The sequence below is a fragment of the Vombatus ursinus genome, unplaced genomic scaffold, assembly GCF_900497805.2.
Source record: "Vombatus ursinus unplaced genomic scaffold, bare-nosed wombat genome assembly UNPS02014779.1, whole genome shotgun sequence".
Classification (NCBI taxonomy): domain Eukaryota; kingdom Metazoa; phylum Chordata; class Mammalia; order Diprotodontia; family Vombatidae; genus Vombatus; species Vombatus ursinus.
Window position 1 is genome coordinate 47222597 of NW_020954557.1, and position 71865 is coordinate 47294461.

The following is a 71865-nucleotide window of genomic DNA, read 5'->3' on the forward strand; positions in this document are numbered from 1 at the left end:
TTTGCAAGAACTGTTTCAGTAGTTGCAGAGGTTTAAATCAGTTCTGTAAGTGATTAGGAACGATGAGGATATTGAGGCAAAAAGTACTTTTTTCTTTAGAGAAAGCTGGTGATAAATGAAAGATATTTAAGTCACAGATGAAACTTCTCAAGAAATATCTCTAAAACATTAAACTAACATTTAAAGGGCAACATGGTGTATAGGAAGAGTACTAGAATAGGAGTCAGAGCAACTTTAAGCTCAAATTTCAATTTTGCCAATTACTAGCAATGTGACCTTCTATTGAACCAAGGTAGGTAACAAATCAAATTAAACTGTCTATAGAATCATTTGCTGAACAATAAAACCCTATGCAAAGGTAGTGGTATTATTATGAGGGCCAAATAAAATCACCTTGTATAATGCATTATTTTCTACTTTCTATTCAATGTTCATTATGAATAATTTACTATAAACAGCATACAGTTTTGTTAATATGGATGATATTAATTATCTGTTGTAGTGAGCTTTTTACCTAAAATCTAATTGACATGAAAGAAACTCAGGGAATTGTAGAAATGGAAAGAAAAGTCTGATTGAAGAAAACAGGTAGACTAATGAACTAGAAAAAAGGTAAAATACTAAAAGGAACTATGTTTAAAATCAGTAGAGTCATGAAAGTAATGAATCTTCTACCCAATGTGAAACCTAGTAAAAGGAAAAAAAAATTCATATCTGCTCAATATCATTAAAGAAGCACTTGGTCTAGGGAATTCAAATCAAACTTTGTCGAAATGGTGATCCCCTAAAATAGGAAAGGTTAAAACAACAGACCTTATTATATCTCACATGAAATGTCTCTTAATGTCATCCAACTCCCTTGTTACCAAATTACTTTGTGGAATGCATTCCTTAGTAGATCTGCTGGCACACCAGAAAGGAGACATTTCAAAAAGAGAGAAACAAACAGTGATGGTACACTAACCAAACATTTCCCACTGTAAACTGAAAATTGTGGTTATATTTTACAAGTCAGTTTCCTACAAGTTTAGTTATCATAAAGTTTTATCAACACAGGATGATCTGAGAGAAATAAACTTTCTCTACCTGCAAGGCTAAAGAACTATTTCTGAAACAGAAGTGAGTAATCCCAAAGGTGCTACACAACAACTATGAGCAGATAGAATATGAGCTAGAAACTAAACACAAAAGCCAAATACCACAGCAAAGAAAAAAATGAAAAACTATTAGGGTCTAGAGAAAATGAAGAATTTTTCACTCCATAATCATTTCTAAAGATAAGAGTTGCTAGCCTATTAAATACCAGATTTTTCTAGCCTGCCAAATAAATTTCTGATTTTCAAAAATTTCCCAAGGACAGATTATAATCTGTACAACTGAAGTAATGAAAATCAATCAGACCACAAATTTATCAAAGTTACACTTTATATTTTTATTCAGAATAGTAAAATGTCTAATAATTTTAAATTTTAACTTTAATTAGTACACTAAAAAATTTTAATATGTCAAAACCTTGCCCTTAGAAATAAATATTTTAAGGAAATCTAAATGTATTGCCAAAGAACTCTTCGTAAAATTCTATAATGGCAATCATATAAAAACTTATCCATTAGCAAACTAAAATTTTAAAATGTGTATAATTTAACATATGCCAAAGAACTAGATTCATTATTCTTATTTATATATTTGAGTATGGCCAAAATTTAGGAGAGCAAAATAACGTATTTTAATAACCTCAAAGGTAAACATTGTTCATCAATCAAAAAGCATTTAACCATATATTAAATCCCAGTCATTATGCTGTCAAAAATTTTATTTTTTAAACACTATGTAATTGTAGATGGAAAATAATAAAAAGTATTGAATAGATTGGAGGAAAAGGGAAGAATGAAATGAAAATTAAGCAGTTTATAACACATATATTAGCCTTCACTTAAGCACTTTTCTTGACATAACAATTTCCATGAGATGAGCAATAATTTTTTTTTCAAAATGTTGTGCTTTATAATCTAAAATCCAAGCACTCTAAGGCAGAACAATTATTGAAAGGGTATTCATGAAATACTAGTATAAAGGAAACTAGTTAACTGGGGCGGGGGGGGGGGAATCTTTGCAGCATATTTCTCAGGTAAAGGTCTGCTATCCAAGAAACACAGTAAATTAATACAAATATAAAAGAAAAAGAGCCATTTCCCAATAGATAAAGTAGTCAAAGGACTTGAATTGGCAGTTTTTAAATTTAAAAATGCAAGCTATCATTAACTACATGAAAAAATGTTCCAAATCACTAATAATAAAGGGAAATAAATGTTGGAGGGGATGCAGGAAAATGGCATTCCACTACTGGTGGAGCTATGAATTGGTTCAGCCATTGGTTCTGGAAAGCAATTTGGGATTATGTCCAAAAAGTTACTAAACTGTATATACCCTTTCACACCGTAATATAATATAATAAGCCTCTGCCCTGCTCTCAAAGAAAGTGGAAAAAGACCCATGGCAGTTTCTTTTGTGGTGCTAAAGAACTAAAAACTAAGGAGGCTAGTCATTAATTGAGAAACAGCTGAACAAAATACAATATATGAATGTAATGGGATATACTGTGCTCTAGGAAATTATGTAAGGAGTGATTACAGAGAAACTGGGGAAAACTTATTCACAATGATGAAGAATGAAAGGAGCAGAACCAGAAAAACAACTTCTACAATAACAGTGTCAAGACAAACAACTTTAACAAATCAACACAATAACCAACCAAGATTGTAGAGGACCTACAATTAAACATGCTACCCACCTCCTGATGGGGAGATTATGGAATTAGGATGCACATTCAGATATTTTTTGGACGCTGTGAATGTAGAAATTTGTTTTAACTATGCATATTGGTTACATATCTATATTTGATGTATTTTATTTTTGTGTATTAGATATACTTTATTTTTCTTTTCTTCAATAAGGGAGATGAAAGAAAAAGATTTTTGACAACTAAAAAATATTCAATTTAAAAAAAACAAATCACTAATAAGAGAAAAGCAAATGAGGTCCTACTTTTTCATAACCATTAGAATGGCAAATATGACAAAAAAGGAAAATGGTGAAGGTTACAGGGGCTTGAAGATAGGCACACTAATGAAGTGTTGACGGAGCTATAAAGTAGACCAACCTTCCTGGACAGCAACCTGTAACTAACTATGCCCAAAAAGTCACTAAACTGTACAGACCCTTTGACACAGCAATACCACTACTACAGATATATTCCAAAGAGGTCAAAAAAGAGGGAAAAGACCCAAATACATAAAAATTTATAGCAGCACTTTTGTTGTAGCAAAGGACTAGAAATAAAGTGAGTGTCTATCAATTAGGAAATGACTGAATAAATTACTGTGAACATAATGAAATATAACTATGCCATAAGAAATTATAAAAATGACAGATTCAGAAAAACCTGAGATTTGTATGAACTGATACAGAGTGAAATGGAAGGAAGGAAGGAAGGAGGGAAGGAAGGAAAGAACAAAGGAAGGAAGGAATCAAGGATTTATTAAGCTCTAGTTATTATGTGAGGCACTGTGCTAAGTGCTTTACAAATATTATCTAAAGACTGATGATGAAACATGCCTCCCATCTTAGCAGAGAAAGGATGGACCAGAGGCACAAAACGATAGACATTTTCAGATTCGGCAATATGTCAGCATTGCTTAACCATAATTATTTATTTCAAGGGAAAGTTTGTATTTGGTGTGAGGTAATGAGTTAGAGGGTAGTCAAATACAAAAATAAAGAGAAGATAGGAGTGGAAATATTGAAATTTTGGGGTTGAGGGGTACTGAGACCCCAAAATCACAATACGTGGGTCCTGCCCAAAAGAATTCGACCCAACCCTTCTTTCAGCCAAAGACAAGGTTTATTAGAACTTCCGTCATATTGGGCAGACTCTTAAGGAGTCTGAACATTAGTGAGCTATTGGCTAGATTATAAGAATCTGAGCATCTTAATGGAGACAAGATGGACCTTATATACAGAAAGATTATGGGAGGGATCTAGAAGTGGCCAAGTAGTCTGTGGGGACTGAGATAATAAAAAGCTAAGGACCTGGACCATGGTGGCCGAGGGAGAATAGAGCCTAGCTAGGATTAAGGGTGGGAAATGGCTGGGGGTGGGGGGGTGGGGGGGGAATAGGGAGGTAAGACAATGGAGGGCTAGGCTAGGTTAAGGGTAACAGAGCATTGAGATTGGACATAGCCACAATGAAAATTCAGATGAAGGGATTATAACCTCAGGTGAAAGCCAGAGATTTGGCCATGTGGGAAAGTTCAGGGTTTTTTCTTTTCGGGGTCTAGAGCCCATCCTCATCAGAAACATTTGAAAAATACAAAGAAGAAAACAAAACTCATAAAGGGGTACAGCACAATTGTTACTACCTTGTGAATATAAACTTTAAAAAAACTAAAGTTCACAACTTCATGTACAATCCTCTTTTCTGTCCTTCTCTGTACAATAAAATACTGTTAATTAATGTAAAATTTGTAATAAGAAAAAAGAGAGTGACTTATACCTAATGACTAATGGAAATTGTACTGAATAGAAAATGAATCATCCACTGAAGTCCTACTCTGTTATCTTGTTTGTGGCAGGAAGGTGACCCTGAATTCTGAAAGGCTATGCCAGTGGAATGCACGCTGTAGCAGGTTCTATACCAAGCTAGAAAGGATTTCAGTATGAATATGAAACACAGGCTAGCTAAGAAAAACTCATCATCAAGTCAGATGAAAGATGGTTACTTTTTTGGCCAAAGCAAAAGTCTCAAAGACATTCTACTGAATTACACAAGGGTTGTAATCTGTGTTGGTGCAAGGATACTCCCACCAACAAACTACTGATATTTGACATGGAAGAAAAAAAAGAATCCTATTATGTCACAACTAGTGAGTTATGTTATAGATATTCATTTAAATATTTTGCCAAATAAAAAATAAAATTATACATGGGGATCTAAAACAGGACTAGTCCCAAATGAGATTCAAATCACCTCTTAATGCCCTTTAATTATACTATTGTGTATCTTTAAGCAGTGATAGTAATATTTACCCTTAAAACCCCCAAATTAATAATTGATGTCCAAGAATTCATCAATATAATGCTACTTAAATTCACACAAAATAATATTTTATTTTATTTCATATTTTTGTTTATCACTTGCTTAACAATGCTGAGAATCTCAAGCTGTGAAGAAATAATGATATAGTCCCAGAAAATGAAGGGACACTACTGGATAGTAGTGTAAACTTAAAGATTCCATTTTGTTTAAAAATCTGTTCAGAGATCACTACTGCTAAGTACTTAGGTTTTCTTTTTATATCAGGATATGTTATAATGCCTTTATAATCCCTATGGATGGCTATTAATTTTACCCACAGATGTTAGCAGTCAATACTGGGTTGTCAAGTAGTGGATAAGGTTGGTTAAATTCTAGAAACCGAGCATAATACAAAACATATGCTACTGATAAAAGTTAATACATGCTCTGAATAGTTAATAACCATGATATTCAGATGCCAGTATTCCAGAAAAAAATAAATTGGAGATTTACTTTATAACTCATTCTGATAATATCATAAGAAAAGTTTTTATACTTCAGATCCTACTTCAGATTCATTACCAGAATGGTTAAGTATGCCAACCTTTAATAAAAGGACTTATGAATCCTTATTTATATAACAGATTTTGAATTAGGGAAAGGGAAAGCAATAAGCACTTATATAGAGCCTACTATGTGCCAGGCACTGTGCTAAGCACCTTACAAATATTATGTCATCTGATCTTTACAACCCTGCAAGGTAGATACTACTATCCCCATTTTATTTTGAGGAAACTGAGGCAAACTGAGTTTAACTGACTTGCCCTGAGTAACACAATCAGTAAGTGGCTGAGGACAGATCTGAAACCAGGTCTTTCTGACTCCAGGACAAATAACTTACTTTTTTTTTAAGGTACACAGAATCTTGACAAAAACTGAAAAGAATTTATAATCAATGCCTCTTTCTCGAATGCCAAAATATAGGGACATTACTCAATTAAAATATTCATGACATTTCAAAATAAATGTTTATACTTCACATTTACAATAAATTAATAAATTTTTATAATCAAAAATTGTGTTCAATATATCTTCACATACCAGAATTAACCACTGCATAGTAAAATGGATTTTCCATTTTAAGCTTCTTTTAAGTTCATTAGAACATTTAATGGCAATATCTGCCAAATTTACTAATGGCAAAGCAGAGGGCAAATAATACATTTATACCTGTTTACCTATTAATAATTTCCTGTTTTCCACAGCCTCAATGATCATCACATCCCACAATTAATCCATAGAGTAAAAAAAAGTGCTTTCTTCAATCATATTTTGGATTAAAACAAATTCAACAAACATTTATTAAACACCTATTGTGTGCTGAGTACCGATGCTAGGCAATTGGGAGATGGGGGTTGGGAAAGACATATAAAATATACTTACAGGCTTCAGTGAGCTTACAGGCTAGCAGGGGAATGTGACAGACATATAAATGCAGTAAAGGTAGGATCTCCCAGGAGGAGGGAGGTCATTAATGACAGGGTATCAGGGTTTCAGTTGGGCTTTAAAATAATGGGTACAAATTCAGTAGGTAAACAGGGGTGGGGATCAAGGTTATTACAGACATAGGAAAAGCATTAGCCAAGAAAGAAAAGCAGTAAAATGAAGAGTAGGGAGCAAAGTAAAATGAAGGGTAAGGAAGAGAGGAAATGAGGAACAGGGTTAGCATGTTGTCTAGTTGGCTGGAACATATAATAAGTTGAAAAGTTTGAGACATAGCTGAAAATAGGTCATGGAGGGCTTTGAATGTCAAGTTAAAAGGCTTAAACTTTACTAAGTAGGTAAGCAGAGCTGTTAAAAGGATTCTGGCCAAAGATTGACACGAACAGATCTATGCATAGAGATTAGTTCCACAGCAGTGCAATAAATATAGTGGAAGGGTCAGAGAGTGGAGAAAGTCAAACTTCTTAAGAAGCTACTGTAGCAGACCAAGAAGGATGATAACTAACACCCATATTAGGTTAACAGAGGTGAGAGGAAAGAAGAGGGGTCTAATGAAAATAGAATAAAAAGACATTAATAACTGAGTTAACACGAGAGAGAGAGAGAGAGAGAGAGAGAGAGAGAGAGAACAAGAGAGGACTCAAAAAATAACTTATTTTGTTAATATTACCAAGCCAGAAAGTATGAGCAGACCTTCCTCTCCAGAATTACTCATTTGGAAGTAATACAGAGTATTCTGATATAGTTAGGATAAACCTATCCAAAATTACCTCCAAACACGGACTAGTACCAACCACCTTCAATAATTCTCCTCTCAATAAGAAACAAGAAAATTTTTCTCTTCTCTGCTGTTAGGAATGCAAAGTTAAAAGCAATCTTTCCTTTATGCAAGAAGGAACTGAAGGATGAGATTGAAAAATTCCATAGCAGTTAAAACAACCAACCAACCAGAAATCCCCAATACATCTTTACTTATCAGTGCCCTCAAAAAATTTTAAGAAATTTTTAAGACTGCAAAGGTTTAAACATACACTATCCCCACCAGAATGATCAAGTTTTACATACCACACTTTGTCGGAATTCAGAAGTTCATGATTTTCAGTTCTGACAAAGTTTCCAGGACAAACACCAATGAAACAATAGCTATATTGTCCATGAAGGCAATGGGCTAAATGTGTGTGGCCAAGAGAGGTTACACTGAATTGCTCTAGGTAGCTGCTAAGAATTCAGGATCATAGCATGGTCATCAGTGCAACTCAGAGAAAAAAATCTCTGCTGTTCAATCTCAGTCTATTCTGGCATGTTACCGAAAAACTGCTTACCACACATAACCCATTAAATTGCATGAAAATTCTAGCCCACCTGGACAAACATGTAGGTTACTATGTATGCAAATTGTAATTTTTTTTTGGTCCTATCCAGGCCATACTTCTACAAGTGCCAGGAACTTCCTCTTTGGAAACTTCATTAATGCAACTCACTTGTAATTTAACGACCTTACTGCATTGGAGTTGATTGGGACACTAAGGGTAACAGTGGTCAAGTGAAAAGAGCATTTTATTTGGAGTGGGAGGACCCAGGTTCAAATCCCAGCTCTGCCACTTACTCCAGTGTGACCCTAGGCAAGTTGCTAAACTACTCTGTGCTTCAGTTTCTTCATCTGTAAAATGAGGGTGTTAGACTAATGATTTCAAAGGTCCCTTCCAACTCTAAATCTATGATCCTACTACTTGCCCAGTGTCACATAACCATTATGTATCAGAGTTAGGATATGACCTAGGGTTCTTCTGCCTCGAAGGTATATCACCTCCAGCCACTACAGCACAGTAACTCTCTGCTCAAAGTATTCCTTTAATAAATGTTAATTGATTTGAATAACTATTCTGAATTGAACTGGTGAATTTCAAATTGAACACAGCATCTGAAATAAGATCATTATTAAATATTCCATGTCCACTGTCTCTGATATTTGCCCACTCAAACTTCTAAGCTAGGGTGATCAATGGCCCAAGTATCTAAAGGTTACAAGAAGCAGTGTGTCACAGATAAATAAAGACCTAACCTGCAACCAAAATGAGTGAGCCGAAGTCTTGTCTCTGCAACATTCTTCTATAATCCTGACAAGACATTTAACCTCTCAGTGCTTTAAGTAACTCTCTTTAGACTATCAATAGCAGAGAAGGTTCCAACCTGCTTTGGTAGAGGGGACTCACCCTGGAGTTCCCAATGAAATCACAGGTCCAGTCGTATACCTATTTAAAGATACAGAAATGAAGCCACACAATGTGTACTGTACTTTTCAAAATGACTGTTCTAAATCTACCTTCAAATAAAAATGACATACAATCTTACTCTTACACTGTGGCATTATGATGACAGCTTAGTTTTGTACCTTTAATCTAAAATGTAAGACTCTAAAAAAAATCACAAGAAAACTTCTCATAAATCCTAGGTGGGACTATGCAGACCTCTCATGGCCAAGCAAGATCAATCATACAATTTATTGAAATCATTAAGTAGCATCTTTAAGTGGTATTTCTTCTACTCCTGTATGTTCTTAGTATCCTTTTTTTTGCATATATAAAAAAACTGGTCAGGGCAGATAGGTGGCACAGCAGATAGAGCACCAGCCCTGAAGTCAGGAGGACTGCAGTTCAAATACGGCCTCATACCAAACACTTGACACTAGCTGTGTGATCCTGGGCAAGTCACTTAACACCAATTGCCTAAAATAAATAAAAATAAAAAGATTGGTATAAAATAAGATCAGTAAAAAGCAAAAAATAAGAAAAACCCAGCAAAAAACAAAATTAAGAGTATCCATCAAAAAGAATCCATACCAAAAAAGGACAGCAAACCAGAAACCCAAAAAGAAGTATTAATAATACATAAAATATTTATTAAAAGTTTAAATAGTTCCATATTCTATTTAAATATGAACATGGGATTTCAAATGTCTTTTTTTATATGATTTTATAAGTACTCAAAAGAGAAAAATGGGGACTGAGGACTAAAGTCTTTAAACTGTACCAATAACTATAGGGATAGAAAATTTTTTAATTTTTAAATTTTAAAGCCAATTCAGTCAAGTCATCAACTACTGTTCAACCAAAAGCCCCATCTTTCATTGTTATGCAGACAGCTTAGCAACTCTTTGCATCTGATACCCACCTCCAGAGTACCAGTAGTTTTTAAAAAACCATTCAGCTGCATATTTGAAGTATCCAAATAACTGTTCATGTGGAAGGTAAATGACAGAGATAGTGGTAGATTAGCTAGACTTGGAGTAAGGGGTACCTACCTGAGTTCACATCCTGCCTCAGGTACTATAGATACTGTGACCCTGGGTGTTACACTGAATCTCTTAGTGTCCCAAGAAAAAAATTTTAACGATAGCAAATTACGAATGCGTTGCTGAACTACATTGGCAAAGGGAGTTTCCTTACCAGGAGTTCCCTACAACTTTAAAATCACAGGTCCGTACTCTATTCTATCCCCATCTCCCAACTCCTCTCCACCCCTTTATGTTTAATTAATTAAACACCTATTTCTCGAGAATGCTCCCCTAACTGCTCGGGGGCCCAGTTCTAGAGATCTTCGGGTCACAACTCAACAACCCGCTTGACAGCTCCGGTCTCCGTCCCGAGGCTCCTCCCTCCTCTCCACCCACCTCCCGCACCAAACACAGCAGCACTCCAGGCAGCAGCTCCGCGGCCACCCGCGACACTTCCGAAGTCCTTTGCCCAACTCGTCCCTCCCCCGACGGTGACAGCATCTCCCCCGCCCCGACGACCCCGGGTCGGACCCATTTCTCCTCCCCTCCCCGCTCCCCTCCAACAGCCCACTGGGGCCGAACGACGAACCCGGCAGCTCCACGGCCCTTCTCCGGGACAAGCGCACAACTGACAGCCCCGCGGCCCCTGCGCGCCAGGGCAGCTCCGGGCCCTGAAGCCGCCCCTGGCGCGACAGCCCCCTCCCCCACCGGTGACAGCTCGGGTACCTCCATCCCCATGTGGCTCTTGCTCCCTCCCCCGACCCCTCCCCCACTCTCCAGTCCGCTGACAGCTCCCGGAGAGCCCCGGGGAGCAGCTCCTTCCTTGCCTCCCTCGGTCCCCGGCTCACCCGCTCTCCCGCATCACGTTGCTGTCCCCGCAGTCGCAGGCGCCCCCGGCCTGGCTGCGGAACATGTTGAAGTCGTGTCCGGTGTGGTCGCCCTGGTGGAAGCACTCGGCGCACAGGGACATGCAAGGAGAGATGCCGCACGTCCGGCACCGGTAGGCCACGAAGTTGGCTGTCCAGACCAGGCCGCAGAGAGCCGCGGGGTCGTAGGCCCGCACCGCGGCGCAGAACTCCTCGTAGCCGCCGCCGCCGGCCAGAAGGCACTTACACCACTCGAGGGCCTCCTCCTCCGCCGCCCCCGGGCCGCCGCCGCTGCCGCCCCCGCCGCCTCCTCCGGCCGCCGCCGCCTCCTCCCCCCCGCCCTCCGCCCGGGCCAGCGGCCGCTCAGCGCTCAGCACCCGCTCCAGCAAAGCCTGCAGCTCCTCAGCGCCTGCCCGGTTGTCCGGCCGGCTCAGCGCCGCCTTCAGGTGTGCCGCCGTGGCCGCCTTGTCCCGGCCCAGCTCTGGCTGAGGCGGCTCAGACTGAGACGACGGCTGCCCCCCGACAGCCGCCGCCGCCGCCGCCGCCGCCATGATGAGAGCTCAGAATTGGGAGAGTCCAGAGCCGGCGGCTCCGGCAGCCGCTGCTCCTCCCGGGATGGTGTTAGGGAGGGGGCGGGGGTGGGAATAGACTGCTGAGCTCGGCCCAGGCCCAACTCTCGCGATAGCCGAGAGCTGACGGCTCACCTCAGTCCTTCATCTCTCGCCCCGCCCCCTATCCACGCCCCTTCTCGCCGTCCTCCCCTCCCCCGTCCCCCCTCCCCCCCCCCCCCCCGTCTTCTGAGCTTCTGGAGATCTTCTTTAGCCCGGGCTGTGTCCCACACCTGTTCCTGTCTCCCTGGCTTGATTTTGCTCTCTTCACCTCTTCCGGTCACTCCCGTGCGGTCCACGCCCCTAGTCTCCTCCCCCCTTCCCTGGCCCCGCCCTCCCTTGCCCCACCTCTGTCTGCTTCTACCCTCCTTGGCCCCACCTCCCCCTCCTCCCTCACCTTCTCCTTTAATGTCCCCTTCTCCCGGCCTCTCATTCTTCTTTCCTCCCTTCCTTGTCCGTTCTTTTGACCATTTCTTCTCTCTCCACTCCCTGTCCCCATCCCGGAGGAACGGGTCTCATTATGAAATGCAGATTTGGAGTGAACTTAAAGAAATCTTCACGCGGACAAATGTTTTGACATTTTTTGCCTGCATTTAAGTGACGTTTCCGAGGACCGGCTTGGCAGCCTTTCCATCAATCGATTTCTGCAATGATGAAAGAAGATCCTTTCATCTTCTTCCAGAAGAACCTATATATTTATGATTTCTTGCTGCAAGTGCTATAGAAACTTTGTACTGCCTCCTTCCTGTACCGTATATTTTATATAATTGCGCTCCTCTTTCCTCGGTAGATTTAGCATTACCATCCCTTCTTGGCAATTATTATTTTTTCTCCTGACTTTTGTCATTGTCTTCTAAGTGGTGTTCAGTTCTCTCTAATACATTTTACATACGGCCAAAATCATCTCCCTAGTGTACCCACCTTACCTGTGTGACTCCCTTGAAAAAATCCTTTAATAGCTCCCCATTGGTTACCGAATAAAGTCAATACTTAATGCTTATTCAAGATCTAGTGCCCGCCCAGGGTTTGCAGACGGCAAAGAAGACGGAGAAGGAGCAGTTAGACTGGTAGGAGAAGAACCAGGAAAGAGCAGTGTCATGAAAACCTAGAGAGAAGAGAGTATCAGTGAGAAGTGTCAGTCAGCAGCGTTAAAGGCTGTAGAGTGGTCAAAAAGGACAAAGATTAAGAAAAGGCCATTTACAAGAACTAAAAATTCATAGAAGGACATACCTTTTCAGACATGGCTAATTTGGACATGTTTTCCTGGACTATGCATGTTTATGATGAGGGTTTTATTTTTAATTTTGTTTTGTTTTGGTTTTATCAACTAGGAGAATCAGTGAAAGGGACATTATAAGTACATGTAAAAATTTATTTTAGAAAACGTTAAAAGAAAGATCTACTGACAATCTACCTTATTAACTCTATCCTCTATATTGCTAGTATAGACTGGACTTCTCTTTGTCACAAGCCTTGAGCTTTTTGCTTCCTTTACTTTTGCTCATACCCTTCCTTTTTCTTGACTCTCCCTGCTGAAAGGCTACCATTCTTCAAGGTCAATTTTCAAAAATTACCTCCTGCAAGAAATCTCCAGCTTCTCATATCTCTAACATAACTTACCTTATAATGTAACTATTTGAGGATATGTCATATCTCCCCTCCCAAATTTTAAGTTCTTTATGTATAATAGGCACCCAATTAGTATTCCTTTAGTGAATTCTGAGGTAAATATGAATTGGATTTTTAGAGGCAATAGAAAAGCTCAGTTTAAAAGAATCCTATTATTCTTTAAAGTAACACCTAATATGTTTTGTAAATCTGAGTTTTCATATATTACATTCATTTAAAGTATGACACACTTGAGTAGGAGAATGGGTGAGTGTACTGTCTACAATAACATGACAGAGAATGAACTTTTTATAAAAAAGAATTGCAGAACAATAGTTTCTTTTCCTAGCAGACCTTTTAAGGAAAACCTTGCTGCATTCAATGGCTGGCTTATTCACTAGATTTATACAGTAATTTTACAGAATAGAGCTGTAGTAACAGTAATTATCTATTAACATATGACTTTCCTTCAATGAATTCAAAAGACTAGAAGGCAAAAAACAAGGAGGAAAAATTCAAGCACCTGAAGGAGCTAGCTAAGGAGATGAGAGCAGTATGAGTATTTCTAAATCTTAGCTAGAATTAGATGAAAATCAACAGGACATACCAATAATATGATGTCATTTCCTTGCCTTCCATATTCATAAAGCATTTGTCCAATTATTCTTAACAATGGAGTGAAATTCCAAAAGCTGATAAATATTTTTCTCCATAAACAACTACATTAACTTAGGAAGAAGACATTAAAATTCAGAAATATTTAATAGCATAGTGTGTGGGTATGTGGGGGTGTGTGTGTGTACATATCAGAATGTCTTAGAAGCCTTGATGTACACTGGAAGGCATAGTAAAGAACCTAATGAAGTGTGCTATCATCACTTCAGGATTTCCTTCCTGTCCAACATAACAATGGAGAACACTGTTTTTCAGATTAAACCCAGCATACATTGATATCTAGCAGGATTCTATTGCAGTCTTGAGTATGGTGGCACCTGTATATTCTTGGATTTCTTCAGCCTTGTCATCCCACCACCTGTCACACAAGCCTTTAGCTTGATATGCACATCACAAAGCAAGCTTATATATCTTCATTTTTTCAGTTGAATCGATACTGCAGGAGGTAGACATAAATGCCTATCCATAGGTCTTGTTTCCTACCTGCTAATATTATCCCTGCTGAAATTTAGAAAAATATTTGATTTTTCAAATTCTTTAATATTATTAACTCTAGCTTAAGATGAATAGAATAAACATATTTCTTCCCAAGCAGAAAATTAGTTCTGTGGGTTTTAACCGCCTTTGAAAGTTCACCAGCTATGCCCAAAGGGCTATAAAACTGTGCATACCCTTTGACCCAGCAATAGCACTTCTAGGGCTGTATCCCAAAGAGATCACACTAATGGGAAAAGGACCCACATGTACAAAAATATTTATAGCACCTCTTTTTGTGATGGCAAAGAATTGGAAATCGAGACGATGCCCATCATTCGGGGAATGACTGAACAAGTTGTGGTATATGAATGACATGGAATACTCTTGTGCTATAAGAAATGATGAACAGGCTGACTTCAGAAAAACCTGCAAAGACTTGTATGGTCTGATGCTGAGCAGAGCCAGGAGAACTTTGTACACAGTAACAGCCATGTTGTGAGATAACTAATATTGATAGACTTAACCCTTCTCAGTACTACAAGGATCTAAAACATCTCCTAAGGCCTCATGATGGAAAATGTTGTCCACAAAGAAGAAAGAACTATAGAGTTTGAATGCAGATCGAAGCGTACTATTTGGTATTTTTTTTCTTCTGTTGTGTTTTGTTTCCTCTTTCTGGTGGTTCCTCCTATTGGCTCTAATTATTACTTACAACATCATTAATGTGAAAATATGTTTAATAGGAATGTATATGTATAGCCAGTATCAGATTGTGTGCCGTCTTGGGGAGGGAAGTGGGGAGGGAGGAGAAAAATTTGAAGCTCAGAAGCTTATGGAAGTGATTGTTGATAATTCAAAATAAATTAATTTTTAAAAAGTTCACCAGGAAAAATGTTCCAAGCTTGAATATCTGGAACTTGCATTTTTGAATTTTTCTTCCAGTGATTTAAAAGAATCCCCTTTGTTACAGGTTTGTTTTTTCCCACCTTTCACAAGTTTGTGGTGAGGGAATTAAAGATATGGTAGTTGCTGCTGCTAGTGAGGTTGAGGCTGGTGTATTATTACTTAAATTTAGAGGATAGAACTAATTCACACAGTCACAGTGCCATGATAAATAAAATTTGAGAAAAATAATTGTAAGAGGGGCTGTTGATATTCTTTTAAGGTTCTGTTATAGATATCTAGAAATTATCTTTTCCTGAAAACCTTTCTCCCTTATGAACTTCCTTATAATAGCTGACACCATTATATCCTTCTAGTCAACACCTCAAATCTTCACTCACCCTGAATATCTAATCTATTGTCAAATCTCGCTTCTACTTTCTCAACAATTTTCATTTATGCCCCCTTTTATCCACTCAGCCACTTCCCTAGTTCATGCCCTCCTTGCTTGGACTGCCAAAATAACAGCCTTCTAACTGGTGTCAAGTCTCACTCACTTAAATCCACCCTTTGATTAGCTGCCAAGGTGATTTTTGTAAAGTGTAGATCTGACCTTGTCACTCTCCTCCTCATTGAGCTCCAGCCAAGATCAAATATAAAAGCCCCTATTTGGCATTTAAAATTCTTCATAATCTGCCCTCTTATGATTTTTATACTTTTCTTAAAATATACTCCCCTCCACAAACCTGGCAATTCAGCTACACTGACCCATTTGCAGGTGCCCAAAGCAAATCTTCCAGTATCTATGCCTTTATACTGACTGTCCTCCATGACTTGAATACTCTCCCCTCTCTGCCTCTTAGTTTCTCTGAATCCCTTCAAAATAGTTCAAATCCCACCTGCTTTAAGGAACCCCTTCTTATTCACCTAGCTGCTAAGCTGAGTGCCTTAATCTATTTTGTATGTATCTTCTATGTACCTAGTTCTTTGTAAGTTGTTTCTTTCATTAGAACACAGGCTCTTTGAGAGCAAAGGTCCTTTTTTTAGTGTTGGGGGTGGGGGGGATGCTTTCTTTTTATTCCCAGTGCTCAGTATAATACCTAGCACACAGTGAGTGCTTAATATTCTAACTAAAAATCCTTAACCTTTTAAGCAAAAAAGATCTTCATGAAGAAAATTGGAGCATTGAATGGTAAATAATTTTGCTGCTTTCCCAAAACTGGTAGTAGTACTGAATTCCTGCTCACTTTTAAATACTCACCTCAAATCCCACTTTCTCCAAGAAGCTTTCCCCATCCCATCTTATTAACTAACTCCCCTCCCCAACTCCATACCTCAGATAGCATTTTGTTTTATAATGCTCTAATGAACTTATCATGTAATATTACTTATTTAACTATCTCTGTTATCTTTTTCCCGGCTAGACTGTGAACCCCTAGATGGCAGGAATTGTGTTTTATCCAAACTTTGTATTTCTGCTAGTACCTACTAGAGTGCTTTACAATGGTTCTCAAAAGTAGTCTGGCAAACCTTGGGGGTCCCTGAGATCCTTTCAAAGGGTCTCTGAGGTCAAAACTATTTTCATAATCATATTAAGACATCTTAATTTCAAACATAATAAATAATTAATATAACCCACAAAACCAAAAGCTTTTTAGGGTTTTCAATAATTTTTAAGAGTATAAAGGGATCCTGAGACCAAAAAATTTGAAAACTGCTACAGTAGGAGCTTTTAAAATATTCATTGTCTTAGTTGTTAATGTGAAAAGCTTTCGATATAAAATTTATAAAAGATATTTAAAATACTCAGAATTTTAAGTGTTATAAGACTGTTAGCATTAGAGGTTATGTGCCTGCCCAACTTCTAAACACAGGCCAAAACCACATTATTATCCATATGTCACATATATATATATAATTTACTTATATTTCAATTGATGATCCCTAATGGTAGTATAATATTCTACTCATAGTATAATATAGTAGTATATAGTACAATATTCTATTTATCAAAGGATTCACTATCACCTTTATTCTCTTATTTTCTCCCTTATTTCACAAACTTTACCCATAAAGTGGGATAGGGATTAGAGAGTGACTCTGCTCTGATATCTGTAACTCCCAGGACCACTGCCTTGGAGTTTCAGAGCCACCGTCCCTTTCAGAATGTAGAAGCTACAGGATTCTTAAAAGCAGTTGCGGGGAAAAAAACTGTTAACGGTAGTTTAACACATTCTTTTCAAGAGATTTTTTTTCTCTAATTATTTTGTATCTCTCTACTAGTGCTCAAATATGCAAAAAAAAAAGCATGATTTTATTAGAGGATGAAATTAGTCCATTAGAAACTTTCCAAATGTACCCTTTCCTCATTAACCAGGAAATGTGGGAATGAGACCATGGCAATCTCTCCAAGGAAAAAAATAAGACATCTGATGACTTTTAAACTGAGTAAAATTACAGACTGCTAAGGTGTTAAAGTAAATATGCAAAAGTTAAATCACTAAATGGAAATGATACTAAAAAAAATGATGCATTACCATCTGCTTTGTGGCAGTCCTCCAGACTACTAGGCCCTTCCATATGACTTTCAGCTGAAACCCCCAATTTGTGTTGTCTCTTACATTTAAATATGAGCTCATTGAAAGCAGGGACTTAGTAATTTTTTTTTTTGATACTCACTCTCCCCATCAAGTTCAGTGGCCATTCAACAGGACCAATGCCATTATTGATGTGCATGGAAGCTTTGACCTGGCTCTGTTTTTCCAGCCTGGGCCAATCCACCCCTCTTTAGCCAGCCTGATTGCCCTCCAAGTCAAGAGGCTAACCATATTGGGGCTGGACATACTGTGCGCATCTATAGTCGTACTGCAGCATAAAAGTATTATAAGCATTTCACTATTAGCCCTTCAAATAGTCAAATAAGTATTTATTGTGCACTTATTATGTGCCAAGCATTGTGCTGATAAGCTATGGGATATACCAAAAATTCTAAGATACATACATGGTCACTGCCATTAGGAAGAGAAAAATCAACACACATTAATCATTTTATCAAACCGAGATTAAAGAAAAATCTTTAAACAATTTAAATAATACCAGCTGACATAATAGGTTTAATTTTTAACCATAGTAAAATATTCACTGAGTAAAATGAAAAATGAAAAACAGGAGAAAGAAGAGTGAATGAGAGAAATTTAATTTTAATTACACCATAAAATACTTTGCAAATGGGGAGAGATTTCTTTTTTCTTTTATAGGTACTGTTCACTTTATAAATGTTCACTTTAATAAATTGGGGCAGAAATATATTTAGCATCCAAACACATTAAAATGTGATTTTTTTGAGACTTCTACACTATAGTTAATGTGGTCCTCTCACTGGCTTAGTTATAGAGTTGGGACATTTTTAGTAATTTTCTCAACTCATGTTTTACAAATCTCTTCTGTGAGAAAGCATGACAGTGAATTAATACTTTGGCCTACATTCTCTTCGCTATAGGATTGTCTTTGAACTTTGTGGGTGCTTGCTAGCCCTCTACTGGTTTTCTGATGTCATTTCAAGTTATTGTCTTCTATTTTTTTTCTGATGTCGTTAGAAGTTAGTCTTTTTTTTTCTTTTTTAATTAAAAAAAAAGCCTTCCATTTCTATCTTTTGTTTTGTATCACTTAAATTTCTCCCTGTATCCCTTCGAATCTCTCTCCCAGAGAGCCATTTCTCTTCACTAAGAATTTTTTTAAAGAAAAAAGTAGAATAAAAAAGAAATCAGCAAAAACAAACAATACATTTAACAAATCTGACAATATATGCAATGTTCCACGCCTCTGGACATTTTATTTCCCTTTTCCTCTCACCCCAGAAAGGTATAAAGGGAAATATTTTCTCATATCTCTTCTTTGGGACCAAGATAGTTCTTTGCAATTTTGGAACTTTTTTTTTTATTGTTTGGGGGTTATTTTTCTTTCCATTTGCATTGTTACAGTACTTGCGTATATTGTTTTCTTGGTTCTGCTTACTTCATTTTGCATCAGTTCATGTAAGTCTTTTCATGCTACTCTATATTCATCATATTTGTCATTCTCATAGCACAGTGACATATCATCACATTCATGTACCACAATTTGTTTAGCCATTCCCCAGCCAATGGACATTAACTTAGTTTCCAGTTCTTCACTACCACAAAACATTCTGCTATCAATATTTTGATACCTTTCTTTTTATCATTGACTTCCTTGAGTCCCAGGGAATCCCTGGGTTTTCATAACACCGACCTTTTTGTTTATTTTTATTTTCCACCTATTTGGCAGCTTGCTGCTCCCTCTTACCCTCCTTTGCAGGATCATCATTGTTGTTCCACCTCTTCTCTGTGGGTGTATTCCATGGTTCTGTCCTCTTCTCTCTTCTTTTTCTCTCTATACTTTCAGTGATTTCATATGTTGTATATCCGAACCCAGTCTCTCTCCTTAATTTCAGTGCCACATGACCAAACTAACTATAAGAAGTGAATGAGAGTTAAGGAAATTAATGCAAACAGCTTTTTCCTAGTAATTTGACGGTAAAAGGAAGTAGAACTATAAGACGGTAGACAGTAGCTTGAGAGAATGGTGAAGATCTTTTTAAGGATGGTGGAAGTCTGAGCATGTTAGTAACAGTAAGGAAAGAGCCAGCGGATGAGAAGAGATTGAAAATTAGGGAGAAAGGATGATCGTCAGTCTGGGAAAGTCTGCTGGAGGAGAATGGAGGGCTTGAGATCAAGACAATGAGTAAAAGTGTTGGTGTCTGAACCTCTAAATCCTAAATTCATGGCATGTGTATCATTCAGTGGACAATTAATTACATTTGGCCTCATGATATAGCTTATATCACTGTTTTCTATCTTATTTATCTTTTTTACCAGGTTATAATTCCCATTAGAATATAAGTTGCTGGAGGGAAGACACCGGGTACAATGGGGATAGTCCTAATTACAAAGAAAGTGTATTTTCCGGACCATATAATCATAGATCTAGACTTGGAAATGACATCAGAGGCTATCTAGCCCAATTTTATCCCCATTTTATCAGTGGGGAAACTGAGCCCAGAGAAGGTAAGTGATTTGACCAAGTTCACACAGGAAGTAAGTACCAGAGGTAAAATTTGTTCCCAGATCCTCTGAATTCAGAATCAATACTCTTTCCACTATACTTTTAAGGAAGCTCTGCAAAGGGAAGGTCTTTTGACTTCTCTAGCAGATTATATATCCTCAATCATCCTCCCCCACCCTTTCTCTGACTCTAGCCTCTCTTTATGTACTGGTTCCTCCCTACTGCCTGCAAATATTGTCACCTCAATCTTTAAAGAACCTTTACTAAACCCTATCATCCCCTCAAGCTTCTTTCCTATATATCTCTTCTCCGTTTCTCAGACAAACTCTTGGAAAAAGCTATCAACACAGGCCACCTCTACTTCTTTTCCTTTCACTTATTTCTCAATCCATTGCATTTGGCTGCCAATTTCATCGCTCAGCTTAAACTGTTCTCTCCAAAATTACCAATTACCTCTTGCCACATCTCATTTTTTTTCCTCACTCCTCATTCTTTTCAGCCTATCTATTGCATTTTATCCTGCTGTGACCATCGTCCTCTTCTCTCTGGGTTTTTATTAAATTACTCTTTCCTAATTCTCCCCCTATCTATCAGTCTGATTCTTCTCAGTCTTCATTGCCGGTTCATTTTCTATATCATACTACCTAACTTTAGGAGTTTTCCAAGGATCTGATCTAGGTCCTCTTTTCTTCTCCTTCTTCATTCACCTTTGGTAGACTTATGAGCTCCCATGGGTTTAATGAGCATCTACATGAGGATGACTCTCATATTTAGATATTAAGAACCAGTCTTTCCAGGCTTCAGCATCACCAACTTCCATCTGGGCATTTCCAATTGGATGTCCCAGAGAAATCTCAACACAATGTCCTAAACAGAACTCATTATCCTTCTCTACAAACCATCCCCCAAAATCTTGTCTTTTCTATCTTCATAACATCCCTTGCATCTGACCTCTTCTCTCCACTTGCACACCTTAGTTCAGGCTCTCATTACTTCCCACCAAGATTATTGAACAGCTTCCCCAATTGATTTTCCTGCCTCAAGTCTGTCTTTTACACATTGCTGCCAAAGTGTTTTTCCCTCAAGTGCAGATCTAACCCCTACTCAAATCGACTCCAATAGCTTCCTATTGCCTCTGGAATACTGTTTATCTTTCAAAGCCCTACACAACCAGACCCCAGCCTGTCTTTCCAACCTCATTGGAGTTTACTTTGCCTCTTACCATCTGCAATGCAGGTTAGCTGGCCTTCTCTTTCTCACATTATAACATTCCATCTCCCTTTTCGAGGCCTTTACTCTGACCTTCTCCCATACTTGGAATGCACTCCCTCCTAATCTCTATCTCAAAAAGACTCACTCTTCCTTTGTGAAACAACTCCAGCACCATCTTTTTCTGCATAAAATCTTTTCTGAGCCCCCAACTCCTAGATAGCGCCCTCCCTCCCCAACTACCTTGTATTTAAATACTTTGTATATGTTTGTATTTATTTAGTTTATAGTTACTGCTTCAGATATTTATATATGTTCCTCTTATCTCCCCCAATCGAATGTAAGCTCTCTGTAAGGATTATTTCACCCTTTGTAGTTGCAACTAGCATAATGACTAATACACTTTTTTCTTAATTAAAATTTTTTTTTCCAATCCACAAGCATTTTTATGGGGGAGGGTGGGGTTGGATCAGATGCTCTTTGTCTAAGGTTCATTCCAGCTGTAAATTCCAGGAGTGTAAATCAATGGGATTTTTTTCTGAGAAGAGGCTGCAGGCATGACTGCTTGCTGGCCTTGCATTGCCGCCTCCTCGACACCGGAACTCCGGTGCTCCGCTCGTAGTTTCCGTTGTGCGTGGGGACCGCTGAGCCGGAGGCACCGGATGCAGGGTGGCCTGAACTACAGAGTCTAGTTTTTGGAGTTGGGGGAGGGGGTCTCGCTGCACTGAGCGTGCGGCCTAAGGAAGGTGGAGGTGCTGCTGCGCCCGAAGGAGGCGTCAGAGGCGCATGCGCGGGCGCAGGCGCACAGATGCCGCCGCCGCCGTGGAGACTCAGGGTTTTGAGCTGGGAGCGGGGGTCTTCGGGCACATAATTATAAAATATTTTCTCCGGTGTAAATAGATACACCCCGCCCTTCTCTCCCCGCTCCCCAAATTATAACCCACGTAACGAGAAGAAAACATGAAACGGAAGGAACTGGAAAGTTTGTTGCAACAAGTTGATGGCTTTGAGAAGCCCAAATTACTTCTGGAACAGTATCCGACCAGGCCCCACATTGCAGGTAAGGTTGTCCCGGCTGGTTCCTAGTGCAGGTCAGAAAATACAGCACCTTTGGCATAGGGATGCATTAGCGGTAGGAGGACCGCTGAGAATCGCGAACGCAAAGCCACCCATTGAACTGATGAGGAAACTGAGGCCCAAAGAGGCGAAGTGAATTAGAATCATTGATAGTAGGTAATTACCTCCACCATACAAGAATGTCATCCGCCTTTTATAGATGTGGAAATTCAAGCTTAAAAAAAGATAAATACCTTGCCCAATATGTTGCAGAGTTAAGCTAGTTTCTCGAGACTTAATGTTCTGCTCTCCCACCTCCCATTACTGGAACTCTCCCTTTTCATCTCCCTGACTTCCCTGACATTTTACAAAACTCAGCTTAAATTCCATCTTCTAACTAGAAGCCTTTCCCACCCCCACCCCATTAATATATAATGCTTTCTCTCAGTTGATAATCTCCCAATTATCCTGTAAATATCTGAAGTTTGTACGTAGCTGTTTGCTTGTTGCCTCTCGAATTAGACTATAAACTCCTTGAGCGCAGGAAATGACTTTTAGCTTTCTTTGTATACCCAGATTTTAGCACTGTGCCCTAGGCACTAAAATAAATGTTTGTGGACTTCTTGATTGACTAGATGTGAGGAACTACTCTTTTTTTTTTTAGTTAATAACTTAGGACAAAAGCTTAATCCTAAAATTTTTTTTCTAGGAAATATTCAAGAAGCTTTTTATAGCTGTCATAGAAATTTTTTTTTCAGGTAGCAAAATCCAGCAAGAGTTTTTATGTGTGTTTTCTTTGAACCTGTTTGAAAATGTTATATACCAAACATTGCACCAAAAACAACTGTTAAGACTTGACTAGAACTTCTATGAACATTTATTGAGCTTCCTTTGTAAGGTAGCATTGATGATTAACAGTGATTTGACAGTGACTTGAACAGCCGTAGAAACAGTGCTGTTACTCTGAATACCATCCCTGAGGTCAGTTGACTAATATGAGCCTGTATCAATGTAGGTCTTGGCTAGTCTTGGTTCTGGCACTAAGAAAATTTGATTATTTTAAGGTGTTCCTTTCAAAAGGTTTACTTAGAATGAGTATCCCTTTTTAGAGGACAATTTGGGATATATTATTTGGGGATGCATCATCTCTGTGGCCTTTTCATGTAGACACTTGTTCTGTCATTTAATTTTGGTGGTTTTTGTGACATAGCAAGTTCCTACATTTTGTGAGCCCTTTTCATAATGTACATCACTTAGAAGGATTCATGTAAGACAAATGAAAATGTTTCAAGAAGAATAATTTTTGGTGATTAGATTTCCATCAAGAGCCTTGCCTGTCCCTTGTCTCTAATTTGTTCCCCCCCCTTTTTTTTTAAAGCATGTATGCTATATACAATTCACAACACGTATGATGATATTGAAAACAAAGTGGTTGGAGATCTAGGATGTGGCTGTGGAATGCTTAGTATTGGAACAGCAATGTTAGGAGCAGGGTAAGTAATTCAGTACACAATTTCTGGGACCAACTGAATAGTGTTTATGGAAGTATGCCAGTCTACATTAAAATATGTGGGAAACAAGATGTTGTAGTACATTTTATAAGAATAGCAAAGAATAAACCTGATTACCAGATCACACTGGTAATCAGCCTTCCTTTTACACCAACTTATAAGCTTCCCCTGTTCTTTCTGGTTGAGTATACCCTTCTTGTTGAAATATATCACTGAGCAAATATATTGACATTTTTTAAAAGATGTAATAAATCCTTATTTTTGAAACATATTTAAATAGCCCTTTTTTGTTTTGCATTTACAGGTTGTGTGTTGGATTTGATATAGATGAAGAAGCATTAGAAATATTTAGTAGAAATGTTGCAGAGTTTGAGCTGACAAATATTGACATGATTCAGTGCAATGTGTGTTCTTTATCTGATACAATGTCCAAGTCCTTTGACACTATAATCATGAATCCTCCCTTTGGGACCAAGCATAATAAAGGTTAGTTAAAAGAAACAGATGTTCTGGTGCAATATTTATAGAGAAGTAAGGTTTAAAAAAGAAATCAGTGAATATTTACGGAAAGTGATTAGTTACTATCATTAGACAAGTTAGTCTTTTATGTAGGCATTACTGTTCTAGTTTGTTTATATATTGGTAGGGAATTGAGTTGTTCATTTTCTACTCTTAGTTTTCACCAGATTATATTATATAAAAAATTCTCTTAAGGGAATAAAACTGAACAGCCTAAGACTTTATGATTTTAAGAGACCTCAGTGGCCAGCAGGCCAAATTCACCTGCAGACTCTTTTTTTTGTACCACCTACAGCTAAAAAACATTTTAAATAAAGTTTTGTATTTAAAATTGTAAAAACCATAGCTAGGGTCAGATATGACCCTTGGCAGTAGTTTCCTGTCCTGTAGTCTGATCTAAACTGTACCTTTGAAGAATAATCCTCTCTTCATCATACCTGACAAGTAGTCATCTAGTCTGAAGATTTCTAATGGGCAGGGACCCATTATATCCTTAAGCAGACCATTCACTTGTTCCTAATTAGATATTTTTACATCTACATTATTAAAGGCTTTGAATATTTAAGATACTTTTTATAACTTACTTTGGGCTTATTTAACTTAGATAAAGTAAGTTTTGAATCCTGACAAAGCTTTTCATATAAGAAAATTCTTATTACCTCTTTACATTATCACTCTTACATAACTAAGGTGAGTTGAATCCTATGTTGTTATCCAGGTTTTCACTAAAGAGATCAGCCTTTTATGATATCAGTCGCTTATAATGGTTTAGTTATCCTCAGTTATTTTAACAGCAGATAGCTTTTTTTAAAAAAAGTCTCTGACTGGGGACTAATACCCTCATCTGCTAGTTTAGAAGTGAGCACACCAGTCTATTTCCCCTGATCACAACTAGTAGGAATTAGCATTGTTCATGATTTTCTCTGGATGTTATTTACAGAGCTTAAATAAGGGATAAAGAAAAATGGAGAGGAGGGAAAGGAGGTACTTAGTTTGTCATGGCAGGTTGATGGCACAATGGATAGAACACTGGGCCTGGAGTCAGGAAAACCTGACTTCAGATCTGGCCATAGACTAGTTGTGTTACCCTGGGCAAGTCACTTAACCTCAGTTTGCCTCAGTTTCCTCATCTGTAAAATGAAGATAATAATATCACCTACTTCTCAGAGTTGTTGTGAAGATCAAATGACAATAACAATGTAAAGTACCTGGCACATAGTAAATGATATATTTACTGTTACTGTTGTCACTGCATCTTTATATTATTTATCCTTTAAATATACTATCAGTTTACCTAACCATAAAGACCTTTTCCTCTATGAGCCAAAAAAAGCATATTTTGTTTACAAAACGTATTTCTAGTACTTCAGTGAATAATTTTAATCTACCATTTTAGCAGAAGATTAAATATAAATATTTTTTACTCCCTTCATAGGTATGGATATGTCATTTCTGAAGATTGCTTTACAAATGGCAAGAGTAGCAGTATATTCCTTACATAAAACTTCAACCCGAGAAGTAAGTCCAAACCATTAGCTTTTCCTTTGTTACAGTTTCTAAACTAGTGACAGTGTTGGGAATCCTGAATAACAGAGATGTCTATCGTACTTTTGTTTTTTGTACAGGTCACTCAGTTTCTGTAGTATTCCCCTTAACTAATAGCTAGCACCTCTGACATAGGGATTTCCACTGGACCACAGAGGCTAATTTGTTTTCTCTAAGACTTGGATGGATAGGAACTATTGGAAGAAAAGGAAACAGATAATGAAGCAACTTTAATCAGACCCTAATTAGGAGATAACAGCATGGAGTAGTAGAAAGCACATTGCACCAGGAACCTGGTTCTAATCTTGGCTCTCTCACTGTTTATATGAGCTTTAGCAGCTCCCTTAATTTCTCTGGTCCTTTGTTTCTTCATTTGTAAACACTGAGCTGATGTGGGATCATAGATTTAGAGCTGGAAAAGACCTTGACGGTCATCTAGCCTGTCCCCCACATTTTACCAAACAGGAATTGAGACCTGAAGAGGTAATTTGATTGATTGTGGTTACATGGTAAGTGGCAGAGCCAGAATGTGAATATAGGTCCGCTGACTCCAAATCCAGCACTTGTCTCACTTTCTCTCTCTGGATAATGCTAGTCAAATCAACATCGAATACTTTGTAAGTGCTGGGTGTTAGAAGAGCCCTTCCAGGTTTAAGACTGTGATAGTCTGAAAGAGTAGAAGGTGTCCAGGAAATACTTGTTGAGTAGGTGATTATAAATTAAGAGTTGTTGAACACTGATTAGTTTATTCAAACATTACATGTAAGCCAATGAGTTCTAAGGCCGTGTATTTTTTTTTTCAGCAGTATATCCCTTAGTAGAAGTCCTTTGGTTTTTCTAATACTCTCCTTGTTCTTTTCTTGTCTCCTTTGATATTCCTGGGTTCTTACAATGCCATCTGGTATACTCAATTCTATAATTAACTTCTAACCTTTGTTATTAGGAAACAGAAGCTCTTTAGGTGTAATTACTATCAGTGGATTTAAACAATGACCTTGGTTGCTACTTGAGCTGTAAAGACTAGGAAGAGAAAAAAGGAACAAAAATAGTAAAAGGAAAAATAGAATCTGAAAAGGAAAAAAAAATTCATGTACAGGAACTAATGGCCCTTATATTGCTTAGTGTCATTGATTACCTACTTTTGTCCTAATATAACCTTTTCACTTAATTTTCTCAGTAGAGTTGACAACTTATGCTTATTCCTTCTATATCTTATCCCTACTATCATCTTACTGATATATTCCATTTCTTATTAGAATGACCAGCCACTTAACCCTTCCTTTACCATTCTTATGGATGTAAGTATTAAATGGTTAAAAGTAAAGTTTTGATTCCCACAAACTTCTCATGCTTCCTAAAATTAAACCATACTCTCATACTAAATGTTTTCTAGCTAATGTAAAATATATGGAACTACTTTAGTTATATATAATTCACATATATTTGAATATTAGAGAAAAAATTAATCGATTACCTACTTTGTTTTTAATCTAGATCTGATTTTATCAATGTATTTCTGATGAGGAATAATTTAGGGGAATTTAATTTTTGCTAATAAATTACATGAATTAAGTATTCACCTCCCTGGTGCATATAGACAACTTATATAGATTGAGAGAGTTGCCTTGGGCTCTGAGAAGTTTAGGTGACTTGTTCAAGCACAAATAGTCACTTTTTGACCAGACATAAACACAGTACACCTCTGTTGCTAGTTACTTTGAAGACAGAAATTGAGTCTTAAGTAAACCTGTGGTATTTCTTTACACAGTAAATGAATCAGTAAGCCAATATTCCAAACACAGACTTTTGAATAACTAGTAAAATTTGACAGGATTGCTTATCCTTCTGTTAGATCAGCTCCAACAGGAAGTCTTCAGTGACAACTATTAGTCCCAATCTTTGCTGAATGTCCTGAGTTTTTTTTAAGTTCATAAATTGAAATAATGCTACTGATTTCTCCCTCACTGCTGTTAACTGATGTAGCAGTCAAGCTATTTAGGAAAGCCCCATATGCATTTTAACAGATTGTTAGCCATATTGAAGTTCTTTATTCTTATATTTTTAAAACTGTCATGCAGTCAATCCAGTCTTTAAAAAGATGAGTCTTGATAAGAGTATAGTATCAGTAGAAAGCTCCAATATATTTAATATAAGCATGATAAACTAAATTTTGTTTCAGATGGAATAAACCAACTCAAGGTAACTTTTTTTATGTTTAGCATATTCAAAAGAAAGCAGATGAATGGAAAATTAAGATGGATGTTATAGCAGGTAAGAATTCTGAATTTTCTTTAAAATAATCCTGAATCTGGAAGCCTGATGCTATTTGGGGTGGAGGTAGTGGTAGTATTGATAATATGTAAGAATTGGGAAAAGAGGGTATACATCATGTATTTTGCAATGTAATAAATTGGGCATGGCTCAAATGTTGGGTGAGGTTTTCGCTTGAAAGAATTCTTATATGGCATTCTGATTCCCTAAGTCCAACTATGTACAGGGCTTGTCTTTCACATAAGCTTGGGGAAAAGAAAAAATTTTGGGAGATAAAAGAATGGCTTTTCTTCCTTGTGCTCCCTAATGTAAAGAAACAGTTTAAGCTCTGTAAAAAGCAAATTTATCTCTCCACTGCCTTTTCAGATTATGCCTTGTTTTATAATTATTTGTGTCCATCATATTCCTTCACAGTCCTCGAATTCTAAAAATTCAGGGGCCATGTTTCCTTGTATCCACACTGGCTAACCCATAGTATCTGGCATTGAATAGATACTCAATATTAAAGTTTTGTTGTTTAATTTCTAATAGAGGAAAACCTTATGTTGATTATTATTACTTTCTTGCTTAAACAATCCAGTAAACAGTGTTATATTTCCTTATCCCTGTATTTTGTTTCTGCCCCTCAGTTAGCTCAACTATCAACTATGCCCTTGAAATAGCTGAAGTAAAATAAAGATTATACTCTAGGGTTCTCCCTTGTAAAATACCATGCAAACCACATGGACTGTTGCAGTAGCTTGCTAGTGGGTGTCCTGTAACAAGTCTCTCCCCACTCCAATCTGTCTTTCATTCAGCCACCAAAGTAATTTTCCTAAAGCACAGGCCCAATCGAAACGCCCCTGGTTGTTCCTTTTGCCTTTGGGATCAACCACAAAATATTCTGGTGGGATCTGAAGCCTTTCTTAACTTAGTTCCCCCCTCTACTTTTCCAGTCTTTTTCTGACTTAAAGTCCCCTCATCCTACCCTTGTACTCTTTGACATCTCTCAGCTCTGGACATTTTCTCTGGCTGTCCCCCATACCAGGAGTACTATCCCTTCTCATCTGGCTTCCCTCAAGACCTAGCTAAAATCTCATCTTCCATAAGAAGCTTTTCCCGACCACTCTTAATTCTAGTGCTCCATCTCTGTAAATTATTTCCTTCTTACCCTATATGCTTGTTGTCTCCCCCATTACAATGTAAGCTCCTCTTTTTAATCCTAGCACTTGGAACAGTACCTGGCAAAAGAGTGTGTGATTAATAAATGCTTATTGACTGAGTCAGTGTGGGTCATACAGTAGGGCTGGGTGGAGGATACAGCAACTTGCTTGAAAAGAAATGTGGAGGTTGGAGATTACAGAATGTTTGCAGAACATCGATTAGAAAACATTTACTGTAACATAGATTATACAAAGGATGAGTGAAGGGGACAGAGGAAGGTTGGCATCGTTTTTATTGTTAGCCTTGTATGCCAGTCTAAGGAGTTTGGAGTTATTATTCAGAAGAAATTAGGTAGTCATTGAAAGGTTTCGAGCAGTGAAGTGGTTTGGTTTGATTTATGCAAAAGAAGATCAGCCCTGCACTTGTATGGAGAATGGATAGAATTAATATTGGAGGTATAAAGAAACTTTTTGGTCCAGGGGTCTGGACTCGAGAGATGGTGAGAATAGAAGAGGATAGATGCAAGGTTCTATGTAGGCAGAATTAAGTCCTTCCATTGTGATGTTTGATATGAACCCATTAGATCAAGTGGCTTACTGTTGCAGGAGCCTGGAAAAAATGGGAAGGAAAGGAATGAAGGCAGAGAAAAGGACATCAATTTCCTTAGATTCAGAAAGGGAAGGAGCAAGAATGTTGAGAGAAGTTTTAAAAGATAAAGAATGGAAAAGTAGAGGAAGACCTCCGTTTTCTTAATGGAGGTAAAATAACTGAACATAGGAACTGAACACAGGCTAGAGAATGTAAAAGGTAATTAATGGGAATTTAATTAAAAACAATTCTCAGCTACATAGTAATCAGAATAATTTAACATGCCTTAATTAAAGTTTTGGCCTTGTCATTATGTCTTTTACATAAAACCACAGCTTTAAAAACTAGGGCTTATCCTTCTAAGCCTCTTAGAGGGAGGGACATTTCCAACAATCTAGTACCTTACTGCTAACATTAATATGGAGTTCAAAAGGCAAAGTTAGAAAGCCTCCTGATTTTTCCTTGAAAGTCACAGGAATAGTACCCTGGATTTATTTCATATCTTTCTTCAAGTTATTAATGTAGTGACTAGCAGAGATTCAAACTTTGGCCTTTTTCTAATTGTTTCCCAATTATGCAAAGTGGCTTTCATGCTTTTTCACTTAATATATTTTATATTTTAAAAAAGCCACAGAGGTGTGATATCATTGGGCCACTTGCTTATTGGCCTTGTATAGAGCAGGTGTTCTTAACCTAGGGCCTTTGGACTTATTTTGATAATTTTATGCATTTAAAAATGTCTATCAGAGGCTTCACCAGACTGCCAAATAGGTCCATGACACAGAATAGGTTAAAAACCCCTGCTATAGAGCTGGAGTTTTAAAATTGACAGACCTTTGAAACTGTCTAGTCCAGGGGTGGAGAACCTGCCTCAAGGCTACATGTAGCCCTCTAGGTCCTCAAGTGCGGCCCTTTGAGTGAATCCAAATTTCACAAAACAAATTCCCTTAATAAAAGGATTTGTTCTGTAAAACTCACCCACGGACCTAAAAGGCCACCAGTTGTCTCGAGGCTGCCGGTGCTCCACCCCTACTCTAGTCCATTCCCTTAAAATTATACTTTTAGAATTGAAAAACTTCGTCAAATTCAATTTAAGTGTGTTGAGAAACTTCCAATTTATTCATTTTGTAGCATTCACAACCAAGTTCTCTTTGAACAACCTATATGTTGTCTTTTCTAGGCAAGAATTTTCATCTTATTGCTTTGCTTTATATAGCATAGAGAAATGAAAAACAAATTTTTTTAAACTTGCAAAATCCTAATACCCTTAGCACCTTTTTTTTTTTTTTCTTTTGGTGAGGCAGTTGGGGTTAAGTGACTTGCCCAGAGTCACACAGCTAGTGAGTGTTATATGTCTGAGGCCGTATTTGAACTCGGGTCCTCCTGACTGGAGGGCCAATGCTTTATCCACTTTGACACCTAGCTGCCCCCAGCACTCACTTTTTAAAGAACCAGTTTGAATGCTATCTTTGAATTAAATTATTGTTTTTGTCTTCCCAGAGCTACGATATGACCTACCAGCATCATACAAATTTCATAAGAAAAAAACAGTAAGTTAAAATTTATGATATAACCACTGAAAAGATGACACTTTTAGAAATAATAGGGACCTTAGAGATTATGATTAAATATTCACAAATGGAAAGTTAAAGGTGGGTGTTTGAACAGTGTACTTAAGACAAACATGTTATAGTAGTTAACTATTCAGTTAGTAGATGACCTTTTCCAAAAAGTTGCCAGAAGAGTAGAAGAAAAACCTGTAAAATTAAATTGTTACATAGATGTTGAACAACCCTATATATTGGGTCATCTCATATACTCACTTAAGCCATACTTTTCTTGGGGGGTAACAACGGTAAAGGAAAACAAAGCCTGATTTCTATTCTGTTAAAAACAAAGGAAACCATATAAAAATAGCAGTATAAAAATAATTAAGACAATTTAGCCTTTTATATGGTATACATTTTATTTGTTGGTATTTCCAACATTACAGAGCCAGGCTTCACTGAGAGAACCTTTCTTTTGATGTTCAGATCAATGTCTGAAATGCCAACATATATCATGAACAAAACTCTACATATAAAAAAACCATCCAGATTAAGTAAGGATACCTGGACAACAAAAACAAGTTAAACAAAAATAGTCTTTCCTTCTATTATAGGTGGACATTGAAGTGGATTTAATTCGGTTTTCTTTGTAAAGACCCCCAAATCTGAAACAGCTTAAAACTTATTTAAAATGAATAAAAATTTTTGTATCAAGCTACTGGTCTCCAGCTCCATTTTCTGTTTTCAACTGTTTTGGTGCAGGTTCTTCTTTTTCAGGTTCTTCTCGTGTCCTTTTAAGGGATCCTATAAAAAACAATTAATTGCATTCAGACCAAACATTAAAATTACAAGTTTAGATTGCAACATTAAGATTAAAGACCACAAAATTAGAATGTCCTTGGTACTCTTTTTAATGTATTTCTGGTGATATTTAGCTATTTTTTCCAAATGAAGCTGTGTCAAGTTTCAAAAAAAGAGTTTCTTCTGTTCACAGACGGTAGCTTAAGATTCAAAACCAATTTTCCAACTTATGGCACAACATAAAATAAGACAACTTCTAAATAATCCAAGAGATTTAATTTTATCCAAGTATTTAAAGTCTTGATTTTCTCTTCCTCTTCTATGAAAACTCAAAAGATGAAGGGGAGAGCAATTATCCATTCCTATAATTCTACTATAAAGTCTTTATCTTCCAAAAAACTAAATTTCTTCATTTACAAAGATATATAGTTTGCATTTACAAAGATATATAGTTTGCAACCCTGAACAGGGGTGAAGGGTGGAACAGAAAAATATAAAAATAAAATGTAAAACTTCTTAGTTTGGATTGCATTTGTTAAGAGTTAGCAACATACAGAACTTGCTTTCTTTGTATGAGCTTGTTTTCACTGACAATTCAGGTCAGTTGTGAATGCTCCTTTCTGAATGTCACCACACTTCAAAGAGTTAGGATATTCTGTCACCAGTTTGGTACTTTGCATTTTAAAAGGGCCATCCTAAGCCAACTTAATCACAAAAGTTGTAATGAAGTTCTCTCACAAATAAAGCTTACCTCCAGCATCACCATTTTCCTGTTCTTCATCACTATCAAATTTTGTTTTTTTGCCCTGGAATTGTATTTTTCCTTTATTGGGTGTACCCTGAACAGCTTTACCACCTCCTCTTCCTTTTCCTTTAAATTTGCGACCTGTAGATATATATAGTTTTTAAGATTTTAAAAGCTTTACCTAATACTTATTCCTTCATTTTCTTATTTTGGCTTATGCAGTAGTTAGCATTTCCAGAACAGTGGTAACAATATTTTATTCCTGGATCTTATTGGAAAAGCCTACCATTTCTCCATTATAGATTTATTCCACATCCTGTTTTTTTATTATTATTATTTTTTGGGGGGGGTGAGGTAGTTGGGGTTAAGTACTTGTACAAAGTCACACAGCTTGTGAGTATTATGTGTCTGAGGGTGGATTCGAATTCAGGGCCTCCTGACTTCAGGGCCAGTGCTCTATCCACTGTCCCACCTTGCTGCCTGTACATCTTAGTTTTAAATGTCATTAAAATGGTCAGTCTGTCCCAATATTTTTAATATAGATGGGTGCTTGGGGCTTTTTAAAAACTTATTTTGGCTAAGATTTTTTCAGATGAGAGAGTAAGCATAGGCAAATTAGAAATAAATTTACTGCTTTAGTAAACTATAAAGTAAATCCATAAAAACATCAATCTTTTTGTATATTACCAACAAAGTTTTAAAATTCCCAGGTCACTTTAAGTTACCTGGCTGTAATTCTCTCATCTGTAAAGGGGAGACTGAAACTAAGTAATCTTCCAGTATTTTACAATTCAATGTAACTTCTATTACCTTTTGACTTCAACTTATTTAGGGATTCCTGTTGGTCTTCAATGATTTTTTTCAAAGCTTCTTTCTCTGTCTCTCCTTCTAATACTTCCCATGTTACATCTTTGTTTCTTAATTTTAAGTTTCCATTATTTGCTTCATTGGCTTTGTCCAGTGCTTCTTTTGCCTTTTCTTTAAATAGGATTATTCCCTGTATCAAACAATAACCATACATATTACATTCTAAGCTGACTCTCCAAGTATACATTAAAACAGCAAAGTAATTTTACTATCTTTATAGCTCTGGAAAGAACATGATAAATTCAAAACTGAGAAAACATTTTTAAATCTTAGTGCTTTGAGTACTATGACCTATGATAAGTCTCTCCCCATAAAGGCCTCCTTAAACGGTCTTATCAGTTAACATTTTTACTGATAAACTAGCCTAGATTGAAATCTACCATTCTAAAAATCTTAATAAGGAATACTATGGAAAACACCCACCTGATGCTTCTAGTACTATAAATTTATTTGGCTATCACAATGGCAGATTCAGAGAGACAATAATAACAAAAGAAGAAATACCTGTCCAAATACCACTGTAGAAACCTCAAGGTATTGGACAGCAAAAATGCTATCAACAGAGTACTCACAAATAAGTTGCCAATACCCACACCTTGAGAGAAGTGAACTTCTAAGAGAAGGGTCCCCAGAAAACCTTAACCTACCCCATTAAAACAATGCAAAAGTGACCTCTGTTGAATTTTTCTATCCCAATCACAATTCCTAAGTTTATGCTGAAAACTCTTAATCATTATATAGCACTTAGTCTACAAAAGACAACGTCTAATCAAGTGAAAATCCTTCATGACTGCAGTAAGTTGTTCCCCCTACCACCAAAAAAAAAATAAAATAAAAATGGGGAGAGAGCATTTCATTCTTAATTAAGAAAAAAGCAACCATGGTTCTCCTGAATGCAGCTTTTTAAGTAAAACACATCTCTAACCTCTTTTGCTCCTCTGATGAAGTCTATCCACTTTATTTCTCCATGATTAGAGAAAAGTGTGTGAAGATCTTCTCTACAGGTTTGATCATCTAAGTCACCAGAAAATTTCAGCAAGCATCCAATCTTTTCATCCAGGGATTTCTAAAGAACCATAAATAAGACTAATTATTAGAAGGAATCAAAATCTAAGTTTCTTTTTAAAAACCATAAGAGAAATTATTTTGTCATTCCACCTATGTAGAAAATAAGTAAAAGTCTGTTATAAGATAATACAATACTCAAGATCTCTGCAGATTCCCTCAAAAGATATCAGAGTTCAAAATTCTAAAGAATCTGTCAAGTTTTGACCTACAGAAGTTCAAAACAGCTGTTGACCAAGTTGGCAATTATACCCTTTATCCTAAAAATTTTCTCTGTAAAATCTCCTTCATATCATGGTCTTACTTTCTTCTACAAATCATGTTTACCAAAGAACTAAATAACATAGCTGATTAAATCAAACCATGTTCTTTAGAGAATAAAACTTTGGCTAAGTACTACTTTGGGCCTTACAAATATTGAATTAAAAGTTGTTGAAATATTTCACTTTCATATATGTACTACTATGGTACAATCAAAATGATTACTTTTAACCATAGAAGATATACTAACCCAGCTTCATTATTTACATGTTTGAATGATAAAGACTATTACACTTAAACACAAGAACTCAGTACTTGCCAATTCAGCATCTTCTGCTTGCCTCTGTTTTTCTTCTTGCTCTCTACAAAATAATAGCATCAATGAATTTTAAAGTTGGAAGGAATCTTAAAGATAATTTAGTCTCAAACAACTTAGTCTAACAAATAGCAAAGCAAAGGCCTACAAAAGTAATCTTCATTAAGTCACAAAGTTAATGATCCAAGTTAACTAGAACTCATTCTCCATTATGAAGACCTCAGTTAAGTTAAGTCTGGCAATTTTGTGTTCCCTAAATCATCCTGTGAGCTTCCATGCTCCTTGCAAGCATTTTAAGCTGTCTAAACTCAAAACTCATTACCTTAAAATAGCTCACTCTGAGAGCCTGATGTAGTTTTCACAAAAGAGCCCACCAAAACTAACTCTCTCTCCAAACATCTAATGGCCACCTCAAGTTCCCAGGTAATCTGCCACATACTGTATGTTTATGGTTAGTAGTACACGATTTGAAATGTAGGTGGAAATAGTTTTAAATTTCACTTCCACAATACTTACTGTTTAGCTTTTGCTTTAGCTTCTACTTTATTTTGTTTCCTTTCTTCATTCTTTTTTGCAAAGTAATCTTCCCTAAAGGGCAGATAATTGAGCTATTAAATGTGTAGGAAGAAACCTTAAACAGTATGACTAAAAAATAAGAAATAACTTTCCCCACTTGGTATGGGAGAGAACAAAAGAACCACTCTGGAATCTCCTAGGCCACACAACTATTAGCACGGGGTTCCTGGCTCTTGGACCGCTAACAAATTGATTAAATTCCTCTTACATGTTCATAGTTACCATACTGTCCTCTGGTTGTTTTAATTGTTTTGCATTATACTCAACAATCTTAATTACATTTATACCATCCTATTAATCTAGCAAGACTTACTGAGCCAATTATCAATAAGTTAAGACCCCATGAAGATCTTTAGAGAGCTCTTTGGTTTGTTTTTTTTAACCATACTTCATATAACATACTCCCAATTTTATCCAATTCTATTCTCAACACTATTTGTTGAAAATTTTCTTTTCCAGTGAACATGATTTGATTTCTGCAATTTATTGGCTCAAAGGAGAGAATTTATCTCTGTATTTTTTTATTGATAAGTGCCAGATTTTTCTCAGAGAAAGGTCAAAGTTTGGGGGCAGCTAGGTAGTGCAGTAGATAGAGCACCGGCATTGGAGTCAGGAGGACCCGAGTTCAAATCCAACCTCAGATACCTAACACTCACAAGCTGTGTGATTCTGGGCAAGTCACTTAACCCCAATTGCCTCATAAGGAAAAAAAAAGGATCAGAGTTTTTATATTTCCAACAGTAACAAATGTGTACCTGGTTTTGCAAAATCCAGCCAACTCGAGTTCTTTAGCTTTTAATTCTTTTTGCCAATTTCAAGGGTGTGAGGTAGTGTTTAGTTTATACCCCAAAAGGAAGGTTAGGCATTTTTTCAAGTGATAAAACAAAATTTGTTTCCTTTTTTGTAAAATGTTCATTTATAGCCTTTGACCATTTATTCATTGTGAACTAGTAAACTTTATTGGTTCCTTAACATTTTTTATTCCAAGATTCTGTCCATCATAATTCCCATAATATTCCCTTCAGTTATACTTCTATGCAGAAATTTATTCTAATAAATATCTTGTCCCTAATAATTCCCTCTGTTTGTTCATCTCTCTTCCAGAATAGAATTAATAAATCCTTTTTCTCCTAGTTTTGATTTTCTACAGGTTTATCAAACACTAATACTTTACACATATACTTACGGTTTTAAAGAAACCATTTGGTATCTTGATTAGTACTGGAATAAATATAATGAGGACTATCATCATTTCTACTATATTAACCCAATCAATCCATGTACAACCAAAGTCCTTATGATTATTTAATTCTTCCTTGATTGTCATCATTCTAATGGTCCTTATACAAGTCTGACCTTTCTACTACACTATGGCTGCCAAAATGATCATAGCAAAGATTTGCTGCAATATGTTCAACCTGTTACAGCAATATTTTTCAAGGTTAGATAGTCAGGCTTATGTTAGCAATGTCAAATAAAATGTGTTTCAACGTTGGCAGGAAAATACCCACAAGAGCCTAGAATATAAAATTTGAGTTAAATCTTCATTAAAGACACTTAAGCATGTTAAAAGCAATTTAACAGAATATCGCAATCACAGTCTTCTAGGTAGAAGGACCATTAGACCATGAAGGAATCCCACTTGATACTGGACTACTCTCTACAATACCTCGGACAGTCCATCCTCTGGACTCTCTTTTATTTAACAATATAAAGGACCTCACAGATCAACTAGTTACTCATCTTATTTTAAAGATTAAGAAACTGATGCCCACAGCTTGAACTAAACATTTAGAGTAACTAACAAAAAATTCAAACTCACAAGAAAACCCATTTCCTCTCTGGATGATCCTTTAATATAGAAAATTCCCCCATATACCTACCTCCTGATAACTTCTACCCACTGTTACCTCATCATGCCTTACAGAAGCTCCAAAACAGCAATTGACTCTTCTCTCCCTCCTAGTTGACAGCCCTTCCAAAATATTCCCCCTCAAGTTTCTTTTCAAGATGAACAAATCTACCTAGTTCCTTCAACTAAGTCTAATCTAATATGGTCTGATGACTCCTTTACCATTGGTTTATCAATATAGCCCTTGAAATGCAATGCCCAGAACTAAACACAGTCTAGCTGCACTCTGGGACAGAGATTGACTTTAATATATCCCTTTCCTAGATAATACAGTTCTATTAACAGAATGTAAAATAGCTTTCTTGGCAAGCATGTTACACCACCGACTCACTTGATTTGCTTTCAGCTACCCTCAGAGCTTTCCCCAAGAAATGTCTTCATCTTGTACTTATACATTTTTTTAAAAACCAAAAATGCAGGATTTAACTCTGTAGTATCTCAAAGTCTAACAGGACTTTTGTTATTTTCTATACATTCAAAATGTTGATTACAAAGCCCTGTGGGCATGCCACTAAAAACTTCCCTATTTGTTGACATCATCCATTATCAACATTTGGGTCCACTTGTTAAGTGGGCTACATACAAACAAACCAATTTTACTTTTATGGCATGATTTTTTTCCTTTGTGAAACTGGCTCCATATTTAGAGTTATGAAAATTAGACATTAAAAATTCATTAAAGTGTGTACTATCAGGCAGTCCTTTTTTTCCCCATTTTAATCAGAAGGTAATCATGAGACTCAAAATGTCTTTTTTAAGTCTAGATACACTACTATCTATACATTCTAATGTACTGATCAAATAATCTTACCCCCCAAAAATGCTGATAAAACTTTTTATCTGAGAATTGAACTGGCTCATAGCAGTCAATGCTTCAACAGTAAGCTTTTAAATGGCACAAAAAGCTTACAGAAGCTCAGAATGAAGGTTTACATAGGAAGCCCTTATCCACAGAAAACAATGAAAATGATGGAAAAAAGGCAAGACTTGGTCTTTTAAATAAAGAATTCATACTGAGAATGATGTTTACAGTTAAATTTAGATGAAGAAAAACTCATCATGAAAGAGTTTCAACAGTGGTAACTTTTCTGACAACGTGGCACCTATTATAATCTTTCCAGGGAAACTGAATAAAAACATGGCATTCTCAGGAAACTGCTAGTGAAATACTGTTTTCAGTATAAAGCCAGAAACAAAATGCCAAGTAGTGCAATCGATCATCTCTGTATTTTGAAACTTTCCCAAAATGCGCATGTTAAATCAAAATAAGATAATAACAGATTTTTCACTGATAGCACTCACTGTTCATGCAGCAATCATCTCAATGAAATAGTCTGTTAGACTTAACAAATCATATTTTCGTAAGGACTCCTAAAAGCTCCCAACATGCTGCCTTTGAAGCCTCCCCTACCTTACTACTAATTCACCTTCCCAATATAATATTAGTTGAAGTATTATCAAACTAACTTACTTAAAGAGTATCAGCAGCTCTGTATCTTTGTATTTCTGTCCAGGGGTTTCTATAAACTTCTTGGCAGATTCAACACTATCAAACACAGCAAATATTGATCCCTATTGAGTAATAAGAAATTATTTTAAAAGAAGATTAGTGATATTTTATGCAATTCCAGAATTTTACTTTTACAAAGACACATGTAAATTCTCATACCTTAAATGCTTTATGTAATGTTCTCCTCATTTGAATATTCTGTACTTGACCTTTGCCTTCTAACCATTCTTTTATGTCATCAAGGGTTGCATCTGTTGGAAAACCTTTCTGGTGAGAGCAGAGAAGGAAGGGATGATTAATTAGAAATTGCAATATCCAGAAAATGACATTTCAGCTAACTTTATGGCAAAATAGCACATTTAAGTTGTTTATATTTTACAACAGAAATAAATCTACATGGGGCAATTGGAATTGCCCTCAAATACAGTTAAAGAATAAATGTAAAGTAAGCTCCAATAGAAGTCATACTTACAACATAGATGGATCTGTTTTTGACTTCATTTTTATATTCATCTGTTACTTCAGGGAGGGGTTTGTTTGGTGATCTTCTGATTTTAGTTTTATCCTCACTAACTTCCATGAGTTCTGCCTTTGATTTCTTTAGAGCACTTCTTATCACATCAAAGTCTTTTGTTAGTTTGCTCAATCTTAAAAAAAAAAAAAAGAGAGAGAAAGGGAGAGTCATAGTGGGAACTCAGCATTGTGTTGAGAAGCCTAAGACTTTTTACAAAGATTTTTACCTGTTGAATTTGATCATTATCTCCAAAGGTACCCAGCCATCATCTATTTTGATCTGTTCCTTTAAAAATTTGTCTCGTGGAAGGTTAAAGTCACCAAAATAGTACTGTAAAATGAGTACAACATATTGTCATTGTAAATATTCATAAAGAAAAGCAAGTTTGACTTAAGTTCCAACTAGTGGTAGGAGAATGGCACTTCATTTATATGAACCAGTATAAGGATGACAGTGACCTAGAAACACAATAAAGGCGACTCCTCTTAAATATTATATTAAGATGGTATTAAGGAATATAAATATTTGGTGAGCATAAACCCAAGGTAACCAATCAGAAAGATTTAAATAATTGAAGATCCTGGGAGACACATAAGTAAATGGATCATGCAGATCATTAGAATTGCAAACTTGTACATACATAAGACTGTCCTTTTCTGAGTACCTGAAAGCATTTATCAAAGCATCAGTTTCAAGAATAAGCTGTAAAATGTGCCTCTTTTATAAAAGGCAGCATAAGTATGCTTCTGGGTGACTTTTTTTAGAACTCCATCAAAAATGAGACATCTACCTCGACTTTATCTGGAGGCTGGCAAACTCTCAATGATGACAATTTATAATTGGATGTTACATGCATTTTAGAATTAAGATAAATGAAAATCTGTGATTAATAAATCTTTGAAAATAATTAATCTGTTGGTGATTATCTAATTCATCCATCCTCTGGTCTTGAATGGCATAGTTAACAGCATGTCAGCTATAATAAAAACTCCCAGTCCACTGCTCTTCCTCAATGATCAATAATTAGTTATGAGAATTACAAATTAGAAAAATTCATTTCCCCCAGACATTAAGACCAAATTATGATTTTAGACGGCCAAATTTTCAGTTTAACTAAATGAAAAAATTATAATAATTCATACCTTTTAACAAAGAGTAGTATCTAGCAAGAAAAAGACTAATGTCATATTCAATAGATAAAAGAGATTGAACCAGATAATTAGGTATATAAAATAGAGCCATCTAGCATCACTACATTTTCCCTATTACCAAATTTCACACCTACTTTTCTTTAAAGTTTATTCACTCCTGAAGGCATGGTATGCAGTTCAGATAGACAAGAATTCTTAGCTCTTTGCTTAGAACTAAGTACATAGAAAATGTATTTCTAAGGCTGTTACATTTTTAAAGGACAAACATTCTGATGTTATTATGATGGTAAAGTTATCAGAAACATTAAGTTTATTGGAAACAATTATGCTGTCAGGAAGATTTATACAAACAAGTTGAAGAAAGACTATGCACTTGGCAATAGAAAGGTCTATGACGGGTCAGGAAGCTGCAACGTCGAGGCCATATATGGCCTTCTAGGTCCTCAAGTGTGGCCCTCTGACTTAATCCAAACTTCACAGAACAAATCCCCTTAATAAAAGGATTTGTTCTGTAAAATTTGGAAAAGCCACACCCAAGGACCTAAAAGGCCACATGTGGCCCTGAGGCCAAAGGTTCCCCACCCCTGGCTAGACCCTTCATATTATAGTTGTTAGAGATATTATAGATGACGATTTAAAAACCAGAGTTGAAGTGACTTACCCAACATTATATATCAAGCTAGTGAAAGAACCTGCTGTAGTCCAATGTTCTTTTCTATAGCCCTACCATGAGCACCCACCAACATATTAGTTTATCAGATTGTTGTTCCATTGTCTGACTGTTTCTGAATGCTTTTGGGGTTTTCTTGGCAAAGATACTGAAGTGGTTTGCCATTTCCTTCTCCAGCTCATTTTACAGATGACGAAACTGAGGTAAAGAGGATTAAGTGACTTGCCCAGAGTCACATAGCTACTAAGTGTCTGAGGCTGGATTCAAACTGATGAAAATGAGTCTTCCTGATTCCAAGCCCAGTGCTCTATCCACTGTGCCACCTAGCTGCCCATAGCTTACCAGATTAACCAGCTATTATTTATTAGACAGCAGGACTCCACTGAATGGAACATAAGATAAATGAATTTTAATAGGGGAGACAACTAAAACATGAAGCAGTTTAGGTGGGGGTGGGTGCCAAGTATAGCTGGAGATGGTGCCAAAGGGAAATGATAGAAGTCCGGGGAAACCAATGAGTAATATATGAAAATACTAGTCACCTGGGGATATGGGAATTGAATGCTGATAAAGAGAGAAGGGATACTACAGGCAAACATCACCTGCTCAATAGTTCTGAAGAACCAACCTGAGGAAAACTTATGAAAATAGAGGAAACCTAAGAAAGGATAGCAAAGAAACCTCACGTTTTCATTTTTTTCATTCCCTGAAATGAAAGAGAACAGACCTTTGTATTGCCAAATGCATAGTCGTTCTGGCCCTCCTGGAGGGCCACATGTGGGGCCCCCCCCCCCCCCCCCCCCCGGTCTATGATCTGCAAAGATCGTAAGTTACCATGATTAAACATAATATCTAGATTCCTCAGAAGAACCATGAAACAATAGCCAGTATAAATCCTAATTGGAGTTCCATAAGTTAAAAATGCCAAAAGAGTTTAGATGACAATTTCAATTATGAAAATAATTAGAAAATAGATATGTGAATAAGGCAGAGCAATTGGTATTACTTTGCATGAAAGAAGTTTGGAAACACTTCAATGATATGAAGGATTATTAAACAGAAAGCGATAATTAACTGTTCTCTATGTCCAGTGAAAACAGAAACAGAAAAACCGCTTCAAAACAAGAAAAATTTAGGTTGAGAGGAAAAATTTCTCAATTCAAAGGTTCATTCAGCACTACAAAGGATTACTGACATGATATAAGATAGAAGAGGGGTGGATAAGAATGTCTTTAAAAACAGGAGAATGGTACCAGTCCAAAATGATTTGAGACAATCTTATCTAAAGGCAGGGAGACTAAAATACAAGATGACCTTTGTAAGGCCTCTTCTATTTTTATAATTTCACAAACCAAACTGCAGTTTTATTAATAGCATATATTAATATATTTGCCAGCATCAACAGAATGGCATAGCTTCATTTGAATCAGTTATAATACTAAAACAAAAGTACTACTGGTGTCTATTTTACAAACTCAAACACTCTTCTAAGTGGCTGGTTTTATAGGTCATCAGCACAAGAATCATACCTCAATTTGTTGGCAAATTTTGGACTCCAGATCAGTCATTTTTTCACTATCACCATTCTCAGCCATTGTGGGAGCCTGTAATTTTTCAAAAGAAATCACCATGAAGTTATCTTATTTTTGCAGGTAAACTCATCTATGAAAACAAAAAAACTTTAGTACCTAATGCCTCCTTCCACCAGTGCCTGGTGATTGTTTACAATTTAGGAATCCTGCCAGCATCACATCTCTGTTAAATATGGTCAGTCAACTAAAAGACCAAAAATGTATTAACTGCAAAGATTAGGTACCAACTTCCTATGAAATTTCCTTCAAATATAGATGATTTCATACTGAATCACAATAGAACTTCTCCAATATAAAGTTAGCTAATATGTATGAAGAAAAAATGATAAAAAAAGATTGTTGACATTTAAAAATAACACTTTTAAGGGCCATGGTTACTATCATCTAGCTAATAATTTTATCTATTTCTTATGTTCTTTAGCCCAAACAGAGGGGGGAAAAAATGCATTGGTTTACAGAGCTCTTTCCTTACACTAACCCTATGAGTAGGTAAAGTAAATGTTATTATTTTGTAAATGAGGAAACAGGCAAAGAGAAGTTAAACAATTTTTATACAAACACAAGATTCAAAGTTCTGAGGTGAGTTTGGAGCCTAGGTGTACTGACTGCAAATTTAAAGATAATTACACTTTTTGTTCATCTGTAAAAATGCAGTAAACTTATCTGCTGATATCTTTTTTTTTTCCCAGGCAAAGACAAGGTTTATTAGAACATCCATCATATTGGGCAGACTCTTAAGGAGTCTGAACATTAGTGAGCTATTGGCTAGATTATAAGAATCTGAGCCATCTGCTGATTTCTTAATGGCCTACTTTCTGATACAATTTCAATTTGTAATTATTTTTTTAAAAAACTTTTACAGTATTAATGTTAGATGTACTCATATCAAAGTGCTCTTTAAAATGTTTCCAAATAAATGGTTTCATTTATATCCATTTCCTGACTCATGAACATTAGTGATGATATTACAAGTAGGTACTATAAAGTTTCTTTTCATTAACACTCAAATAAAAGCAATATTTCTCTTTCTGATCTCAAAGCACTTATGGAAAAATAAGCTAATTAAAAATATATACAGATAATAGAATTGAGGGCGCTGAAAAAAACCTCAAGAGCAATGTTCAAAAGATTTGCCTTAATCCGAGTGGTCAGTAAAAAAAAAGATCTTGATATATCAATGCACTGGGTGGGAGGAACAGCATTTATTCTGTGCTAAGGGATAGACTGAAAACTAAATTATTGCCTAAACTATGGTTCTCAAGAAATCTTTAAGGAAGGTACTACCAGAGTAGACTAAGGGGTTTCCTCACCCAGGGTTTCCAACAAGCACTTCACTTAAGATTATATTCTAAATATTAGATCCTGCAATACATTGGGCTGGGGTGGAAAGTTAAGAGTTGGTGAGTGTCTAGCTAAGACAAAGAGATCAACGAGTCCAACTTACTTGTTTTACAGATGGGGAAATTAAGGGCCAAAGAAGTTAAGTAATTTGTCCCAAGTCAATTTGCTAACTAGAGAAAGGGAAGCCTCAAACTCAGGCCTCCTCCACCCTAATGCCTATCTTCGATTATAACTTTATGCCTGATTTCTCTTCTTTCGTATTTGCTTTAAAATGTCATACAAAATCTGCCAAATACATATGACAAATACCACCATAACTTTTCCAAGAACATTCCTTAACTTGTTTAACAAAGTTAACAAAACAAAATTCCAGGGCAGATCTGCCCCGTCGGTTACAATTTTTTGTCGTGGGAATTTAACCCGCATCAGAACTAGCTTACTCAAGCACCTGGCCAACTTGGTCCTTCTGATGATGACTGTCTTGACCTGCGGACTTGGGCTATTCTGGCACCTCTGGTTTTCTCCTACCTCGGCCCCTTTAGGTCCTTGCCTTATTTGGATCAGACACCTCCAAACACAACCAGGGCTTTCGGTCTCGCAGTTTAAACAAGTCTGATCGGCACGAAGGCCCTCTTAGAACATCGTAGCCGCGGTTGGGAGTACAAGGCCCGGGCCGCCCGGCCTCTCTCTCCCACCCGGAGGCTTCAATGCGCACAGGCTCGGAGCTCCCATGCCAGCCCAGGCGGGGCCCTGAAGACCCGCCTTCCGGCAGCGGCCTCTTCCCGGGCCCAGACGTGGAGAGGAGACGGGACCGAAGGACCCAGGAAGAAGGGAGAGATCCACGGCGGAAGAGCGAGGGGGCGCCGAGCAGGTGCTGCCCGCACGACCCCCATCCGAGAGAGTTTCTTTCTCGGCGAGGAGCCAGAAGCGGCGGCCCCGGGCCCAGCACGTGTGCGGAGCCGCGCGGTTCCGGTCTGGTCGGCTCCATCCCAGGGCAGCACGCGCCGCCCGCGAGAAGAGGCAGCACGCGCCAGCCCTCCTCCACCCTCCCCAGCCCGCACGCACAGCCGGCTCTCCGGCCGCCGAGCTCCGCAGCCCGGCCTCCCGCCGCGAGGGCCCAGCAGCCTGCAACAGGAGGGCAGAAGCGGAGGCCAGGCCGCCCAGGACCCCTATTCCAGCAGGGCGGAAGGGTGGAAGGAAAAGGAAAGCGAGTCAATACAGCCTCTCTCCAGGGTCTTCAAGCGCCTCACCTATTCCGTGAGGTTCCGACAGGGTCTGCGACGCCCCGCCACGATCCCCACAACCCACGAACTCACTCCTCGACTCCCTGTGGCAGTGAAACGGCCGGAGCTCGTCCGCTATTTAAAGGCCGGAGCTGGGCCCCGGCCCGGCAGCCCCCGCGGCCGGAGGCGGGGCCTAGCCTCATCTGGAGGAGGAGCTGAGGTGGGAGCATGCGTGGTGTCAGGCGCCCGCGAGAGGGGCCGGCCTAGGGTGCCTATGGACCCGAAACCGGGAGCTGTGGCGGGTAGTTGAAATTCCGGTGTCATCATAAGGCTTTGGGTTGTGCTTTTGGGTGTCTCTTTCTACCACCGTTCTTGGCTCCGGCTCCCGGGCGGGGTTTTTCTCTCTAGTTAAAAGGAAGGCGACTCCTTTTGAAGTTGTCACCACAACACGAGTCTTCCCTGAGATTAGAGCCGTTTGTAGCTTAACCCCCAGCTCGTTTAGAAGCGATAAGCAGCTTCAGAAATTATTTATCCCTTTCATCACTGGAATATTCCTGTTAACATGAAGGAAATATTACTGAACATTTTGCAGTTTTTGATTTTCGGATTTTTGGAATCTCCTGCACAGGTCATCAGGCATCTGTCTTTTCCAGCAAGCCTACAATAGGGTCATAGCAAAAACGGGGAGCATCCCAGGCGGAGGTGTGTTCAGCGCGTTTCGTTAGGGTGTACACTCAGGGAATCCTTTTTAAGGCCAATTACCGAATACTCGGTTACAAAAGGCGTAATGTTTACTCACCAAGCTAGGAAAACTGAAGCAACTAAACTTTTCTTAAAAATACAAACTTAAAAAATGAGAAGCACATTGCCAAATTCTTTTTGAGATGTTAGAATGTGCCTGGGCACACCTTGTACCCACACCTATGATTCTATAAATTATTTCTTGGAGGGGTGGAGGAACTCTACAAATTAAGCCAAAGAGCCAAAGAACAGAGTGAATGTGGTTATTGTTCAACTGTAAAATGGCGATAATAATAGCATCTACCTTCCAGGGTTGTTGTGAAAATTACAAGTTAATATTTGTAAAGGCCTAACAATGGCTGGCAAATAGTGGGCACTTAATAAATGCTGTTTCCTTCTTTTCTTCCATTTTCAACTATTATGCTTGTTTGATGTTCACTTTTTAGCCAAGACTAAGAGGGGGAAATAATGATTAGTTTACAACTCTTTTTCAAAAGATCATAGTTTTTGAACTGGTAGAATCCAAGCACATTATTTTATGACAAAACAAAAAAAACAAACTGAAGCCCACAGAAGTTAACCGAATTGTTCAGAGTAACACAACTACTTAGTATCTGAGATAGAATCTGAATCCAGGTCTTCCAGACCCCAAGTCCAGTACTTTTTTTTTTTAACTCTAAGGACAAAATCAACAGTTTAGGTTTTTTTTATCCTTTCCTCCCTTAAAATATCCTTAAGACTTGCTTACATTCATTAAGGTCACACAAACAACATATATCAACAGCAGACATGTAGAATAAAATGTTAAAGCTTATGTGTCTTTCCCTTTTATCAAAATGTGAATAATTTGCACTTCATGCTTTTAAGTACGGTTTTATTCCTGTATTCTGGTTAAGTCAGTTGTTCTGTTGAGACCATTAAGTTTATAATTAAGATTAGTTTGAAAATAACTAACATACATTCATTAACTACCTACCAGTGTCAAACACTGTGCTTAAGTGCCAAGGCCACAAATGCAGAAGTGAAACCCACTTGACCTCAGGATCTGTCATTTTACCTCTAGTTTCTGATACAGCTAATAATATAAAGGAAACAGCTAACTAGGAAAAAAAATATTTGCAGTATGTTTATCTGATAAAGATCTAACTTCCAAGATATATAAGTAACTAATTCAAATGTATAAAAACCATTCTCCAATTGATAAATGGTCAGAGGATATGAACAGACAGTTTCAAGGGAAGAAATCAAATTTCCCAAAAGCCATATGAAAAAGTGCTCCAAATCACTAAAAGAAATGCAAATTGAAGCAACTCTTTAGATTAGAATGGCAAAGCGGACAAGAACTTTAACAAGGGAAAACAGACATATCGATGAACAGTTGGCAAAACTGTGAATTGGTATAGCCATTCCAGAAAAAAATTTTGAAGTATGTCCCAAAAATTACTAGATTGTTTATGCCCTTTCACCTGGTAGTACTACCATGGTCTTCTAGGTCCATACTCCAAAGTTATCATAAAAAAGAGGAAAAACTCTTCTATGTTCAAAACTATAGCAGCTTTTTTTTTTTTTTTGTAACGGCAAAGAATTAGGAACTAAGGGAATGCCATCAATTAGGGAATGGTTGAACAAATTATGTTAAATGAATGTGATGGAATACTGCCATTGTAATGTAAGAAATGAAGAAAAATGCTTTCAGAGAAACCCAGGAAAACTTGTATGAACTGATAGAATGAAGTAAGCAGAACCATGAGAAGAGTTTATACTCTAACATCAGTACTGTGCCAGGTGGCACAGTGGATAAAGTGCTGGGACTAGAATCATGAAGATTCATTTTCCTCGGTTCAAATCTGGTCTCAGATAGTTACTAGTTGTATGACCCTGAGCAAATCACTTAACCTTGTTTGCCTCGGTTTTCTCATCTGTAAAATGAGCTAGAAAAGGAAAAAATGGCAAATCACTGTAGTATCTTTGACCCAAATGGGGTCATGGAGAGTTGGACAAGGCTGACATGACCAAACAGCAAAAATCAATACTGTAAAAATGAACCATTTTGACAAACTTAAGAACTCTGATCAAGGTAATGGTCAGCCATGATTTCAGATGCTTGATGACCAAAGAATGCTATCCACCTCATGACAGAGAAGTGATGAATTAATATCTAGAGTGTTCTCATTTTTGGATGTATGTGATCAATGTAGGAATTTGTTTTGTTTGACTATGCTTATAGACAGAAGGGTTTTGTATTTTTTTTTCAAGGTAAAGGATATGGGAGGGGGAAAATGCTAGATAATTGAAAGACAAAAATTTATGTTAAAAAGTGCCCCTTCATCATGATCTGAAGATGAAGAAAAATTGGAATTCTTGTAGTTAGAAACTGGAATAGGCTCATTTATTTAAAAAAAAAGAAGGCAACACGAGTTAATCACCCACTTTAGAATTTTTAGAACAAGTAATTTCCATTATCATCAAAGTAGAGCCTATAGGAGTTACCCTGAACAAGCTACAAAAAGGTAGTTTTCAGACTTATTTTATTTGAAACAAAAATTAAAGTGAATATGTTTCCTTTTGTATCTTTGGTGAATTTTATTACCTTGTATTTCTTAATGTAATAGTTAAGATTGCTTACTTTGTTCCTTCTCTTTGTAGAAATGAATACTCCGAAAACAGTTTGTTGTTCAGTTGTTCCAGTCACGTCCAACTCTTTGTGACCCTATTTGGAATTTTTTTGACAAAGTTTTCTTGGAGTAGTTTGACATTTCTTTCTTCAGCTCATTTTAAGATAAAGAAACTGAGGCAAACAGGATTAAGTGACTTGCCCAAGTCATACAGCTAATTTCTGAGGCCAGATCAATCTTCCTGACTCCACCTTTGTGCCTTCTAGCTCCAAAAGCAGTAAATGGCCTCAATTTTCTCAGCTAAGACTAAAGGAGTTGGTAGAGTTAGGGTCTTAAGAAGAACATTTAGAACCTCTCTTATGGACAATGTGATAATCAGTCGGAGATGAATAGAAGCATTCCCACCGTAATGAAGATAATCAAAAGGCTCTCCTGATTTGTTGGTCTGGGGCTCACTTCCCATGAAACTGGGCATGTTCTAATAGATTCTATGGGTGTGGATACATTCTTTGACACAACCCGTAATTACTTGAACTTTGAGTCAACTAAGCAATCCCTCACTGGTCCTCATGCTGGGGGAGAGGGGGGAACTGTAACTAAAATGATTGGCAACTGAGTCTTGAAGAGCTGTCCACTCAGTAAGATAAAAAAAAGAAAGGAGAAAGACCTCATTTATTCCCTCCCCTCTTTTGAACATATTGACTGAGATTCTGCTAACTCTCCCTTGAATTTTCAAAAAGGGAAAAAGGAATTTTCCACCCCCAGCCATTGCAGCTATGAGCACATGGCAACAAGAACATGTGCTTACCTAGAGTGCTAATTGCCCAAAGGAAGGTGTTTCCTGCAACTTCATGGAAAAGGAGCACTACCAGGAGAAACTGCCAGAAGAATATTGGAGATGAAAGGAATAAGAAAACTCAAGCCATGCCCTGGCTTGCCAAGAAAGTGAGTTCCACAGACAGTGTAGGTCAGAGGAGAAAATGAAATACCTATTCATTGGTACCAAAATATGCCTTTACCTGATAGGTAATGGAGCTTTGTCTCAGTTTTCAAACATTTGTTAACACACATTCAAGACTCTTTTGTGTTTTAAACATTTCTTTTTGTAGTGGAAAAAAATAAATAGCTATCAGATAGCTCCTTTGAAAAAGGAGTCTTATCTGTAAGGGACCTTATTAACCTACTTTTGGGGAGACACTAGTTAAGAGCCATTGCTAAGTTTGATTTAAGAGCTCTTCCCCAAAAATTTGGGGTGAGGGAAATTCCCAGGGAATCCAAGAAAAACCTGGTAACTCCCTTCTCTTTGGGGTCTGGCTCCCCCAGGCCAATCCTCTAAGTATAGAGCTGACTTGTGGGAAGGGTGTCCCCCAGCCAACTGTCTCCAAACAGCAGTGAGGGACCAGTTAAAGTTAGTTAGCATACATGTATAATGGAATTCAGCAAAGTTAGAGAGAACACTGCAAGAACAGTGCTAAAAATTACTGAAGGGGAGAGTGGGTGAGTACATGGGCCTTACATGTTTGCAGTTAACACAAACAGGAATTAGAAGTTAATATATGATTGAGTGAAGAGTAAGGGTCTGAATAGCATCAGGGAGTAAGGAACAAGCCTTCTGGTTCCCCAAGTCCGTAAGTATGAGAGATGTGTCTTCAGGAAAAGCCAAGTTTCAGTTTCTGAGTTGACATAGTTTTTTTAAGAAGCAATAAAGTTTCAATGAAAATTTGTTTATAATGGGAGATGGGGCAGAGCTAGAGGCTCTATAGAGGATACCAGAAGAGGATAAGGAATGATGTTAGTGGTAAGGATTAAGATTGATCAGGATAACTATTGTGCTATAAGAAATGATGAACAGGCTGATTTCAGAAAAACCTGGAAAGACTTGTATGGTCTGATGCTGAGTGAAGTGAGCAGAACTAAGAGAATGTTGTACACAATAACAGTCACATTGTGCAATGACTAATATTGATAAACTTAACCCTTCCCAGCAATACAAGGATCTAAGACCTCTCCAGAGGCCTCATGATGGAAAATGCTGTCCACATCCAAAGAAAGAACTATGGAAGTTGAATTGCTATATTTTTTTTCTCTTCTGTTGAGTTTTGTTTCCTGTTTCTGATGATTCCTCCTATAGGTTTTAATTTTTACTTACATCACTGATGTGAAAATACATTTAATAGAAATGTGAATGTATAGCCTATATCAGATTGTGCGCTGTCTTGGGGAGGGTGATGGGGAGGAAGGGGGAGAAAAATTTTCAACTCAGAAGCATATGGAAGTGATTATTGATAAATCAAAATAAATTAATAAAAAATATTAAAAAAAGATTGATCAAGATAAGAGGATTAGCAAGAAAATGAGCTTGTGCCTAGAAAAGGGGTAGTTTGGGATGTTATATTTGAGAGGAATAAGAGATTAGCAGACTTAAAACCTGAGGAACTAGTCATGAACCTAACAGCAGACAGAAAAAAAATTTATACTTAAGAACTTAGGTGTTTTGGAGATGCTAAATACTAGTTATGTCTTTAAGTGCCATAGAAATTGGAAAGGAGTTTTGATAGCACCATGCTATTCTCAATGTCTGGTTTGATTTTACTTTCATTTTAAAAACTAAAGGACAAATTTAAAAATTTTGATGTGTAAGGGTTAGCCTGATATCTTAACTAGGTAAGAAAAGGTCTCAATAAATCATAGGCCTTAAGGAGAACTTTCCAGCTTTTAAGGGTCTGGAGAATGGTTGGACTTCACACTTTCCCACTGCCGTACTAAATATTATTCCCAGACTATCAGTAGTATTTACATTGGGAGCCAAGAACAGACTGGACTTGTTCTCTGTAAGAACCCCCAAAACAAACCATGCCATGCCTAAGGGGGGAACATCTTGGATACCTCACTAATAGGAAAAAAAGGGCTTCTACTAATCAGGAACTGTTGTTACCCTTTTGCCATATGTGCACTCTAAGCTTGAGCTCACTTTTCCCTGGACCCTGCGTGTACTTGAAGAAAACTATTTCACAGAATTTGGGGGTTTTTTGTGCCAACTATTGTCATATCACCTTAGTAAATGCCCCTTTCTAAAATTTACTTTAGGTGATTTTTCAAGTGTTAATCTTAGGGGAAACTCACCAGTGGGGGCTCAAGACAACAGCATTAGTCAATCACCTCTCCTCATCCCACAGGTGGTATCCCTCAACCTTGAAGGAAGATAGTAGTTAACCAAGCTCTAAGACAAACTTATGGAATGAGAGTTAATATAAGGATCCTCAGAGCTTACAAGGATTACAGATGCTTAAAAGATAATAGTAATTTAAGAATATTAAATTAGTTTCACCATTTTACTATTTTTTTAAAATAGAATGATTATTATGAGAAAGATGTCTCACCTATTTTAGTAAAACCTAATTCAAATTACTAATTTGGAATTAGTGATAAATCAAACACAGCTGAAATTTACCTTTATTCAATCCTTTCTTCAGAGTGCAAATTAAAAACATAAATAAGATTTTTAAAGAAAAGACAAACTGTTTAAAAAAGTACTTAGTAGCACAAACTTCAAGCATCTTCAAGCACTTCAACCATTTTTTTAAAAATGTACAATTGATATTATTGACAAACATTAATTTATTTAACACCTACTATTGCTGGGAACAGTTGATAGGCACTGGGAAAATAGAGGTATAAGACAACGTCACTGCCGTCAACATGCTAATAATCTGTCAGGGAGACAGGATGAATACATTAAAAGACTACAGAATCACTGATTTGGACCTGGAAGGGGCCTGAGGCGATCATCCAGTCTCGTCCTCTCAATAACAGTACAAACTAGCACCGGATTTATTACTACAAACTAGTACTAGATGAGTGGTGTGGACTAGTGGATCCAAAGTTGTGGACTGTATGGGAATTACTCCATAAAAAAGCAAATATGCCTAAATAAATAAATGTCTCATATATGTACACAATACTATTTTAAATGTATGTAAATGCTGTTGTGATTAATAAAATAAAAATAAATTTTCAAATATTAGTGAATTTATAGAAAGCTTTTGTGATTATATACTTTCTCAATCAATGGATACTAATCAAACTACAATAATGTGGGAGTCTGAAATATTTTAACATTAAACAAAAATAACCTTAATACTCTAGAAGGATTGTTAACCTCAAGTACCAACAATAAACACTGCAGGAATGTAAAGAAATGATCACTGAGAGTTAGGATAATCAAGAAAGGCATACAGAGAAGGCAGGATGACTTAAGGTTCTGAAGAACTCTAGATCAGAATTTAAATTGTAATAGCATGCAGAAGGCAATTACAAATTCACATCTATTTTAAAAAATTTATTCCTAGACAAGGTCAACTTGGTAAGTCTAGAGTCTCTCAATGTTTCTGTATTTCTTTTACATTTTCTGCTTTGTTGGACTAGATGATCTCTAAGATCCTTTCCAGTTCTAATATTACATTCTATTCTGTAACTAATACTTTTTATTAAATTCAGACCAAGCTTAAAATAATTCCTCTTATTTCACGGGTGTTTTTTTTTAACTGTGAATATGGTCATTTATTTCCATAACAAAAGAATTCAAGCATTTTAAGACTTTATTACTTTAGTGTTTAAAATTTAAACATATAACCTAATGCAGCCTTTCTTATTATCTGTTTGAAAGAAAATTAATTGGTTGGGTAAAGAACATTAAGGTTCCTTCCAGCTCTAAAATACATTCCATATAAAGGTAAATATTTCTAATCAGGGATGATACTGAGTATCTTTTTTCACATGCATAAACTATAGAAACCTTAACCTTGTTTGCATAAAGGTTCACATTTGTTAAAAAAAAAAAAAACTTTTGATACTAAATACAAAGTCTACTAAGCAATTTTATTCTACTCTCATTTTTCAGTTTTGCCATCCTTTCAGAATTAGGTTGTAAACTCTTAGGCAATAACTGTTTTATAAAACATTGTTAATACTCAGTAAATATAAAATAACTATCAAGTCACTTGAAAAGATTATACAAACTGCATCAGAAAAAGAAAACTAGACAAGATGATTGTGTCTAGTTTCATGTTACATTCCACAGTACTTTGAGCAGAAAAAAGTTTCAAAAAATATTGAAAAATTGTATAGAGGTAGAAAAGATTTCCTCTATCCACTTCAATCACCTGTTAGATTGTACTTTAATGTGCACTGCCCATGACCCTAAGGGCAAGAACTGAACATCAATTTCACAGTATGGTTCTGATATCTTACCAATGTCAATACTGTGATAAGGAGATGGAATGCATTACTACAAATGTCTTTAACCTCCTACCATTTACTACGTAGCTGTCCAAGTAAATATTAAAGATAATGTTACTTTTGAAAAGTATAGGGTGCATTGTAGATAAACTCCAGTGTCGAAACAATATTTTGATACCAAATAAGATTATCTATTGGTACACTGCTAAGTGTGAACTGTTTGTTTGTTTGTTTGTTTTTGTTTTTGGTTCTACTTAGTGATTTTCATACATTGCATCATACATTATACACAGAAACACATCCATGTGAACGCATGGCACTAGGAAGATTACCCACTATTTCCCATTTATTAAGTTCAGGATCATATTTTTCAATGCTTTGAAGATATGTTCCTTTTGAGTAGGAATATCCACCAGTTACATAGATACATCCATTCATGATGACGGCACCACACTCCATTCTCCTTTCCATCATAGGCGCTATCTCTGTCCATTCATTTTGTTCAGGGTCATAGCATTCTGCAATTGTGGTTTGTCCACCAACAAGATATAGCTTATTTTCTAATGGAATTGAACACAATCCATATTCTTTGAAAAGGGAAAAAAAGAAAAAATTTTAAAATTGTAGACAAAATACAAAATGCTACAGCAAATTAATGAATGGTTATCATACACATTTTAAAATTAGCATACATATGAGACTACTATATTTTTGTTGTTGAATTGTTTCAATCATTCTGACTCTTCCTGACCCCATCTGGGGTTTTCCTGGCAAAGATACTGAAGTGGTTTGCCATTTTCTTCTCCAGCTCATTTTACAGTTAGATGAGGAACTGAGGCAAACAGGGATAAGTGACTTGCCCCAGGTCACAGAGCTAATAAATGTCAGAGGCCACGTTTGAGCTCAGGAAGATGAGTCTTCCTGACTAAAGGCCCAGCACTATGGCGCCACCTAGGCTAGTATATATCACTTCAAAATATGGTTGAAACTTGTTCCAAATTATAGCACCTGATAGTGCTATGGGCTTCACCTCCATTCTACCTCTCCAAGAGTTGCTTCCATAGTCCACAAATATTATACTTAAACTGAATCTTCAGAGTAACAAAGAGAACCTGTATATGCAGAACCCCCTTCACTGAATTTCCCCATAGTCATATTTTGAGTTGGCATTCATTTTTAGGATATGTTATAACCACTGCCTCTTCATAAAGCAAATATGGGGGCTAGATGACCTCTGTAGATAATTTCCAGCTTTAACTTATAATAAACTTGGAAGCTGGCATAGCAATAGCCTAGCTGTGTGGTAATAAGGATCATAGACTCTTCTGGGTGGCAATAAGGATCACAGATTCATAGATCAGGGCTGGAAGGAGTTTTAGAGGGCCATTTAGTCTAACCCTCTCATTTTACTAATGAGGAGACTAAGGATCATCAAAATTAACAGTGATTTGCCCAAGATCATAAAGAAAATTTGAGTGGAAAAGACAGGATTAGAGTCCAGATTTCTGATCTGGTATCTAATGCTCTTTCTACTGTATCATGCTATCTCCCCCACAAGCAATGAATGCACTTTAAAGGTCTTATTCTCTTATTCAGACAAATATTAACATATCTATAACATACTTTCATTTCAATCATTGACTCTGGCTAGATATGAAGGCTCTAACCCCACAAAGATTTGGAGGCAGGAGAGTTATGTTATAAGCACAGGAAACCTAGGAGCAAATAAATGGAGACTTGGCACCCCACTTAAGAAAGGATTCTTGTTCCCTATCCTCCACCACCACCACCACTACCACCACCACCACCACCAACCACAATAAAGTCAATAACAGAGAGGTCAGAGAGTCCACTCTTTCTATAGAGTTTACCTTTTAAAATAAATTAAAATTAAATAAATTTAAATTTTCTTTGAGTTTTAAAAACTAAAGGCAACATGAAGTAATAACAGAAGAAAAGGAAACACAAAATCCATTTTCACTGGTTTATATTTATTTCTTATAAACTGGTAATTTTCATGGGAAATTAAATATTTTAAATTAGAATATTTACATTTTCATAGAGAGAGCATGGCATTGTATATTAAGAGCTAACCTGGGAATCAGAAAGACCTGGCTGAAGATCCTACCTCAGATACCTAGTAGCTGAGTGAATATGAGCAAGTTATTTAGCTTCTAAACATTCCTAACAACCGTCTAAGACTCTAAATTACAGATCCCTGTTGGGGAAGAAATTTCCACACTTGTAGGTGTAGACCAGGTGTAGACCAAAAAAGAACTTCTCTTTTACACATTCAACAAATACTTATCTAGGTGCCTATTATTTAAATGCAGTGTAGTAGGCACAGTATATAAAGATGAATTAGCAGCTCTCCCATCCTTCAATAGTTTCTAATTAGAGATATACAAAAACAACCACAAACTAAGGTAATGTATGATGATTGCTATACAAGTTGGAAAAATGGTACAGAAATTCATGAAACAAAGAAAGGTGAGATCACAAAAATGTTTGCCAGTGCTAAACATACACTGAACTAGTATATCTGAACTGAAAGTTAACATGTAGCCCAATATCCTAATTTTACAGATGAGAAGTCTCAGGCCCAGAGAGATTGTGACTTACCTAAAATAAAGCTTATCCAATGGTTGTGAAAAAGCAGAAAGATTATGATATATCAGTGTAATATTATTGTGTCTTTAAAACTACAACTATGAGAGATATAAAGAACACAAAAAGACATGAAATAATTCTAAATGAAGAAACCAAGACAAAACAGTATATGAAACAACCACCATATGAAAATAACAAATGGAAAAGGGATCCTAAGGGGACATAGAATAAATGAGTTGTGCATATTTCTTCTTTTAAAAAATGTGAATATAGTTTATATTTCATTGTTATACTGAGTTTTATTCTTTTAACTGGTCTTTTTTGTTTATATTATGAAGCTGAGTTTCTAAGATGTAAGTGAGCTGACTAGAGGTAATACCTAATCTATCAACATGTGGGGTACAAGGAGCCAACTGTGTCACACTGGCCATGGAGGAATGGTGGCTAAAAGCAACAGAGATGACAGTGCTATTCCTCTCCTAAGAAGGTTAAGGGATTAGGCTAAGCTTAACTGTTGACTGCTGACACATTTTTTGCTTCCACTTTATCACTGGTTCTTGAAATTGTATGCTGCCAATGCTGCCTGGCAAATGGGTAGCTGGGGTACCCAAGACACATTTTCAATCATTTGATATAGAAAAGCAAGGATTAGAATCCCATTCTCTTTACTTACTAGCTGTGTGACTCTGTACAAGTCATTTAATCCCTCTGAACCTCAGTTTCCTCATTTATAAAATAGGGATAGTAATACTTAGAACTGTATACCTCACAAGGTTGTTGTAAGGTTCGGATTAGATGATGATGATAATAGTTAAAATTTATGTAGCACTTTAAGGTTTACAAAACACTTTATAAACACCATTTTATCCAGTTACAACCCTGAGAGCTAGGTGCTATTGTCATCCCATTTTATAGATGAGGAAACTGAGGCAGACAGTAGCTAAGTTACTTGCCCAGGGTCACAAAGCTATAAGTGTCTGAGGCTGGATTGGAGTGCAGATCTTCCTGACTCCAAGTACAGCACTCTATCTAACGTACCACCTGGCTTCCAAGACAACGTATGCAGAAGCCTTGGACATGGTGAAAAACAATATCTACCTAGGTTATTATTATTCCTTCAAAGGCAAAATGTGTCTACTAGTAATATTTTCTTAATAATTTTCTTTTTCTATATCAACATTTATGACCATTATTAGCATTTGTATAGTTGGGGATAATACTGGTTATTATATTTTTCTGATTTGAAATAAAGGGCGGAAAAGTAACATTGTGTGAATTCACTATACACAAAAAAGACGAAAAGTAGAGTTAACTCTGTCCAGTATGTATTTTCTACAATATGAGATGAGGGGCAGGGGGACCCAAATAAAAACCTTTTTTCAGAAAATAAAATCTCAAGTAACGGTACTTAAAACACAATTTGTAAGCAGATCAGCAGAAAGGTATTAATCTATAATAACCGTAGCTGGTATAAGTTTGTGAATTTCAAATATCTTTTCTAGATAGAATATAGAATATAGAAACCTGTTGCCAAATAACAAATGGCTAAAAGCAACGCCAAGTAATATTGCTTTTCTATAACAGAAAAATTAAACACATGGTACAATTGTCATCATGCTATAGTTTGTAATTTCCCCTGAGATGCTGACAAAGGCATCAGTTAAAGTACAAAAGTGAGCATGGAAGGCAGCCTACTCCTCACAAGCAGAGAATATGTTCTTTATGTCTATGAAGTACCTTACAGCAATCTATGAAACACTGCAATAATGCTTACTAAATATCTGCTGAACCACTAAATGTGATTAACAAATCAGGTATACAGTTTTTATCAGAAAGCGTACATTTTAAAAATGAAGTAATGACCTCAAGCTGCACTTAAACAAAAGAGTTGACAAATAAACTGCTTCTTTTGAATGTGCCAATAAAAATCAAGGTTTTAGAAGCACAGATTTAATATATAAACTAAAATATAGGTAGCAGAAAAAGAACCTAAGAATGAAGGAAAAACAAAACCATTACATGTGTTTTAGTCACAGTGAAATGGAATGTGTATTTTTGTGGTAGTATAAACCATTAATAGGGGACAGTTAGATGACTCAGTGGATAAAGCACTAAGCCTGGAGCCAGGAAGACCTGAGTTCAAATCTGGCCTAAGGTACTTACTAGCTATGTAACCCTCGACAAGTCACTTAACCTCTGTTTGCCTTAATCTACCGGAGAAGGAAATGGCAAACCACTCCAGTATCTTTGCCAAGAAAATCTCACAGACAGTATGGCCCAAAAGTCGGTCACGAGTGAACAACAAGAACCTATTTAAAAATATAACTGGGAGTATTTGTCAAGTAATTTAGATTCTAGTTTGAAGGATATTTTGATCCCCTGAATTCCGCTCAAGTCAATTCAATATTTATTAAAAACCTAAAACGTGTAAGGCAAGGTATCTGAGGCAACACTGGGTAGTAATTAGAGAGCCCACCTCGGAGTTAAGAAGACCTGGTTCAAATCTCACCTCTGATATCTAATAGCCATATGACCGCAGGCCAGTCACCTTAACTCTAGGTGCCCCAGGCAACTCTCTAAGACTGTGAGTTGTAGAGCAGATGCCAATCCATCTGGGTGGAAGAAGGTTCTATACCAATGAAATCACAGGTCCAATTAAAAAAAATGGGCATGGCACCATGTACGTTAAATCCACCATACAAAGAAACATTTTTTTTCTTTTTTTAAGAAACTTTTTTTTAATCTTACATGAGTCTTAATTTATTATTAAACTAATCTATTGTTACACAGACATATTTTATGAGGGAGAGCACAAATTAGGCAAGGGTTTCTATTTACCTGGATGCGGACTAGAGGTGATCAGACTCCATTCATTGATGTCTGAGTTGTAACTCTGGACTTTATCATAAGTACAGCTTCCCCTGTAACCACAGTGGCCTCCAATGACATAGATGATTTCCCGTAAGACACAGGCAGTAGCATTTCCCACACCTGTATGTTAAAAATCATATCTTTTTATCTCACCATTCATCAAATTGATCTAATACCTACTATATATAAGACACAAGACTAAGTGTTGGGGAGGCTATAGTGGTAAATAAGATATGGTCTCTGGCTTCACGAAACTAACAACCTAATGGTAACAAAAGACAGATAGCATAAGGCAACTGTAATAAATGCCATAAAGTAGGTTAAAAAAGTGAAGGTTCCTATAAGTTCAAAGGAAGGAGAAATCTCTTTCAGAGTAGTTCTTAATCTGGAGTCCCTGAACTTTAAAAAAAATATCTTGCTGGTTTCCTTTTTAATTTTATTTGTTTTATGCATTTAAAAACAGAATTCTGAGAAGGGGTCTGTCAGAAGTTTCACTATACTGCCAAAAAGAGAATCTGGTAAGAGATTCTAGAAAATCAGGTAAGACTTCACGTACGAAGCAGTATTTGAGTTAGGGCTTAAAAAATGGACAGGATTTTTACAATTACAGATATAGGTGAGGGTATTTCAGTAAAAAAAAAAAAGACTGAATAAAGGTGAAGTAGGAAAGCAAGACGCATTTGGGAAATGTTGATACTGTTTAGATGGAGCATAGGGAAAAATGAGAAAAATGGCTGAAAAGGTAGGTTGGGGCCAGATTTGAAGGAAGTTTCTGGGCAGTGAGGTGACATGTTCAGTGCCCTGTTTTAGAAAAGTTAATCAGAGGGTGGGCTGCAACATGGTACAGTGGAGAGCACCACGCCTGTTTCGCTTCAGACACTTACTTGCTCTGTGACTTTTGGCAAGTCCCTTAACCTGTTTGCCTCAGTTTCCTTATCTGTAAAATGGAGATAATAACCACACCTACCTCGCAGGGTTGTTGTGAGGACAAAATGAGATAATAATTGTAAAGTACTTAGCAAAGTACATGGCACTATATGTTAACTATCATTATTATTCTATATTATTGTTAATATATATTATGTGGTATATTATTAATTATTATTAATGTGCAAGATGGATTGAAGTGGAGAGAGACTGGAGACAAATATCAATTATTTACCTTCTGGACTACTGCAGTAGGCTAAAGAAGACTCCAACTGGGGAGAGAACAATGGAAAGGAAAGGGCAAGTGACTTAACTTCTTGGAACCTTAGTTTTTGTATTTGTAAAACAGGGATGATACTTTAATCCCTACTTCCCAGGCTTATTGTAAGAAAAGCTATCTGTAAACCGTAAAAGAATGGGTTAATGTGAATTACTATTTTTATTAAAAAGACACTTTGGAATTAGATTCGGGAGGATGATGAGGAAGGTAACTTCCAGGTTTCCTAACAAAAATAGGGAAATTAAGAGGAGGAAAAGATGGCTTGGGGGAATAAAATGAGTTTAGTTTAGGTGAGAATATTGGTTTAACCTATTAATTAATTTCTATTGTGAAATAAAGGACCTACAAATAAGACCTTCATGAAGGATCAAAAATGTTTTAGGGAGTCATTCGTTTTCATAACAGTTAAGGATACATTGCTTAGTCCTGGCTTCTTGACACATATACTACCTAGAAAAAACTTTTAATAGAACACATGAGACTTAGCAAATAAAACAAATTACAGAAAATATTTCACCTTCCTGAGAGCAAAGTAAGAAGCAGAAAATACAGCATGTGAACCCCTCAGGGCTGAGACCAGGCAAAGGTATGAATAACAAATAACAGATTAAAGTCTAACTATTCATGAAGTATTTCAATTTTAGCCAGGATAAAAGGAATGAAAGTTATCAGTCAACTGTTGGGGAAGCTTTGGAAAGGCTCGGAGTCCTTACACAACATCAACACATTATTTCAGCATTTTCTTTTATGGTGAATAAAGAATCAAGTGAATTTTTAAAATAAGCTAGAACTGTGTTTTCTCCCTTTTGTTCTGATTCTTCTTTCCCAATATGATTAATGTGGAAACATGTTTAATATGATTGTATGTTGTACAGCCTTATCAAATTACATGCCATCTTGGGGAGGAGTGTGGGGAGGGAGGGAGAAAAAATTTGGAACTCAAAATCTTATAAAAGTGTATGTTGAAAATTATCTTTACATGTAATTGGAAAAAATAAAATACTACTAAGTGGGGAAAAAATAAGCTAGAAAGCTGACAATAAAACATACTACCTAATCAGAAATACATGCCAAGTTACAAAATCACATTCTGAAATCACAAAAAAACACAAATAAGCAGAAAAATGCTCCAGATTTCTAATATCTCCCAAAAATGACATTTCAGATTCCCTTGCATCTTCTACAGGTGATAGGAGATGGAAATAGCTAACTTAAGCCTGTAAGGCACCCAAAAAGGACGTGGATTTTTTTAGCCTGCTCCCTCTCCTTGCTGTAACCAACTTAGCCTCTGCCATATTATAAAACATTACTGTACTCCTAAGCCATGTTAGAGAGTAACAAATATTTTGAGAAGGAATTTACTCGTATATTTGAGTATGAGTGTCGGTCTCTGAATGTGGGGGGGGGCATTTCTGTCCTATAAACCACTTTATCAAAAGATTTGTGTCAACCTGATCTTTCATAAAGAAATTTCCAGACATAAATCAAGCCTCTTGGCTGATTGTAATGGGCCACAACTGGACAGATTTCCACACTCTCTTTAGCTCCTTAGAAAGAACAATAACGTGCAAGAGGGGAAATACCTGAGATGAAATAATGCAAATTTGGAAATATTTGCACTGTGTCCATACAACTTGAAAGTTGTTCTGGTGAAGTACCATAGCACCAATTTTAAAATTAAATGTTATATTTTTATGAATAAAAGGAAAGAAAAATCAAGCATTTTATTATACATCCGTTGATATAGCAAGAATGTATTTGCCCATCCCTCCCCTATTCCTAAAATTGAATACTAAATTTGCTTCCAAGACTTTACAGTGATTATCATAAATGAGACATCACCAAAACAAAAATAAGAAAAGTTCTACTGACAAAATGTTTGTTATACTTGTAGGACTCCAAATAACTAGACCATATCATGGTAAAACAAAAAAGACATAATTTTGAGGAAGGATGGAGAAAAAACCCATAATGCATTTAGAAATAAAAAAGACCACCAGTTTTCAATTTAAAGGAAACTGATCTGGTATAGTAGTAAAGAAGGGAAAAATTTAAAGAGAAAGTCATTTAAGAACAAGAAAAAGTTAAAATAAATATTAAACAGTATTTATATTAAATAATATACAATTAAATAAAACCATTTACATTTCTAATTTTGTCCACCAACTTTAAAAATCATTAGGAAGCAAAGCCTGGCTAAAAAATGTCAGTGATGGCTTTCCTATTCAAAAAAGACGTAAGATAGCACTTGTTTTCTCTATTTAGCATTGGAATCATAAAAATATTATTTGGGGCATTCTATGATACATTATTTGTGTATTCTACTTTACTTCTTAGATAAAAGAGTGATGCCAACCTCAGTAACAGGATACTTGAGATAGTTATCTTGGTCCTTGCACTTTCACTGAAAGAACAGGAAGGCTGGTTCAAGTTCAAAAGGCCACAAAATACATAACATCCAAAATCTGTACATACCTTTAATCATATTTGCAATAGGGATCCATTTCTTTTTTAAAGGATCATAGAACTCTGCTTCTTCTGCTGGAGCTCCTTTTCTGTAACCCCCCAACGCATAGACACAACCACTTAAGGTAACTGCACAGTGATAATATCTTGCATTGAGCATGGGAGGGCCTTCAGTCCATTCATCAGTTTCACTATTATAGATCCAGACAGTGTCAAGGGCTTCTATGTTATCTGTCCTATAACCACCTGTAACATAAATGTTGGGTCCCAAACTTGTAACACCATAGCTTTCTCTGGTATAATCTGGTATTTCTGCTCCCTGAATCCAAACATTTATTAAAGGATCCCATATGTGAACTTCTGACAAAGGATGCCAATAATACCCTCCAATTACATACATAGTAGCTGTAGACCTCTGGGAAACTTCCTTATGTATAGGACTTAGAGCATTATATATTAAGGCTCTCAACTTGTTTTCAGTTAGTAGGTGTCTTCTCTGAAGACTCAAAGCAGTCTTCAAGTACATCTGATCTATATCTATTTCTACATAGCTTAGGAGATCATAAATGCCTTCGATTCGATTTTCTACATCATGTGCTGTCCATTTAATAACTGGTTCTATGACAGTTTCTTCTTTCCAAACACTTAGATTCTTTCTGGACAAAATAAAGAATAATTTTTCACTGCTGATTTCAAGAAATTCTTCTTGTTGCCATACTTCCTTGAACCTTGATAAAAGCATCCTTCTGGATTCCTTCTCTAATTCTGGACACACATGAAATTCTGCAAAGGAATGCATTCCTATGCAATTATCAACATCAAGGTGCCTTACCAAAAACTGCTCACAAGCTTTCTTTACAGGAAAAAATTGTAGTAAGTCTGCTGCTTCAAGGAGGCTTTGAACATTTCTTTGGGTTATTCTGATTTGTGAAGTGTATGCATAATTTATAAGACCTTCTAGAACTTCATGGTGGATCCCAGGAAGTTTTATTTTGTTTTTAAACTTTTCTTTCATGTCAGCTGTGAACATTGCTTTAAAATAATTGCTGCAGGCAGCTAAAACAGCTTTATGACAATGGAAGATACCACCTGAAGGACACTGAAGTGTTATATCAGTAAATAATCCATCAAGATAGAATGTTCTGAATGCTTCTAAGAAATCCAAAGGATGAGAAGGATCTTTGAAAAGATAGACATAGTCTTCTTGCCCTTTAAGTGCCATTGCTGCAAAAAAAAAATTAAACATATTCATTTAAAATTCTACAGATAACCTTAAATTATAAATGCTGTATATTCTAATCATTATAATGATTAAGGCTGACTGTAGTCCAGAGGCCTCATCTCAACAAATTACAGTAATTATGCTAAAACAACTAAAGGCACCCAGAACAAATTCAGAATGTATATTGTTCTGTAAAGGTAACGGAATATGGTGGCCAATTTGTAAACAGGCACAACATTCAGCAGTACTACGCGAACCTGGATGCAAGGATGTGAAATTTGCCACTTTCCCCTCCAAAAAGGCAAACACACCTACACACATATCCATACAAACTGCCTTCTAGACAGCTGTCTCAACAAAGAAGGCGCTGCCCGAACACCTCGCATTAGTGGGGGGGGGGGGGCGGGGGCCCTTAGGGGGGGCGCCCCCGGAGAAACCTGGGGGAGGGGGAGCCGCCTCGGTCGCTGCTCTCCAAGCGCGAGCTCAGTTGTTCCTCCAGCCATTTCCACCAGCTCCGGGATTCCTTTTAAAATTCGATCACCCGGGGAAGGCGCCGGTCAAAGGGCAGCCTCACAAAGGGGGTGGGGGGTGGGGGTAGAAGGAGGGTTTGCAGCCTTTAAAAAAAAAAAGGAAGAAAGAAAACGTGCGTACAAACCCCCCACAGACCTCTGCAAGCCGGGCTCGTCTACGTCACCGGCCCCCCGCTGTGCAGTTACAATTCCCCTTCTGGGTAGTGGAAACTGAGGCAGCCCAGCCCCGATCCGGGTCACACTCCCTCCACCCCCGCCGCGAAATTACAGCTCCCTTTCTGGATGTGGAAGGAGGCAGCTCAGCCCGGCCTCGGGCCCTACCCCCCTTACCCGCCCCCCCCAGCTGTGGACTTACAGCCCCCCTTCCGGGACGCGGAAACTGAGGCAGCCCAGCTGTGCTCCCCCCTCACCCCCCTCTGCGCTCGCGCCCCCGCTTCGGGGCGTCCCGGGGCGCCGGGTCCTCGAGCGCCTAGAGTGGCCCCCCTCGCCTCCCGGCTCCCAAGCAGGTGCAGAAGCAGGCGCGGGTTCAGCCCGGCGGGCGGCCCGCGAGGCCCGGGCCATTGTCCGCCTCTCTTCCTCCCGCGGGGCGGCGGGCTAGCCTAAGGCTCGTTCTCCCCTCCGAGGGGGCGTCGCGGGCTGCCCCCGAGCAGCCCCCCCACTTACCGCGAGCGCCCCCCCGGAGGCCGGGGGCTAGGGGCCCTAAGGACTAAGGAGACGCGGACGCTGAGGCGAATGCGGCGGCTCCTCCCGCCCCTCTGACCATCTTTGGACCCGCGCGGCGGCGGCGGCGGCGGCGGCCGGGGCCAGCCAGAGAGCGCGCCCCGGGGCCGCTCCTACTTTGGTGCCTCGGCTGCTCCCCCCCCCCCCCCCCCCAACACACCCAGGCTGACAGAGGCGGCGGCAGCCGGGGACGCCGGGAAGGTGCTTTGCACCCCCCGCCCCCAGGCGGTCGAGGGATGGCGTCCCCGAGGGCTCAGTCACGCACGCACCCTGCCTCGTGCCGCCAAAAAGTCCTCCTGCAGAGACCCCGGAAAAGGCAACCTCTCTCCGCGCCAACGAGCCCTGATTGGCTCCCCACGACCAAGGCGAAGCGGGGGAGGGTCGAAGCAAGGATCCAGGGAGAGGGTCTTTGCCCACCCCGCCCCTCTGTGCAAGCGACAACCCGCCCGGCCCCGACTCCTCGCTGCCAAACGCCCCCAAGTTATGGCGCAGGGCTGAGCAGCCGGCACCCTCGGCAGCAGCCTCGGTGTCCGAGCGGCACAGCAGGGGTTAAGCTGGAAGCCTGGAGGAAAAACCTGGGGCTGCCGGGACCAGGGCCAAGCTGCTCTGTTGCCTCGATTCCACGGTCCTTCTGTAGCGCTAATAAGCCTAACGGGAGCACCCCCGAGTTCTCCCGTGATTTTCTACCGATTGTCCACTAGCCTACCCCCAACTCCTGTGCATATTACAGACTGCATCCCGCCGGGATGCCCGTGAGCTCCCGTGGTCACGGAATGATTAATTCCCTTCTTCGCACGGAAGCCAATACTTAGCCTAGAGATAGAGGGTCTCCCTCCACAAAAGATGAGAACAGAAGGAAGGCCAGAAGCACTCACAGGCAAGCTGGACCCCCTTGAAAGTTACATGTTGAACTGATTACAGGCTTTAAAAGACAAGCAAGCTTTACATTCTCAGTTTCTTATACTGTGCCCTCGTGTCCCGCAATATATGGAAATGCGCATTTTATTTGGTATTTGTTAAGAGTTTTAAAAAAATTAAATGAAAATAAAAAAACAAACTGGTGGCGAATCAGCGGTGATTTGTTTATATGAAGCGTCCTTTGGTGTGTGACTGGAGTTGCTGTTTGCAGAGCCTGTTGATTTTCTGGGTTTTCTGATTCTTCACATTGTTTCACACATAGGAGGCACTCAATAAATGTTTGTAGAATGAATGAATGAATGAGCTAGGGCTGTTCCTCCAGCAGTTTCCTTTTCAGGTTGCTGTATGCACCAGGTTGAACTCTTTGCTTCTATGGTTTCCCAAAACATCAGAGCTATGACTTATTGTCTGAAGTGCTTGTGTATATGTTTAGTGTTTGTCCTGTACACTTGTACCTGCAGTCACCCAGCTTCAGCTTGCCAAGAGCAGTTGCTTAGGTATCCTGGCATGAATCTTGTTACTTCTTTACACCTGCTATCCAAGCACAGCTGGGCTTCAGGAAAAGTAGCTTCAGAGTTTAGAAATTTTACACATTCTGTGACATCATTACTAACAATACTGTTTTACCATTTTATGATAATCAACCACTCATAAGTAAAACATCCCATCATTTACCAAGTCCTGTTGAGTTTATCTCCACAATATATCTCTTTCATTTTTCTCCTCCTTTGCACTCCCACAGCCACCACCTTAGCTCAAGACATATTATTTCTTGCCAAAGCTTCTGAATTGGTATTCCTGCCTCTAGATTAACCACTTCAAAACCATTCTTAATGGGTGTCATATTGCTTGTTTTCTCAATGGGTTGGGAAGAGGTGGAAGTGAGGAAATAAATTTGGAACCGAAAATTTTTAAAAATGAATGTTAATTTAAAAAAAAGTTTCGATGGTTCCTCACACAACAGTGTTAAAAAAAAAAAAAAACCCATATCAAATTTGGTGTCCTGGAATTCAAGCCCTCCACAACCTAGCTCCCATCTAAATGTCCAGCCTTATCTCACGGTATTGCTTCATATGACATACTCTAAGTTCTAGCCCACCTGTGTTCCTCAAAATCTCCTGCTCAGGGGCAGCTAGGTGGTACAATGGATAGAGCACCAGCCCTGGAGTGAGGAGGACCTGAGTTCAAATTTGATCTCAAACACATAACACTCACTAGTTGTGTTACTCTGGACAAGTCACTTAACCCCAATTGCCTCACCGAAAAAAAAAATCTCCTCCTACTTGTCTGAAGGTTCATATCATGTTGACACCACACTGTTGGTCATTTGATAAATGTTTATTGAATTTAAATTCCATATAAGTACTACTGGCTTTTGTTTTTCTAAAAAAAACTTCATCAGTACATCACTAAAATGTATTTGTCTGAATCACACACATTTGAAGATACTACTGAGAAAGAAAACATGATTACTGTCTGACCATCTGGACTAGTAGAGCAATGTATGATGACCATCTTTCTCCCATTTCACCTATACCAGTCCTGTTCTTTAGTTTGTGGCTGCTGATAGTGTGTGCAGGGAGGGACCTGTTAGTATTCAGAGATCACACCACCAATCAACCAATTTCTAAGTTCTTTATGACAAGTTAGTTAATCCTTTTGGGCTTCCCCAACATTCCCTAACTAGACTGCATTATTTGAAGCTGGCAGAGGAACAGTCAAGAATGTTGAGTTGCTTGTCTAGTGACTAGAATAACCGCCATGTTGTCATGGCATAGAAATTGTAAGGTGGGATTTAGTTATGGTATATGATGTTGCAAAATGACATGCTATTTGTTGGGGGAAAGTGTATATGCAAAGCACTGGGGAAACAAAGATGACTTGGTCCCTTATCTGAAGGAGCTAATTATGTAGTATAGGAGATGAAAGGTACATATGCACACACATACATATATATGTATATAACTAAATATAATTAAGTACATAGGAAAGCTCAAAGTAGAATGAGAGATTTGAAGGGAAGGGTGACTCAGCTGAGAGAATCAGGAAAGACTTCATGGGGGAGGTGGTATCTGAGGTGGACCTTGAAGAAAAAGTAGAATTTCAGCAGGAAGAGAAGCAGGGGGAGTCTGTTCCATGCAAGTAGGATGGCATATGTAAATGCATGGAGAAAGAAAAGGACAGAATGAGATGAAAGAATGGCAAATTGTCCAGTAAGATTGAAATGTAAGAGTGTGTAAAGGGGAATAGGACAAAATAAGATTAGATAGAGGAGACTGAAGTTTGATTATGGAGGTCTTTGAATGCCAGGGTGAGGAATTAGTACTTGTTTAGGAAGTGAAGATTCTCTACAAAGTCTTGCCCTTATACTTCCAAGTAAAATGTGGATGATCCTGGGCTCTTAAAGGCTCTGGTAGGTGCCATCAGTAGACTAGACAAGCTTTGAATATAATTTAGGTAACAGTCTGAGTCTCTTTTCTGAGGACCAGCCTAGTTAAGCATGGTCGTTAGGCTAGCTACTTGTTGATGAATTTTTTGACCATGGCAACCCATGATATTAAACAAAGTCATAAAGTGTCCCTCAGTCCTGTCTGGCTCCCTTCTACTTTTTCGATGACAGGGCAGGCTTAGGGGAAAAGGGGCAGAGGTTCTAAAAGGCACATCCTATTTAAACCATGTATAAACTTTGACTTAGCTATTTATTCTCTAAATTGTGAGAGCCTTATCCAGTGACCATTCAGTGGCTGTGCTACTAAATCATATCAGTGTTGGTATTCTCACTATAAACAAACAGAAAGAAACTGCAGCTAAATGTCTTCGGGTGAAAAAATCGCTGGGCTCTGATTGCATTGAGCACCAAGAAACATCACAAAATAATAAAACTGATTATATCTTAAAAGATGGGAAATGACTCATCACTTGTGTGATATCTTTCCTGAATCATCTTTGTGTGCACAGTAGGACTACCAACTTGTTAGAGAAAAGATCAAAGTTAGAACAAAGCTACATGAAAGAATAAAAATGAGAAAAGGATATGGCATGCAATTAAAACAATGCAACCTTGACCTATTCAAACTAGTTGTTGAAAAATGAAAAAATGGTTGCTGGGCTCAAGAAGCACAGAGTCACAGATCATTTCATATAGAAATTTAAGCAATGTACTTACCATATTAGGGAGAAGGGAAAGGAGGGAGGGAGAAGATTTGCAACTCAAAGTTTTATTAAAAAATGAATGTCAAAAATTGTCTTTACATGTAATTGGAAAAAATAAAATACTATTTAAAAGAAAAAAATTAGTTTAAGCAATGTAAATCAATTGCCAAAACAAGGACACAAAATGAACCTAAAAATACATTAGTCAGCAAACACTTGATAATTACCAAGCAAAAGAGAGAGCCAGTTTCTGTTAATATTGGTTTAGAATATGAACACATTTGTAAAAATCTTACAAAGATTAACAATGGAAGATTATGAAATTACCTTAAAAAAAACCAGACCTGGAATAAAGATGTCTTAAGGGAAATGTCTGGTTAATGGTCTGGTGATGTGGTGATATAAATCTGATGGCATCAGCTCCTCAGTGATCTCTATGAAATGTCAGGAGCAATGGAGGAAGGTCCCCAGCATGTTTGATGGATCCCTGGGGCAAATTTGTGGGAAGACAAGGAGAAGAGTCGAACAGGATGATAATGATATAGGCAATCAGCATGATTGAAGGGAACTTCTACATCAGTAAGATCATAGATCTATTTGGATATTTGAGGCAATGAGCACAAGAGGAGATGTGATCAGGTTTGAGCATTAGGAATATTACTTTGTCAGTGGTGTGAAGGATCAATAGGAAAACATAGAGATTTAGAGGCAGGCAAACTACCTATTTACTGCCTATTTATAGACTATTACATAAGACTAGACAAAAGATGAGGAAGGTCCATGTAAGGATGGTGCCAGATGCAAGAAATAATATAACAGAGGCAAAATCAACAGGATTTGACAATTGATCTCATTTGAGGGGAGAGAAAGAGGTAATAGTCACTAATGACTTTCTTGGTAACTTGAAGAAAGGGAGAATTGAAGCATCAGTAAAAATTGGGAAGTTAGGAAAAGGGCCTTTTTTTGAGGTGGAGAGAATGAGTATAATTTTGTGTATGTTGAATTTCAGGCATAAATGGAACATCCAATGCCCATTGGTATGTGGCGTGTGGTATGCCCATTCCACAGAAATGGGGCCTGGTTTCTAAGGAGAGTTTACAACTGGACATATAAACTTGGGAGTTCTCTGTATAGAGTGATAATTGAAATCATGATAGTGGATAGATTGCTAAGAGGGAATGTATGAAGGGAAGAGAAAAAGCAAAGGACCAGGACCAGATTCAGGTCACTCTAAGTCCTGAGCACCTGTACTTTGTAAGTCCTTCGTTGCTGTGTGGAGTTAGGATGACTGGGGTTCCCGTCTTGCTTCTAAAACACACTAGCTATATGACCAGGGGCAAGTCATTTAAAACTCTCAGTTTTCCAGGATCTGGAGTCAGGAAGACCTGAGTTCAAATTTTACCTTACTAGCTGTGTGACTCTGAACAAGTCATTTAACCTCTGTTTGCCTCAGTTTCCTCACTTATAAAATGGAGATAATAACACCTACCTCACAAGGTTGTTGTGAGAATCAAATGAAATATTTCTAAAGTGCTGGGCACATAGTGGGTGCTTAATAAATGCTTATTCCCTCCCCTCCCCTAGTGGACATA

At 37.6% G+C, this 71865-nt stretch overlaps 4 protein-coding genes across 9 annotated transcripts in view; 1 reads left to right on the top strand and 3 right to left on the bottom strand.

Moving 5' to 3' along the window:
- Positions 1-11268, bottom strand: part of UBR3 (ubiquitin protein ligase E3 component n-recognin 3) — a 309463-nt gene extending 298195 nt beyond the window's left edge. For all 3 annotated transcript variants that reach the window (XM_027865976.1, XM_027865977.1, XM_027865975.1), the window contains exon 1: positions 10700-11268. In XM_027865976.1, the coding sequence (XP_027721777.1) occupies positions 10700-11268 (569 nt within the window). The remainder of the gene's footprint in view (positions 1-10699) is intronic.
- Positions 11269-22063: 10795 nt separating this feature from the next.
- Positions 22064-32152, top strand: METTL5 (methyltransferase like 5). Of its 2 annotated transcripts, XM_027865902.1 has the most exons (8): positions 22064-22318; positions 23693-23807; positions 24130-24311; positions 25780-25862; positions 27146-27187; positions 28109-28160; positions 31392-31441; positions 32053-32152. In XM_027865902.1, the coding sequence occupies exons 1-8, from the start codon at positions 22219-22221 to the stop codon at positions 32089-32091; spliced, it is 663 nt and encodes a 220-aa protein (XP_027721703.1). In that variant the 5' UTR covers positions 22064-22218; the 3' UTR covers positions 32092-32152. The 2 variants fall into 2 exon arrangements, with proteins under 2 accessions (XP_027721703.1, XP_027721704.1); XM_027865903.1 differs by lacking the exon at positions 27146-27187.
- On the bottom strand, positions 31832-46169 carry SSB (small RNA binding exonuclease protection factor La). The gene is made up of 12 exons (XM_027865901.1): positions 46010-46169; positions 43356-43430; positions 40232-40335; positions 39964-40138; positions 39651-39758; positions 39453-39553; positions 36010-36081; positions 35497-35539; positions 34777-34917; positions 33795-33981; positions 32991-33125; positions 31832-32242 (listed from the first exon to the last, which is right to left on the bottom strand). The coding sequence occupies exons 2-12, from the start codon at positions 43419-43421 to the stop codon at positions 32154-32156; spliced, it is 1221 nt and encodes a 406-aa protein (XP_027721702.1). The 5' UTR covers positions 43422-43430; positions 46010-46169; the 3' UTR covers positions 31832-32153.
- An 8100-nt stretch (positions 46170-54269) lies between these two features.
- KLHL23 (kelch like family member 23) lies at positions 54270-66521 on the bottom strand. 3 transcript variants are annotated; one of them, XM_027865859.1, is made up of 4 exons: positions 66472-66521; positions 63740-64954; positions 60025-60177; positions 54270-55163 (listed from the first exon to the last, which is right to left on the bottom strand). In XM_027865859.1, exons 2-4 carry the CDS (start codon positions 64950-64952, stop codon positions 54853-54855), a joined length of 1677 nt encoding a protein of 558 aa, XP_027721660.1. In that variant the 5' UTR covers positions 64953-64954; positions 66472-66521; the 3' UTR covers positions 54270-54852. The 3 variants fall into 3 exon arrangements, with proteins under 3 accessions (XP_027721660.1, XP_027721659.1, XP_027721658.1); XM_027865858.1 differs by lacking the exon at positions 66472-66521 and adding an exon at positions 66363-66431; XM_027865857.1 differs by lacking the exon at positions 66472-66521 and adding an exon at positions 66146-66210.
- Positions 66522-71865: the final 5344 nt, after the last annotated feature.

Excerpts from the sequence above, each read along its gene's own strand:
- METTL5 (XM_027865902.1), top strand. The coding sequence starts at position 22,219 with ATGAAACGGAAGGAACTGGAAAGTTTGTTGCAACAAGTTGATGGCTTT. Across the intron at positions 28,161-31,391 it reads TAAGATGGATGTTATAGCAG|AGCTACGATATGACCTACCA; the intron begins GTAAGAATTCTG and ends TTGTCTTCCCAG. Across the intron at positions 31,442-32,052 it reads AATTTCATAAGAAAAAAACA|GTGGACATTGAAGTGGATTT; the intron begins GTAAGTTAAAAT and ends CTTCTATTATAG.
- SSB (XM_027865901.1), bottom strand. The coding sequence starts at position 43,421 with ATGGCTGAGAATGGTGATAGTGAAAAAATGACTGATCTGGAGTCCAAA. Across the intron at positions 39,759-39,963 it reads AAAACAGATCCATCTATGTT|AAAGGTTTTCCAACAGATGC; the intron begins GTAAGTATGACT and ends TGCTCTCACCAG. Across the intron at positions 33,126-33,794 it reads AAATAAGTTGAAGTCAAAAG|GTCGCAAATTTAAAGGAAAA; the intron begins GTAATAGAAGTT and ends ATATATCTACAG.
- KLHL23 (XM_027865859.1), bottom strand. The coding sequence starts at position 64,952 with ATGGCACTTAAAGGGCAAGAAGACTATGTCTATCTTTTCAAAGATCCT. Across the intron at positions 60,178-63,739 it reads TATTGCAAATATGATTAAAG|GTGTGGGAAATGCTACTGCC; the intron begins GTATGTACAGAT and ends TTTAACATACAG. Across the intron at positions 55,164-60,024 it reads CACCTCTAGTCCGCATCCAG|AATATGGATTGTGTTCAATT; the intron begins GTAAATAGAAAC and ends CCCTTTTCAAAG.